The sequence below is a fragment of the Alligator mississippiensis genome, chromosome 2 (assembly GCF_030867095.1).
Source record: "Alligator mississippiensis isolate rAllMis1 chromosome 2, rAllMis1, whole genome shotgun sequence".
NCBI lineage: Eukaryota > Metazoa > Chordata > Crocodylia > Alligatoridae > Alligator > Alligator mississippiensis.
The window spans coordinates 175,113,091-175,185,179 of NC_081825.1; the positions used below are offsets into that span (position 1 = coordinate 175,113,091).

Genomic DNA, 72,089 nt, shown 5'->3' on the forward strand with positions numbered 1-72,089 from the left:
TGGAACCCGCACATAATGTGTCTGAATTTGTTTTAATTGGACTTACTCAAGATTGGGAGTCAGAACAAATCTGTTTTATGCTGTTTTCAATTTTCTATGCACTTATTGTAGTGGGAAACCTCATCATCATCATCACTATCAAGAGCAGCAAAAGTCTGATTTCCCCCATGTATTTCTTCCTAAGCTACCTTTTTCTTGTTGACATCTGCTATTCTACAGTTATAGCTCCCAAAATGATTGCATACTTTCTTGTTGAGAGGAAAACCATCTCATTCTCTGGTTGTAGGACACAGGTCTTCTTCTCTCATTTCCTTGGCTGTAACTTGCTGTAGCTTGTCATTAGGGTGATGTAGCGTCTCATGTAGACGCGCCCAGTACTTCCCTCATCATTATTGACAGCTGCTTGCTGTTCATTTATTTCTTTTGTGTCTTGGCAGGTGAATTAACATTTTCCTGAATACTGATTATCTACACTGATTACATGGAACCTGCACATAATGTGTCTGAATTTGTTTTCCTGGGACTTACTCAGGATCAGAAGACAGAACAAATCTGCTTTGTCTTATTTTCATTGTTCTATGCAGCTATTGTATTTGGAAATTTGATCATCATTATCACTATCAAGAGGAGCCAGAGCCTGATTTCCCCCATGTATTTCTTTCTGAGCTACCTTTCCTTTGTGGACATTTGCTACTCTACATCTATAGCTCCCAAAATGATCACAGACTTCCTTGTTGAGAGGAAAACCATCTCATTTTCTGGTTGTATGACACAGCTCTTCTTTTGCCATTTCCTTGGTGGTACTGAGATGTTCCTCCTCACAGTGATGGCTTACGATCGGTACATTGCTATCTGCAAACCACTTCATTACATGGCCATAATGACTCGGCGTGTGTGTGGTTGGATGGTGTTGGGTTCCTGGACAGGGGGGTTTCTGCATTCCATTATACAGACTCTCCTGACCACTCAGCTCCCATTCTGTGGGCCTAATGAGATTGATCACTATTTCTGTGATGTGCACCCTTTGCTGAAACTGGCTTGTACTGACATCTACGTTGTTGGCATCATTGTTGTTGCTAATGGCGGGATGATTTCTTTGACCTGTTTTGTTGTGTTAGTTATATCATATATTGTCATCTTAGTCTCTTTGAGGAGACAAACTTCTGAAGGGCACCTCAAAGCTCTCTCTACATGTGCCTCCCACATCACTGTAGTGATTATATTTTTGGGGCCATGTATATTCATGTACTTATGACCATCAACAACCTTCTCAGAGGATAAGACTGTCTCTGTGTTCTACACTGTCTTCACCCCTATGCTGAATCCCCTGATTTATACGCTGCGAAATGAAGAGGTGAAAACTTCCGTGAGAAAAGTGTGGAACAGAAAAGTGGACTTAGGTGGTAAATGAAAATTGTATGTTGTAAAAACAGTACATTTAGAAACTGAGGTGAAATAGATTTCACCAGCTTTTTAGAGAAAAAAGAGATATTCATGTTAGGCTATTAAGTTTGAAATGAAAATGTCACAAAAACATCCTATGAATACTGCTACTGTGCACCACTTTTAATAAGAAAACCTGGAATATTTAAATCTGTTGGAAAAGTCTATTGTTACCCCAGATCCCTTTCATTTGTAGTGCTGTTCAGGTCACTGATGCCCAGCCTGTAGGTGTGCCAGGGGTTCTTCCTTCCCAGATGCAGCACTTTACATTTCTCTATTTTGAACCTCATCTGGTTTCATTCTGTCCAACATGCCAGCCTCTCTAGGTCTGCTTGTATCTGCAGCCTATGTGTGGGTGTGTCTGCACAACCCCATATCTTGGTGTTATCTGCAAACTGGCCAATGAGCTTTACACCCCCTCATTCAGGTCACTGATGAAGAGATTGAACAGCACTGGGCCAAGTACAAACCCCTGGGGTACACCACTGCCCACATCTCACCAGGATGATAACAATGCATTCATTTGGACTCTCTGGGCACGTCCACATGAGTGCGCATGTGCCTCTTGCCCTGCCTCCAACCCCTTTGAGGTGAGTCAGCAGGCACGTGGGGGAACAAAAAAATGTTCCATTTGAGGAGCTGCAGCAACTGATGGGGGATGGGGCCAGGTGGGGCAGCAATTGGGGGACTGGGGTGGGGTATGTGGGCCTTGCAAGGGGGAGTAGTCCCTGTGTGGGCCAAATGGCCCTCATTGGGGGCCCATACCCCTTGTGTGGGGGTTGAAACCCCTGTTGGGGGCTGTACCCCTTGTGAGAGTGCTGAACCCCGTGTTGGGGGGCTGAATCCCTTGTTTGGGGGTTAAATCCCCTGTTGGGGGGCTGTACCCCTTGTGAGAGGGCCAAACCCCTTGTATGGGGGCCATCACCCTGTTGGAGTGCAGCAAAACATGTATTCATGAATTCATGAAACATGTATTAAGAGTTCACTTTATTATTATAAGAGACTTCCTTTCCCGCAGTTGAGTTTGATATCTTCAAGTTTTCTGATCAGTACGTCATGGGATACCAGGTCATAGGCTTTCTGGAAGTTGAGGTATACGATGTCAGCTGCATTTCTCTCATCCAGGTGATGAGTCACCTGATCATAGAAAGAAATGAGGTTGGTCAGACAAGACCTGCCCACAATGAAGCTATGCTGGCTGTCATTCAGTATCATGCCTTCTCCAAGTTTGTCACATATAGCCTCTTTGATGACTGTTTCTAGGATTTTCCCTGGAATAGAAATTAAGTGAATTGCCCTGTAGTTTCCCGGGTCTTCACGCTTCCCGTTCTTGAAGATGGGAACAACATTGGCCCTCTTCCAGTCCTCTGGGATTTCTCTAGACGCCTATGATTTTTAAAAGACCTTTGCCAGGGGCTCTGAAATTACTTCGGCCAACTCTTGCAGCACTCTTGGGTGGAGTTCATCTGATCCTGCTGATTTATATGAATCTAATTTCTTTAATTGGAGCCTGGAAAAGCGCAGGCTCAGGGGTGATCTGATGGCCACCTATAAGTTTATCAGGGGTGACCACCAGTATCTGGGGGAACATTTGTTCACCAGAGCCCCAAGAGATGACGACTAGGTCAAATGGTCATAAACTACTACAAGACCGTTTCAGGCTGGACATAAGGAAGAATTTCTTTACTGTCTGAGCCTTCAAGGTCTGGAACAGCCTGCTACCAGAGGTGGTTCAAGCGCCTACATTGAACACCTTCAAGAGCAAACTGGATGCTTATCTTGCTGGGATCCTGTGACCCCAGCTGACTTCCTGCCCTTTGGGCAGGGGGCTGGACTCGATGATCTTCTGAGGTCCCTTCCAGCCCTAATGTCTATGAAATCTATGAAATAGATCATACACCTGTTGTATGGCAATGGTGGGAAAAGTGCCAATCCTGCCCTGCTCCTTCTGCGCCTTACCTGGCATGTTGTTCCCCTTAGTCTTGTGAAAGACTGAGGCAAAGTAATCATTTAGGAGTTCCATTTTTTCCTGAGTGGTAGTTACCAGGTATCCTGAGGCATTGACCAGCAGCGCCACACTCCAATTAGGTTTCCTTTTACTCCCTATGTTGCTAAAGAAGGACTTCTTGTTGTCCTTGATTCTTGTAGCTAGTTTTAGTTTAGTTCTGCCTTAGCTTGCCTAATCTGTTTTCTACAAGTGCAGGCCTTTGTCAAGTAGTTTTCCTTTGAGGCTGTTCCAAGCTTCCATGGTTTGTACGCTGTTTTACCAGCCCTGTGATGGATCATGGTCATGATCTCCTAGGCTGCCCTCTAGGTTTAAATTGGTCACCAGGTCATCCCCTTTGACCAGGACCAGGTCAAGAGCTGCATTGCCTCTAGTTGGCCTCTGCACCTCCTGAGTCAAAAAACACTCTTCAGTCCTGGTCAGGAAGGATTGTGATTGATCTGAGCTGGCTGAGCACTCCTCCCAAGAGATGTCTAGGTACTTGAAGTCACCCATGACAAGCATGTCCCGTTCATGCATGTCCTTCATTAGTTCACAGGCAAACACTAGATCAAGTTCTTCCCCTTGGTTAGGCGGCCTGTAGTATACACCTACAGTCTGGTCTCTCTCACCTCACCTTCCCCGGAGTTTGACCCAGAGGGTTTCAAGTTCTTCTTCTTTGGGCCAGCATTGGCCTGTGGGAAGGTGTTCTGTTCCTTCACATAGAGGGTAACACCCCCACCTCTCTTCCCTACCCGATCCCTTTATGGCTATGCTCCAGTCATGAGAAGAGTCCCACCAGGTCTCCCTGATCCCTACTAGAGTGTAGTGCCCAGTGGAAAGCAGGACGACTAGTTCCTCCTGCTTGTTCCCCATGCTTCTGTCATTGGTGTACAGGCACCTAAGTCCTTCTACTGAGGTCACTGCCCCCCTGTTGTGTTGAAGGGGAGCTGTTTTCTCAGCCCCCGTAAGAGTGGCTTGCTTGGTTTCTTTGTCGATGGAGCTTTCCTGTATATTGGTCCCTGGGTAGGCTCCAGTTAGCATTTCTCCATTTCCCTGTGATCTTAATTTAAAGCCCTATCTAAGAGATCAGCCATCCTGGCCAAGAAGGGGGACTTACCTTTCCGTGTGAGTTGGTTGCCATCTCTCCCCAGGAATCCTCTGTCCTTGAACTGGGTGTCGTGGTAATAGAAGTCAAAGCCTTCTTGGTGGCACCACTGTCAGAGATGCTGGTTCACCTCATTGATGCATTCTTGCTTCCTTGGACTGTGGCCTGAAACAGGGAGCACAGAGAAAAAACTATGTGAGCCCCCGATCCTTTAAGCCCAGCTCCCAGAGCCTTGTAGTCACTCATGATGCAGTCTGGATTGCTCCTGGTCATGTCACTTGTTCCCACATGGATAAGGAGCATGGGGTAGTAATCTCTGGGTTAGACAAGCCCGGGGATCCTGTCTGTGACATCACAGATCTGTGCCCCAGGGAGACAGCAGACCTCCTACTATTATTATAAGTATCTTGCTATCATTGTTATAAGTATCTTCATTACAATGGAGTACACTAAGGGTGGCATTCAGTTTTTTTCCTGGCTACCTAAGAATATCACTTGATCATCTGCACTGTTCTTTATGTGCCAGAAATTACACTGATAAACAGTTTGATATTCTGCTTCTGGACATACAGGCCTGCATGTTCTACTTTCCAGCAAAAGTCTCGTATTGCTATGCACAGGCCATCTATTTTGCAGGCCCTTGTCTGATGTACCTTTTGAAGCTGGTCCCTGGAAAAAGGGAGCCCTGGGTTCTAGCTGGGGCCCTTGTTTTAAATCAGGCTGTGAATGTTCCCCTCACATTTTCCTTCATGACTATTAAAGGAAAAGGGCAGTGGTTTAGCTTTAAAAAATGCTAGAGAAGCAGCTAATTAACAGATTACCTGTGGTTAAAGTGCTGTACTGGCACACTCTCCCATGGTTCACATGGGCACCCAGGTTCAATCTCTCTTTTAGTGAAACGGACCTAGAATCCTGGACTCCCAGTTGCCCAAAGGGGGACTCAAGTAACCTTTTCCCAGTCCTGAATCTGTGTGGTAGTAACACATTTTACCTGACTCAGTTTCGGGCCATTCTGTGCTTGCTGCATTGCTACAAGGGGCACATGTATGGGCCTTGGGCTGCACATACCCAGTTTCTGCAACTTTGTGATGGCACACGGGAATCTTTTGCCACAACTTTTAAATGCTACCTGCCAGTGAATATGGGCCTGCTTCCATTTTAAGATTTGCCAGTGACTTTTGAACTGGACAACAGATCAAACTCTAGGGCTCAAATTTGAATCTCTCTTTATATGGGTAAGTTGCAGTTAAGCAGACAACCTTTGTTGCAGAAGTAGAATTTATGTAGGTTTAAGATAGCACTTCCCTTCATTTGCAAGGTACACTTCACATAAGAGAGGAAAGGCCTCTTTTAGCCTAAAGGTTCAGTGCCAAGGGACCCTTCCTGAAGAAGTGAGAGACCTAGGTAGATGCTTCTCCCTTTATCTCTTCTAAACATGCATATCCTTTTCTAACCACTTGCTAAGAACTATATACTTCCCTGAGTACCTTCCTCTACTCCTCATGAAATGTAACTATTGAGTAACCAAAAGGGGAATATTTCTGGGCCCAGGAAAAAGAAGATGGCATATCTCAGTGAAATTGATACTTTTCCACAGAAATTAGGGGGAATTGGGTTCAGGTCCTTGCTGTTACCACATTTAGCTATTGGCAGTAATGAGCTGGTTTTTCCCAAATGGGAGGAATGATCAGAAGCCAAGGACCTCTTCTTAGCAGGACTTTGCGGGTCTCACTCAGATATTGTCCTCCACTGATTTGAATTAGGTGCTTGTGTGTGTGCTTTTCCCTGTGACTAATGTTTCAGGGCTTTACATAGCATTTACCTGCAGGGATAAGTTGCAAGAGAGTTCAAGTGGCTAGAGGACAAGATAAACTATACAGGGAGGATTAGGATCTAAATTCTACCTAAGTAGCCAAAATGCCACCTATGTGACTCATTGGGAAAGTTAAACACTTCAAGAAGATCGGATTATGGCCTAAGTGTATGCAAGTTATGCATGAACACAAAGGGCAATTTGTTCAGGCCTATTTGTTCATTCCTAAATGGCTAAAGTTCCCCTTCCTGAAGATTTACAATGTTACCGAAGAATTTCCTGTTTTCCTGGAAGGTATCAAGAAACGAAAGAAATATATACTGGGTATTGCTCAGTACGGATGTGCGAAGCAGGCTGTATTCAATTTGGATTCAGATTCAGCCCAAATCAGGGACAGTGATTTGATTAATTGATTCTGGTCACTGTCCCCAATTCGATTTAGTCGAATCTGAAGTGTCTATGTTGATTCGGAGAATCAGCGATTCAGCCATAGACACAGCTTTAAATGTTTTTTTCTACACAATTCGAGGTAACAGGCATGACTCAGTTCGATGCTGTGGTGGAGGCAGTGTCCCACAGGAGTGTGGGGGATGGTGAGGGGACCACATGCTTGGTGGCAAACCCAGAAGTGGACTGGAAGTTCTTCTGGTACACCTCCGGGTCCACCACTGAGTGCATGGGGGCACCCCTCTGAGGCTCCCAGGTGCAGCAGTGGGCCGTGGGGGGACCCCAGGTGCCCCCCACCCCAGAACCAGGAGGCACCAGTCACCAAGCAGGGAGGAGCCGTGGGGAGTGTGGGGGTGGGGACTGTGCACTTCACAGCGGACCCAGAAGTGGACCGGAATTGCTTCTAGTCCCCTCTGGGTCTGCTGCCGAGTACTGGGGGCCACCGAATCAGGCTGAATCTCTGCCAAATTGAATCAGTGAATGAAGCTTTGCAAAGTCCTATTGCTCAGGATAAAAAGGTTCAAACCTACAATGAAAATGTGAGGAGCTGAAGGGATTGACATCTAACTGAAAGTGTGAGATTCAGAAAACTACTGCAGCAGGCTATTAAAAGTTTGCCTCCATTACATATCTAAAGCAGCCTAATTTAAGTGCTTCTTCATCACGTCTTTGCAACTGATCAGTTTTGAAATGCTTCTGGGAACTCATTATCTAGGGCAATGACATGTTACCTCTATGTGATTGATTTTAATGATTTCTGTTGAACCTGCACAGGCAAGGAAGACAGGCAGCTTTTCCCAGAATGTAGGACAGAAACAGTTCCTTCGATGACTTCATTTCAAAAGCAGAGCTGGCCTCTGAGACTTTCTGAGCAGGGGGACATGCAGATGTAAAAGGATTCCTCTGCTCTTTCCATTGCCCCCCATCTCTACTTTAATGATTTACTGCTATCACATTTTGAAAGAAAGTAAGAAAAATCTGATCTCAAGGCTTGTACAGAGAGCATTTTAGGTAAATTCAACAAAATATAAGATCAGCAGTGGAGAAAGAATTAGATCCTGCAAGGAACAGCCCTTCTCATTCTGTTAGTGCTTACTGCTGATCAGGCTGGATTATCTTCACTACCTGGACACATTGAAGCTCTGAGGTTATAAAACCTACCATCTTCCAGGTAACTGTAATAACATTTTTCAATCTTTGTTTTTACTTAGCATGTCTAAATATTTAGCTATTCTCCCTTCCACCTCCACAGGCCACATTCATGTGCACCTGCTTAACCAAATAGAAAAGGATTTTTAAGTTCTTTTGTGAACTCTGATTCTCTTAGTCAATCTGTTACAATGAAAATAATTGAATTAAAGTATGACTCCATAACACTGTTTCAATCTTTTTTTCCATCTTTTTATAATCACTGCATTGTTAATTTTTAATTATTTTAATTTATAAAATATGTCAATTTGAGTCATAAAAAATGGGCACATAACTATAAAATGTTATCCATCTGTTTCCTCACCCATTTATCCAGCCTCATACACCTCTCCTCCTTGCTCTATCTCTCCCTCTGTCTTTCTTTTTCACAGTCAAACATATCAAGTCATGTCAATCCATTAATGACAAGCCTTTTTTTCGAATGAAGGACATTTAATATATTGAATTCAAATCAATTCAAAATACTTACAGGGTGAAGCATTTGTTAGAAACCTTGCACTTTTCTGGTTTTACCAAATAGCCACATGCCCAATAAAACTGCCTAGAACAACGGCAGATAATAGCTGTTTCTCTTCCTAGAAGAGAGGGGGAAAAATCATCCTGGAGAAATGCAGAGCTAATTCAGAATTGATCTTTGCTATGTGGAGCACTTAAGATAGTATCTCTTTAGGACTCTGAGCACATTAAACTAATCCAGAGGAATTTTTTCAGGGTGATGTAACCTAAACCCTTGTCCTCAATCCCAGTCACAGATGGAAGCAGTGGCTAGACTGAGGCTGGGCACCTTGCCATCTCTCCCACCATTCCTAGGGTCAGCAGTCAGGGGAAGGGCTAGGGATCCCCCACCTATGGACAAGCAGGCATAGTCTAAGTGTATCACCATATCATGATGATAGAGTCAGTATAGACAGACCCACAGAGCTCCTTATACATCACAGAACATCTTCCCCTCCTCTGCTGATTTCAGTTCCCCAACTAGGACCATCTCTGAACCTTCCATATCGCTGAATGCATAAATGTGGTCAAGGGACATAGTACTCTCTTTCAATGCCCCTCCAAAAGCCCCTAATCGCCCTACCAGAATCTCAGAACGTCCAGATGCACTTGTTTCATTTAAAAGCAGAGCTGAAGCAATAATGGCAATTGTGGAATGTCAAAGAAAAATAATTGTGTTTTTTCTTACTAGAGGATAAGTTGCAATTATTATAAGCGTGGTATTTATTGTTGTTATTTATTATTGTGATTTATTGTCCTGTTTCTGTGCCTGCCAGAATTGAAATAGAGGAGGGGGCAGGTTGTTCCAAGTTCAATCATTATTACTCAGTGCTTAAAGTATTTGCCCAGGGAGCAGGAGACATATGCTAGGTTAGGACATTAAAAAGCCAGGGGAAAAACAATTGTTTTCTGTATATGGCGTAGTTTAGTCTGTTAGGAAACAGAATGGACAGCCGCCCTTTGGTGTGGGGTGGGGGCAGGGGAGAGGCGCAGGCTGCAGGGAGCAAATCTTAGACTGAGTTCTACCTTTTTAACACTAGTCTTCATATACCAAACTGCTGTTCTGTTTGGAGACATACATGGTGAAATTGTTAAACAAGAATTATGTTTATACCATTTACCTCTTACTGTTTACTGTTCAGTGACCTTTGACAGGAGTGGCCCTGGCCCTGGCCCTGGCCCCGGCCCCTTCTGTCTTCTCCATGTGCCTGGCACTGCATGGACCACAGGCTGCTGGGAGGGAGCCATGGGTCAGGGGCTGTTGGTGCAACTGAGTCATTAGGGTCACTGCTCAACTGCAAAGCTGAAGCTTCTCGTCACCCCAAAGGGCAGGTGCTAGGGCTGGACACAGAGATGGGGCTGGACACACAGATGGGGTTGTGGGCCTCTCCTGTGCCTGGTTCCTGCCACCATGGGGGAGGGAGGTGCTTGCCTCTCATCTTAACCTCTCAGGATCTGTAATAGATAGATTACTGACAACAACCATTTGCATACCATCATGGCGGGAGAAAATTAGAAACAAATACATTGCTATGGGTAACCGAAGGGATCCTACACAGTGCTCCTCAGTTGATAGAGTTAAAGGCTTTTTGTGATGTCAAACAAAACCATGAACATAGCTTGATGTTCTGGCAATGTTCCTGTAGCTGGCAAGCTGTGAAGATCATGTCAGTTGTGCCACTTGATGCCCTAAACCCACACTGATATTCTGGGAGGACCTCTTCAGCTAGTGGAAGGAGATGGGTCAGGAGGGTTTCCACAGGGATCTTTCTGTGCTGGACATTAAGGTGATCCATCTGTAACAGCTACTAATACTGGCAGCAGAGCTGTGCTGCTACGCAGCATATCCAGAGGTGCTACATAGAGGAATGCCTTTGGTGGAAGGTTAGCTGCAATATAAGCAGAGGAAACTCTGATAAACAAACAGTCACAGACCAACAGGCAGAAGCACCATCAGGATGTTGTGTGGACATTAAAGGGCATTGCTTTCCCTCCTGAAATGCCACATATATCCTTTCACTGAGGTGTGACACGCTGAGTACAGGTCTAAAACAATCTTCTTAAAACAAACATCCTTTTTTTGTAATAATGACCTCAGTATTTCACTACTCATTGTCGAATAGGTGTTTACTGTTCATTTCTTTATTTTGTGTCTTGGCAGGTGAATTAACATCTTGCTGAATACTGATTATATGCATTGACCACATGGAACCTGCACATAATGTGTCTGAATTTGTTTTATTGGGACTTACTCAAGATTGGGAGTCAGAACAAATCTGTTTTATGCTGTTTTCAATTTTCTATGCACTTATTGTAGTGGGAAACCTCATCATCATCATCACTATCAAGAGCAGCAAAAGTCTGATTTCCCCCATGTATTTCTTCCTAAGCTACCTTTCAGTTGTTGACATCTGCTACTCTACATCTATAGCACCCAAAATGATCTCAGACTTCCTTGTTGAGAGGAAGACCATCTCATTCTCTGGCTGTATGACACAGCTCTTCTTTGTCCATTTCCTTGGTTGTACAGAGATATTCTTCCTCACAGTGATGGCTTACGATCAGTACATTGCTATCTGCAAACCACTTCATTACATGGCCATCATGACTGGGCGTGTGTGTGGTTGGATGGTGTTGGGTTCCTGGATAGGGGGCTTTCTGCATTCCATTATACAGACTCTCCTGACCACTCAGCTCCCGTTCTGTGGGCCTAATGAGATTGATCACTATTTCTGTGATGTGCACCCTTTGCTGAAACTGGCTTGTACTGACCCCTACATTATTGGCCTCATGGTTGTTGCTAATACTGGGATGATTTCTTTTACCTGTTTTGTTGTGTTAGTTATATCATATGTTGTCATCTTAGTCTCATTGAGGAGACAAACTTCTGAAGGGCGCCTCAAAGCTCTCTCTACATGTGCCTCCCGCATCACTGTAGTGATTATATTTTTGGGGCCATGTACCTTCATGTACTTACGACCATCAACAACCTTCTCAGAGGATAAAACTGTCTCTGTGTTCTACACTGTCTTCACCCCTATGCTGAACCCCTTGATTTATACCCTGAGAAATGAAGAGGTGAAAACTGCCATGGGAAAATTGTGGAACATAAAAGTGGGCTTAGGAGATAAATGAAAATGGTACATTGTAAAAATAGTACTTTTGGAAACTGAGGTAAACTAGATTTCACCAGCTTTTTAGAGAAAAAAGACATATTTATATTTTAGGCTAGTAGTTTTGCCATGAAAATGTCACAAGAATTTCCTATTTATAGGCTACTGTGCACCTCTTGTAATAGGAATATCTGGAATATTTAATTATGTTGGAAAAGTAAAGACTCTTGTATTCTTTATTACTTACCTTGATTTATTTACTATCATTATTATAAGTATCTTCATTACAATGAAGTACATTAAGGGTGGCATTCTGTTTTTCCTGGCTACCTAAGAATATCACTTGATCATCTGCACGGTTGTTTATGTGCCAGAAATTACACTGATGAACAGGTTGATATTCTGCTCCTGCATGTTCTACTTTCTAGCAAAGCACTCTTATTGCTATGCCACAGGCCAGTTATTTTGAAGGCCCTTGTCTGATGTACCTTTTGAAGCTGGTCCCTGGGCTGCCACTAGAAGGAGGTATGTGAGTCCAGGAGTAAGGGCACAAGGGAAAGTTATACAGCTCTGTAAAGTGGATGCTGTCCTGGAAAAAGGGAGCCCTGGGTTCTAGCTGGGGCCCTTGTTTTAAATCAGGCTGAATGTTCCCCTCACATTTTCCTTCATGACTATTAAAAAAAAAGGGCAGTGGCTTAACTTTAAAAAATGCTAGATATGCAGCTAATTAATGGATTACTTGTGATTAGGGTGCTGTACTGGCACTTTCTCCCATGGTTCACCTGGACACCCAGTTTCAATCCCTCTTTCAGTGAAAAGGGCCTAGAAACCTGGACTCCTAGTTGTCCAAAGGGGGACTCAAACAGCCTTTTCCTAATTCTGAGTCTATGTGTGATAGTAACACATTTTATCTGACTCAATTTCTGGCCATTCTGTGCTTGCTGCATTCCTAAAAGAGGCACACATATGAGCTTTGGCTACTCCTGCACATTTCTAGTGTCTGCAACTTTGTGATGGCATAAAGTAATCAAACAGTGCAGGGCTGTCTCCTCAGGATTAGAGTGCCAACCTGTGCATGACCAAAAATGTCACATAGATGACCAAATCTGGACTCCTAGGGTTGAGAACAGATAGTCACACCTAGTACATTGGGATGAGAAGGTTATTCTACTACTCCTGGTTCTGTTTATGGCTGCAGCATGGCTCTGGGAAAGCTCTCTGATCTACTTCAGTGGTTTCCAGTTTAGACTGCAAACTCTTCTTCTCTGTCTGGGAAGCGTTATTGCTTGTGTTAGCTACAATTTGGTATTCTTTTTTGGGGAATCTTTAGTTATATGCAATTTGTGAGTTTCTGTTAAATGCATCTTCATTTGTGACTTAAACTGTGTGAATTCTTGTAAGCTTCACTTAGTGTAACTTCTTTATTTTACCTTATTGAAAGTAATTACATTTGCAAAAGAAAGAGAAGCAAAGTTCATTGTGTTTTAAATGCAAATGCGGATTTTCAAACCATCCAGCTTTTCATTTATGCACAGTGCAAGTTATGTCATATCAGTGCAACACATTTTAGATAAACGACTCACAAATGGATATATACTATGAGGGTCTTGTAGAACAGAACATGTAATCAGAGAATTAGGTCTAGGACATCTGGAATCCAGTTTGACCTGTAATGCATTGCTCTTCCGTAATTTGTAACACTAGAAGTTAGCTCATGGCAGCTTCAGAAACTCAGGTCTTCTGAAGTTCTCAACTTGTAAGAGTAATGATGTTATGTACCTTCAAATGGAAGTTGAATTCACTTTGAAAAATATGATATTCCTGTTACACAAAACCAGAAGAATCCTATTTCTCTAAATGGGAGCAACTGCCTCAATTTCAGGCAGCAGAATTTCCCATGTTGAGACCTACCTGCAATAATCTAAAGCCCCTTTAAATTGAATCTTCTGGGAAAGTATATCTCAGAATCTAATATTCTCATAACAGTAATAAGCAGTAGGGCTGTGCGAAGCTTTGGTCGCTGATTCGATTCAGCTGAGATTTGGCCCAATTCAGCAGCTGAATCCAGATTTAATCAGAAGACCCATTAATTTCTGCTAACTGAATCAGAAGTCTCCAATTTGATTCAGAGAGATTTGATGATTTGGACATAGACACAGATTTATATGTGTTTTTCCACATACCTTAAGGTACAAGGTGGCTCGTGAACACTGAGATGGTGGGGCGCATGGCACGTCCCATGGGAGTGTGGGAGGGTCCCCAGTGCACTCATTGGTGGACCCAGAAGTGGACCAGAAACACTTCCAGTCCACTCCCGGGTCCTCTGCGAAGTACACGGAACACACCCCCATCCTGCGACTCAGTGACTGGTGCCTCTTAGGTCTGTGGCTGATTGCTGAGCCAGTGGGGCATGGGGGCAGTCCCCCATGTGCTCAGTGGCAGGCCCTGAAGTGGACCGCAAGTAGACTTCACAGACTTCATAGATATTCAGGCTGGAAGGAACCCTGGAGGATCATCGAGACCAGCCCCCTGCCCAGGGGCAGGAAGTCAGCAGGGATCATAGGAAGATCCTAGCAAGATAAACATGTAAAAGTGTCCTGAAGGTGTTCAAAGTGGGTGCTTGAACCACCTCCAGTGGCAGTCTATTTCAAACCTTGGGGGCTCAGAGAGTAAAGCAGTTCTTCCTTATGTCCAGCCTGAAACAGTCGTAGATGAGTTTGTGACCATTCGATCTTGTCATCCCTTGGGATGCTCTGATGAACAGACATTCCCCCAGATCCTGGTGACCCCCCCTAATAAACTTATAGGTGGCCACCAGATCATCCCTTAGCCTGTTTTTTTCCAGGCTAAAGAGTCCCATGGCTCTCAGGCTCTCATCATAAGATCTGTTATCCTGACCTCTGATCATGCACATGGCTCTCCTCTGCACTCTCTCAAGCTTCTCCGCATCCTTTTTGAATTGTGGAGCCCAAAACTGGACGCAGTACTCCAGCTGCGGCCTCACCAAGGCCGAGTACAATGGGAGAATGAAGTCCTGGGATTTGCTTGAGAAGCATCTATGGATGCAAGCCAGGGTTTTGCTTGCTTTACTAGCCACAGCATCACATTGAAGGCTCATGTTCATCTTGTGGTAAATCCTGACCCCCAAGTCCCTCTCATTCATAGAGCTAGTTAGCGTGGCACTGCTGGGCCTATAAGCATGCTGCAGATTTTTCTTCCCAAATTAGAGAACTTTGCATTTTTTGGTGTTAAACACCTTCAGGTTCTCATCTGCCCATATCATAAGCCTGTCAAGATTTGCCTGGATCACCCTTCTGTCCTCAAGTGTGGATGCTTTACCCCAGAGTTTGGTGTTGTCAGTGAACTTAGCCAGCCCACTTTTGACACCAATGTCTACATCATTGATGAAGACATTAAAAAGTAAAGGCCCTAGGACAGAGTCTTTAGGGATCCCACTGGTCACAGCACACCACTACAATTGACTCCCATCAACCACCACCCTCTGGATCCTGCCGCAGAGCCACTTTCCCAGCCAGCAGATCGTGGTGAGGTTGAGGCTGCAGTTGTCCAGTTTTGCCAAGAGGTGATCATGGGATATGAGATCGAAGGCTTTTTTAATGTTAAGATATATGACATCAATATCTTCCCTCTTGTCCAGGTGATAGGTCACCTGGTCATAAAAGAAAATGAGATTGGTCAAGCAAGACCTACCCGCAACAAATCCATGCTGGGTATCCATCAGGATATTGTAGTCAGCTAGCCTGTATAGAATGGCCTTTTTGATAATCTTTCCCATGACCTTCCCCAGGATAGAGGTCAGGATGGTAGGTCTGTAGTTTGCCAGATCTACTTTCCTCCCTTTTTTGAAGATAGGCACCACGCTGGCCTTCTTCCAATCTTCGGGCAAGATCCGTGCCATGATCTGTGCCAAGATCCATGCCAGGGGCTGAGCTATGATGCTTGATAGCTCTTTCAGTATGCTTGGGTGTAAACCATCAGGGCGGGCTGACTTGAAGGTATCCAGACTATCAAGGTGTTCCTTCATGAGCTCAGCTTTGATGGATGGTAAGGAATCTCCCTCACCCGGGCCTTCTTGTCCTGCAGTGGGCAGGGGCGTCCCATGGGACTGGTGAAAAACTGACGCAAAGTACATGTTTATCAAGTTTGCTTTTTCCTGGGCATCGGTTGTCAGTTGTCCCATCTGGTTTAGCAGGGGTCCAATGTTGCCTTTGCTTTTCCTCTGGTTCCTCACATATCTAAAAGAGGACTTTTTATTGTCCTTAATATTTGTAGCTAGCTGGAGCTCTGTCGCAGCCTTGGCTTTCCTGGTTTGTTCTGCAGGTCCAGACCAGAGCACAGTATTCCTCCTTGGAGGTGGATCCAATTCTCCATCCTTTGTAGGTCTTCCTTTTAGATGCAGGAGGTCTGCTAGTTCCCTGAAGAACCAAGGGGGATGCTGTGCCCTTTTGCTGTCTTTCCCCTGAGACGGGATTGACTTTGTTTGTACATCCAGGATCACTCCCTTGAGGAGCAACCACTCGTCCTGAAATCCCCTCCCCTTTGGGTTGTGGTCCTTTATAGCCTCACTGACAAGCCTCCTGAACATGTCAAAGTCAGCTTTCCTGAAGTCAGGGACTTCTGTATTGCTGACTGACTTGCCAGCTTTACAGTGTATGGTGAAGGTGATCAGCTTGTGGTCACTGTCATCCAGCTTCCCTTCACTCAAGTACTTCTGGTCCACTTCCAGGTCTACCACCGAGCACGCAGGCCCTCCCCACCCTTGCCTGTGGGATGCTCCATCATCTCCATCATCTCAGAAATCATGCTCTCCACCCCAGGGTTCTGAGGGAATTGGCAGGGGTTATCGCGGGGCCCTTGGCATGGCTTTACGAACACTTATGGTGCTCTGGCCAGGTGCCAGAAGACTGGAAGAAGGCCAATGTGGTCCTCATTTTCAAAAAAGGGAGGAGGGAGGATACAGGCAACTATAGGCCCCTTAGTCTTACTTCAGTCCTGGGGAAGCTGTTTGAGAAAATTATCCAGGAGCACATCTGGGAAGGACCAGCAGGGGGGGATGATGCTCAGGGGCAACCTAGCATCGGTTCATTACAGGCAGGTCCTGTCAGACCAACCTGATTGCCTTCTATGATCAGGTCATAAAATCATTGGATGCAGGTGCTATGGTGGATGGTGTCTTTCTGGACTTCAGGAAGGCCTTTGACACTGTCGACCACCCCATTCTCATTAAAAAGCTAGGCAAGTGTGGCATTGATGCCTACACAGTCAGATGGGTCATAAATTGGTTAGGGGGCCATACTCAGAGACTGGTGGTGGATGGGTCATATTCGACCTGGAGGGATGTGGGCAGTGGGGTCCCTCAGGGCTCAGTCCTCAGGTGTGTACTGTTCAGTTTCTTTATTAGCGACTTAGATGATGGGGTGAAAAACACCCTGTTCAAATTCACTGATGACAACAAGATTTGGGGCGAGGTAGGCATACTAGAAGGGAGGGACAGGATACAACTGGGCCTGGACAGGTTACAGGGGTGTGCAAATGAAAATAGGATGGGATTCAGTACTGACAAGTGCAGGGTACTGCACTTGGGCAGTAAGAACCAGCAGTATACCTATAGGCTGGGGAACTCCCTTCTCAAAAGCACAGTGGCTGAAAGAGATCCTGGAGTCATCATCAATTCCAAAATGAACATAGGCCACCAATGTGAGGACGCAGTCAGTAAGCCTAGCTGCACCTTGTCATACATCCACAGATGCATCACAAGCAGGGTGGATTGGAATCAGATGAAGTTCAACTTTGAGAAATGTAAAGTGTTCCATCTTGGACAAGCCCCCCACTCCCCTACACACCAGAGTCTTGGCAACACCCAACTGACAGCACCACAAATGAAAGGGACCTGGGGGTAACAATAGACCACAGTATGAATATGAGTCAGAAATGTGACGCTGTAGCCAACAGGGCAAACAATAACCTGGCATGCATCAATTGATGCATCTCCAGCAAAACTAGGGAAGTGATTTTTTCACTCTACTCGTCATTGGTGAGACTGCAGCTAGCGTACTGCATCCAGTACTGGGCACTGCATTTCAACAAGGACATGGTAAAACTCAAGAGAGTCCAGAGAAGGGGCACCCATATGATCGGAGACTTGCACAGCAAGCCACATGAAGAAAGGCTGAGGAACCTGGGATTCTTCAGCCTGAAAAAGAGAAGGCTGAGAGGGGACCTGATAGCAGTTTACCACTACATCAGGGACATAAATCAAGGGCTTGGTGAACAACTGTTCACCATGGTATCCTTGGGGATAACCAGGGGTAATGACCATAAACTCCTGGAAGACCATTTCAAGCTTAACATTAGAAAAAAACTTCTTCACAGCCAGGGTGTCCAGACTGTGGAATGGACTCCCTCCAGAGGTGGTGCAATCATCCACCCTGGAAATCTTCAAGAGGAGACTGGATGGTCACCTAACTGGGGTCACTTGACCCCAGTTGTCTTTCCTGCCCAGTACAGGGGGCTGGACCCAATGATCTTCCAAGTTCCCTTCCAGTCTCACAATCTATAATTCTAAGAATATATGTTCATAAGTGTCATTTCTTACACCTAAACTACCATGTAGATGACTAGGTGGTATTCTTTGGTAGCCAGGAAGAAACAGAATGACACCTTCAGTGTACTCCATTGTAATGATGATGCTAATAATAATTAATCAAATTAAATGAACAAAATGTACAAAAGTATTTTTTTTCACACAAATTTAAATATTGCAAGCTTTTCTATTAAAAGAGTCACACAATAGCAATATTCATAGGAAATGTTTGAGGTTTTCACTGCAAAACTAATAGCCAATAACATTATTGTTTTTTTCTCTAAACTGCTGGTGAAATCTAGTTTATCCATCAGTTTCTAAAAGTCCTATTCTAACACCTAACGATTTTCATTTATTGTCGAAGCTCACTTTTTGAATCCACATTTTTCTCATGGCATTTTTCACCTCTTCATTTCTCAGGGTATAAATCAATGGGTTCAGCATAGGGGTGAAGACAGTGTAGAACACAGAGACAGTTTTATCCTCTGAGAAGGTTGTTGATGGTCGTAAGTACATGAAGATACTTGGCCCAAAAAATATAACCAGTACAGTGATGTGGGAGGTGCAAGTGGAGAGAGCTTTGAGGCACCCTTCTGTAGAACTCTTTCTCAAGTAGACTAAGATGACAATATATGATGTAACTAACACAACAAAACAGGTCAAGGAAAGCATCCCCGTATTAGCAACAACGAGGCCAACAATGTAGGTGTCAGTACAAGCTAGTTTCAACAAAGGGTGCACATCACAGAGATAATGATCAATCTCATTAGGCCCACAGAACGGGAGCTGAGTGGTCAAGAGAGTCTGTATAATGGAATGCAGAAAGCCCCCTGTCCAAGAACCCAACACCATCCAGCCACAGACATGCCCAGTCATGATGTTTATGTAATGAAGTGGTTTGCAGATAGCAATGTACCGATCATAAGCCATCACTGTAAGAAGGAACATCTCAGTACCACCAAGGAAATGGCCAAAGAAGAGCTGTGTCATACAACCAGCAAATGAGATGGTTTTCCTCTCAGCAAGAAAGTCTGCAATCATTTTGGGAGCTATAACTGTAGAGTAGCAGATGACCACAAAGGAAAGGTAGCTCAGAAAGAAATACATGGGGGAAATCAGGCTCTGACTCCTCTTGACAGTGATAATGATGAGGAGGTTTCCCACTACAATAACTGTATAGAACACTGAAAACAGCACAAAACAGATTTTTTCTGTCTCCTGGCTTTGAGTAAGTCCCAGTAAAACAAATTCAGACACATTATGTGCAGGTTCCATGTGGTCAGTGCATATAACCAGCATTCAGCAAGACGTTAATTCACCTGCCAAGACACAAAATAAGGAAATAAACACTAGGCAGCTATTCTATAATGATGATGAAAATACTAAGATCATTATTTAAAAAGGAGGATTTTTGTATTTATTAACTTTCTTTATAGTCTATAAATATGATAATTTTTAATTTAAAAAAATAAAGGGACAATATAGATTCAATGAACTGGGGTGGTAATCTCAGAATTCACTGCATTTTCTTTACTTAGAAAAGAGACTTTAGAAAGTCTTGGTGGAAAATTCTACCTTGATTATCCTTTGCCACGAAACTCTCCCTTGTATGTCTTATATTTTATTAATACAATTTCAATTCAAAATTCTTAAGGGCACCTGGGGATAAATCCTGTTTAATTTTATGCATCAAATGGCATGTTCACAAACACCTAAGTCCACTTCTTGCCTCTGGGTATGCAAGCACTCCTCAGTAAGGCTCCACTCTGGCCATGCAGGTATGAAGTTAAATAGGATTCCCAGATACATGTGTAATGCTAGTTACATCTTGTAATTTTAGTTGCAGAAAAAACAGGACTCGCAGGTGTTCAATATCAGAGGAGGATCTTTCCATGATTTAGACCAATTACCTGACCAGCTGGGTAGCCAGTAAAGGGAGATATATAGGACCAGGAGGAAGAGAGCAAGGCCAAAGGTGTGTCTCTTATCAAGATGACTGCTCCCCTGGATAAATAGGGGCCCTGGTTTCTAATATGAATCTTTTCTGCCAGAAACTTTCCCATTGTTCTCCATCCTTTTTATTCAATGAATACTAAATGCAAAAAAAATAAATAAAAGTACAATGGTTCTGCTCAAAAGGAACTATTTACTGTGCCCTGTTGCTTAAACTACTTTACTAGTTAAGGTGGAGATACAGGTTTAACCCCCCTCCAGATAATTGTAGCCTAGAGCCAATGTCTCCTACTCACTAGGCTAATGCTTTAACCACTAAGTAACAGGGAATAAACATAGAATACCCTTCCTCATCCTTTATTTGAAGGCTGGTAGGCATGGAAGCAGGGCAAGACAAAACCCCACAAACTGTGTAAGGGAAATAAAAATGCAGTTTAATTGCTGCAAAAACTCCCCATGGCTGTGAGACCTGGACACTTGCCAGGGCACTAGAAAACCACACTGAAACTTTTGAAATACAATGTTTCAGAAGACTTATTATATGCATACCCTACTGTACTCACAGAACAAAGGTACTTGTGAAACATCATATCAGACAAAAAGTCATCAAAAACAAACCCTTACTTGAAATCATAAGAGGAGGAAAACTCCAGTAGTTTGGACATGTAACAAGAAGGTCTGGCACACTTACCAACACCATCCTGCAGGGTGTTGTGCATGGAGGAGGAAGAAGAGGGAGACTAAGGACAAGCTGGACCACAAACATCAAAGACTGGACAGGCTTAAAATTGCCTGATTTTACAAGAACTGAAAAAGACGAGGAAGAATGGAGGACAGTTATTGTTATATCATAGGTGCCCTAATGATCACTGTAGCCTCAGGATTGACTGACTGACTGACATTGCTGCATACCTGCCCTGAAATCAGAACTGAAAATGAAATAGGATCCTGTCTATAGTTTGCAACACTGGAATAGTTCTAGGTCTAGATCATGATATATTTTGCTCTTGCACTGATATACATAAGCACCACTTTTGTCTTGTATATGCAAAAATGAGAATGAAATATCTCTTCAAAGAGCCAAAGCCTGAAAATTGGTCCCTTATTATTGTCATCTCTAACGCAGGAAGTTCTCTGCCATTTCCATTACCTTTATAATGACCTCAAGTGACTTTCCTCATACCAAAACCAATTTCTATATTATAGAAAAAAATAACAGTCATAAAACCCCAATGTTACTAAACACCTCAGTCTGAGAAGCCAAGCATATTTTCAGAAAATACATATTTAAGGTTCATGACCTGATGGGATATTGGGATGTATCATTTAATTATTTTCTGGACCAAAAGATTATTCCTTTTGCTAGTGTACTGTTTCTAAAATGTGGTATACTGACAGTAGAATTTGCATGATGGATATATAACTTTTGCTATCATTTATGTCTTTTCAGTAAAGCTTAGAAATATTTTTGTGATAATGTTCCCCCCCAGCAAATATCCAGATTCAAGAACACCAAAATATTTCATGAATTGGTTTCAGTTTTGTTGAAGTGTTTGGTAAAATAAAGAAATGAATAAATAAATAATTTAATTAAATAAAATTAGTTGTGCATTCTGACGTTGTTAAAACAATGAAACATTTTGTCTTTTTACTTTGATATATATTTGGACTTGAAACAATTTATCACGTACTTTATAAAAATATTAAGAATATGTTTAAAGCTGAATTCTGGGATAACAAGCCCTTAGATTTACCAAGTAGTATTTCTGAAAATAACAAAAACAACAAGAATAATAGTAATTATAACTTCTTTTTTGGTAGAAAAACACAATTCTATTTCTTTGACTCTCTAGAAATTCCATTATTGTCATAGCTCTGCTTTAAAAAAAAACTAGTGCATATGAAATGTCCTGTGATTTTAGTAGGGAAAATATAGAAACTTTTGGAGGGGCATAGAAGGAGAGCAGGGATATCCCTTGACCTCTTTTATGCATTCAGGGATACGGATGGTGTAAAGATTCGTTTTGCTGGGAAAGTGAAAACAACAGTGTGATAAGCATGGGAAAGGGATGTCATTTGATGCATGACGGGCCCTGTGGGTCTGTCTGTACTGACCCTATAATCGTGATAAGGTGCCATATTTTCACCAAGGCCCTTTCTCTGGACAGTTACAATGGGTATATGGCTATCTGGAATAATCATAAAAGTGCTAGGTATCTGACAAATTCTTCAACCTACAAGTATTTTCATGTGACAGGACTTCAATTAATTACATTTCATTTGTGCTACAAAAAGGTTTTTATGAATAGACATGGGTTGACATTTTTAACTGTGAAAAAGAAAGACTGATGGAGAGACAGAGCAAGGAGAGGTGTATGAGGAGGAATAGATGGATAGATGGATAGGCAGACAGACAGGCATATTTTTATAGTGTATGTGCTCATTTTATATGACATGGATTGACATATATTATAAACTGAACTACTGAAAAATAAAGAACAATGATTATTAAAGGATGGGAAAATTCTATGTTAAAACAAAGATAGAAGAAGCCGGTATTATAGTTACCTGGAAGATGATAAATTTTATACCATCATGGCTTCAAAGCAGTAGTGAAGCATTCCAGTCGCATCAGCAGTAAGCACTAACAGAATGACAAATATTGTTCACTACAAGATCAAATTCTCAATCCAATGAAGATGTTACAATTTGTTAATTTCATCTAAACACCTCTCTTTACAAGTCTTGAGTTCAGATATCTATGGCCCTCTGTCAAAATGTGAGAGGAGTAAATGAGTAAAGTAGAGATGTGGGGTAGTATAATCAGCACTAAAAAATCCTTTCACATCTGCATCTCCCCCAGCTCAGAGAGACTCAGAAGCCACTTCTGCTTTTAAAAGAAACTGATTGAAGAACCTGTTTCTGTAGTTCATTTTGGAACAAGCCGTCTCTTTTGCCCATGCAGTTACAAGAGAAATAATTTTTAAAAAATCATGTAGAGGTAGCATGTCATTTCCCTGGGTAATGAGTTCCCAGAAGCATTTTTAAACTTTTCAGTTGCAAAGAATTGATGAAGAAGCAACTAAACTAGGCTACTTTGGATATGTAATATAAGCAAACTTTTAATACTGCATTAGTTACTTTTCTCAACCTCACACATTTAGATGTGAATCCCTTCAGCTTTGCACATTTTCTTTGTAGGTTAGAGGCTTTTTATACTGAGCAATGCACAGTTTAGATCTCATTTCATTTCCTGATACCTTCCTACAAACAAGGGGTGCATCTTCACATGCATTTAATCTAAGATCAGTTTACTTTTGAATAACTAATGGTGAGTAAACACTCCCAGACAGGTGTCTACACATGCAGAGACATGGGAGAAGATTTCCTGCTCCTAGTAGCAAACTGCTGCCACTTATTGCAGCCCTGCAATGGGCCCCTGCCACCATCGGAGGGAGCTTGGAGCTCTGGCCACACATGCTAGCAGCCAGCAAACATCTTGAAAAGTTAGCCTCACCTCTGCTCCCTGGCCAGTCACTACCATGGTCAGAAGCAGCACGCACAGTGCAGGGGCAGCATGTGGCAGCTCTCTATTTGCGGCCCCTGCCTCCCTGCACCATAGCTGCTGCAGCCCCTGCCCCTAGCAGCAGTGACCAGTGCCTTGGGCTCCTGCTGGCCGCTGTGCTGGCCCTGCTGGCCCACCACACCAACTGCAAGCTGGCCCATAGCCATCGACCCTGCCATCTCCCCCATGTGCAGTTGTTGCACAAACGGCTAGTTTCGTGCCCCTGGAGGCTTGTCCAATCCACCCCAGGAGAGAGTCACACACAGGCTAGGTCCAATTTCAGATTTATTTTGTTTGCAAACAGACCGACCCAGGAGTTGTGCCACTCAGATCAAGGGTCGACAAAAAACTGGGTCTGAAACGTCTTTTTATAGCCAAGGTAAACAATAGATTTCAAAGTATCATGCAATTATTGGCAGACTTAGCATTATGTCTTGCATCGTATGTCTAGCAGTTACATGTTCTATGATGGTTTACATACATGTCTCATTTACATCTTAAATCCCCTCCCAGGGGCAGTTCTTAAGCCCCTCGCGGTCATCCTTCGGTCAGGGTCTGGTCTCTCCACCTCAGCATCTTCCCTGCCCCTCTTCTCTTATCTCTCGTAAGGAGTTATTTATTGCATCTGTTCCTGGCTCTGTCTGTAGAAGTCTTTGTGCATACTCGTAAATCTATCATTAGCATATATGCCTTAGCAAAAGCAATTATGAAAATATGCAGAAGCAATTATAAAAGTAGGAAAATATAGATTATGCTATATTTTTACCACACAGTGACCACCTGCCTGGCCACAGTGTGGCATCTCAGGGCCACCACCGATGCACATATGCCACTGGGACCCCATCCACCTGGCCAGACCCCAGTGGGGACACCAACAATGGGCTCCAGGATGCCAGCACCAGGCAATTCAAGCTCCAGCTTTTTTCATGTCTGTCCCTAGCCTTAGAGGCTAATATGTGGAGCATCGGGTTACCTCAGGCTGGCAGGGGGCACAGGGACAGCTTTTGCACTGTCAGGGATATTGGGTGTAGCCTCACACATCAGGCATCACTGAGGACTGCCTTGATCTCACAGTGGGCTCTGGCAGGGGGCGTGGAAGCAGTGGGTTGGGAGTGAGGGGCACCAGCATGGACAGGGACAGGGCACTGGCATATCAGGGCTGCTTAGCATCACAGATCAGCCACTTGGCATCCTGCAAAATGTTGTCAGTTACACTGGGGAGCTGCACTTCTTTCTTAACCCAAAGGGAAACAATTGCAAACTAACTAGATTTATCTTCTTGACCTTCTGGTATTGGGGCAATGTTTATTTGGGGGGGGGGGTGGAAGCTATTTCATGATCAGTGCCATCAGCAAGATGTATTTCAATATCTGCAAACCTATGCAGGATGTCCCCATTTTGGTTAACTATGACAGAAACTAGGTGATGAATACCATGATGATTCAGGTGGAGTTAATCAACTTGTGGACAAAGTTCCCCATGTCCACCTATTTGATCCAAGTACACCCTCTTCCAGCTGTTCCATTGCAGAGACAATTCACTTAGATGACTGTTGGGTAAAGTCTGTCACCTGGGTCCCTTCCCTGGCTGCCAGAGCCCCGTGCACATGTGTGATCAGTTCTGTGGCATTAGGTTGATTTGCACAGGTGGCCATATGCGATGAGGAAGCCTCAAGGAGCATTTTTCCCCAAACAGCTTCTCCAGATTATGGGCCATAAAAAATGTTAGGGCCCTAAATTCCTGCATGGCAAAGTTGGGACCATGTGCCAAGAGCCACAGAACCCCTTAAGATTCTTTCAGCTTCCTCCATAGCAGCAGTCTGCCTGCAGCAATTCTGACTGGTGAATGTACAGACTGCAGGCAGATTCCTTCAGGCCAAGGCTAATGCTCAGCCTGGGACTTGGCTCAGCCACTGACAGTCTGTTGAGGAGGCTTTTTCTAAGGGTGGCCACAAACAACATGGCTAAGTATGAAGGAACAAATTACTGAGCCTAACACCGTTGTATTTGCAAAGAGTAACAAAATGAGGATTTCTTCCAGACATGTAATTAGACAGTTTTGTCCCCATGTAAATTGGATGGTGATGTGAGAAGATGTTCATTTATCTGTGTGTGTCTGACTCTCTACTAGCAGCTGTGTGTCTCTAGGCAGTCATCTTTGTGTAAACTGATACTGTGTGTGCTGGCAGCTTGGGCAGGTTTATGCCGTTAAAACCATCGGAATGGACAGGGATGTGCGTTCCCATTTCCCTGCCCTGCTCTGTACCCCTCAAGTGTAGTGGTTCCCCACCCTTCTCTAGTGGGTTCAAACCTATGAAGTGGCTCAAACCTAATAAGTAGTAGGCTGCTGGGCTGCAGGTGCTTCTTTCAGTCCAGGAGAGGCTGACCAGAGGGTTTGCTGGTGCCAGTGTTGGTACTTGTGGAGAGGCAAGTGGAAGAAAGTATTGTAGTGGTTCATCCTCCACATAATCCACAGTATATCTAGCTGTCTCCTCTTCCCCTACCACCAGAAACTTTGTTGGGAGTTACTGCTATGTTTTGGACCATATGTGTCAGCTAGTACCTGGTACAGGTGATTTAACTTAATATTCATAGATTCATAGGTGCTAGGATCAGATGGAACCTCAACAGATCATCGAGTTCGACCCCCTGCCTAAGCAGGAAAGAGTGCTGGGGTCAGACGATCCCAGCCAGATGCCTATCCAGCCAAGGTAGGGGAGAGCACCACCTCCTTTGGAAGCTCATTTCAAATTTTGGCCACCCTTGCCATTGTTGTCCCCAAAGGACAGTGAGTTCGTGCCCGGTGCGCTTGTGCCAATAAACACACAGGGGTGGAGGACCCAACTTAATCTTTATTTCTGCGCAGAAAGTGGTGCTTGGCAATCGTTCGCAAAGCAAGCACCCCCACCCAAGTGGGTATCAGCCTTATATAGCCTCTTCTAGTCTTACACACTGTACAGTCACTATAGGTTGCCCCTATTATTCAGCAAACTCAGCAAATAACCCCCCTTCCAGCTCCCCCCCCAAGTAACCCCCCTTCCAGCTCCCCGGGAACTTGCTGGTACAGCTTTTCCTTCTAGCAAGGCCAGCAATCAAGCAACTAAGCAACAAGCGATCTCCCCCAGCCTAAACAACCTACTCTATGCCCTTGGTTAGATAAAATACTTTTTCAGAACATACAAAGCTGTTCCTGAAGTAGAAAATGCATAGTGAAAGTTCAGGGGTGCTCATCAAATCCCCCCTTCGAGGCTATGGCCCTTATGGAAAAGGCCCATAGTCCTCGACTATCTTTCTCATCTCCAGAAATCTCTTCGCTTCCTCCCGATTGTTTTGGATCGGGTTTGTAACTGATGATTTTACAAACATCACGTGGTGAACGGGGGAAGAAATTGATTTCTTGAGTACCTCATAACACATTGGCACACACTGTACCCCACAACAGATCAAGAAAATACACATACTTGCCACAATTAATAGGAAAATTTGCTTAAGCCATGAAAAATTAGGAAGCCAAGAAGTAAGCCATGAGAAGTCGAACCCTTCCCCTTGCTTAATGTGGGACAGAACTTCTTTTAACTTCTGCACTTTTGACTCTATCAACTCGGAGTTATCTGTCAAATTAAAACAACACATTCCCTCGAACTCTTCACATCCGTGGTTATGCCTCAGCAACAGGTAATCTATGGCTGCTCTATTTTGCAGAGTAGCTCCTCTTAGTTCTTTCATTTCAATATTGAGGGCAGCTAGGGCCTGTGAAGTTGTATTTAGGCCCTTTGCCAGGGCACAGGCCACCTTACCAAGCTGCCTCTCAGCATCCACTACTAGGCCTGGCACCCCTACTATAAAAACTGCTAAGGACACTACCTCGGCCTCACTCAGGAGGTTTATGTCACTATCACAGGATTCATCTAGCATATTTAAACCTCTCCGGTGATGCTTACTAGAGGTTTTAGGCATACCTGGTAGCCAGACAGTCAACCAGCCCAGAGCACAAGGGCCTCCTGTGGCATTGGCTGGGATATATGAATAGGCAGTCTTCCCACAAAGGAGGAACCACCCCCGGAGTAATATAACATGAACATAGTTCCAAGATACATTAGTCACGTCTGAGCAATTGAAAATTTTCGTTTCTTTGGTTAGGCTTTTGCAAGCTTGGGTACAGTTCACAAAATTGGCACAGCTGGTGTTACCAGGGGAGGTGACTGTCAACAAATCTATTTCAAAGGTACTAGCGTTTCTTTCTGTGGTAATGGTTCCCCACATGGAGTTGTTAGTGTAATTGATTGGACCTCCTATTTTCCCAGATGCGAACCAAGTCTGATTCCGGAGTGCTTCCATTGGAGTGGGCACCCCTATAAGGCATGACGTGAAAATATCATCAACCGATATTCCACCTGCCAAATAAAAATGAGTGACATTTAATACGTCCTTTGCCAAATGAACCCACACATTTTGACTCTTATCGAACCTTTGATGCACCAACCCCTTAGACTCTAGAAACATTATACCTATGCAAAGAACTACTTTCCACATGGTTGACGTTTAAACAGAAATTTAACTCCTTCTTCTGGCTCTGCTGTCCAACGGTGTCCGTTTGTGTTGGCTTCCGGTGCGACACTCTCAGCAACTTCTCCTGCAGGTGGTACTTCTGGTGCGGCCTTCACCTGAGTTTAGTGTATCCACGGTTTTACCCCCCGAACCTTCACTGCAGCGTGAGTAGTAAGAATCACAGGATACGGTCCCTTCCACCTGGGCTGAAGCGGCTCGTCTTTCCACGTCTGGACCAGCACCTCGTCTCCGATCTGGAACTTGTGGACTGGTGTATCTAGAGGGAGTGGAAGTCGCTCCTGGACATACCTGTGGAGAGAAGACAATACAGCAGACAAAGAATACAAATAGTCTTTTATCCAGCCTTCCCCTTTTACATGCATTTGACTCCCATGCGTCACCACTGGATTCTTAGGATATGGCTTGCCATACATTAATTCAAATGGACTAACTCCCAATTTAGCTCTAGGGGCTATGTGCACTCTAAGCAAGGCAAGAGGCAGAGCTTTGGGCCATTTCAACTGAGTCTCCTGGCAAAGTTTAGCCAGCTGTCTTTTTAGAGTCTGATTCATTCGTTCCACCTGTCCACTTGACTGCGGTCTCCATGCTGTGTGAAGGTCCCATTGTATCCCCAGAGCCCGGGAAACTGCCTGGGTCACTTCTGACACAAAGTGTGGCCCTCGATTTGAAGCTAATCCCTCTGGGATTCCAAATCGTGGAATCATTTCTTTTAGCATCACCCAGATAACTTCTTTTGCTTTGTTGGTTTGGCACAGGAAGGCCTCAGTCCATCCAGTCAGAGTGTCCACGAGCACTAACAGGTATTTGTAGTGTCCCTTCTTGGGAACTTCAGAGAAATCTATCTGCCAGCACTCTCCTGCTAATAGTCCTTGCCTTCCTGCTCCTGGTGGAGGTTTGGGGGAAATCTTAGGATTGTAGGCACAACAGACAGGGCATCTACGTGTGCGGGCCCGGAGCAGTCCAAGGCCCTCGGGGGCACGCGGCGGGCTGTGGCCAGCAGCCCGGACACGCCGGGTCAGGGAATGCAGGCCAGCGGACTAGAATTAGGCACGGACGCTTAGCAGTTGATTTAAGATTATTTTACCTACACCGAAGATGGTCGCGGTGCAGGCAGGAAACTTGCTTGAGTTGCGGTTACAGACAGAAAAGAAGAGAGGCGGACTAGAGTTCCTTCCACGCGAACCTTCTAGCCCAATCCGGCTGAAGGCTCTAAACCGCGAGCCCGTCGTGTCAACCGAAGAAAATAACTTGAAGCAGAGAGCTCTGAATACACTCACACGAAGTTTGCTAGGCTCCATGGAACTTGTGCACAGGGAAGGGGTTCGTCGAGGGATCGTTCAGCGACGGGGAGAGGCTAGAGGCTGATCAGACCCCTATAGCCAGCTCTAAGGTACATGCGCTGGGTCCGATAGGCTCCGCAGCGCACCTAGAGTTCTCCTCAAGATGTTTACGGAGTCCCCCCTTGCAGGGTTCTCCTCCGGATATCTCCAACTTGGGCGGAAACCACTCAAGCCTCTTATACGGCTAGCAAGCCAATCGCTAGTCGCCACATAGGAATAATTTAGAAATAGCCAATAGTGGGACATAAATTTGCATGCGAATGGCGGGAACTTGCACTGTGCATTTCTCTTTTGCATCCTAGAAATGCACCCTGCAAAGAAAGCTACGAGTGGCGGGAAATAATTTAGCAGTGCCGAAGCACACATAAACAAAATCACACCCTTGGGTTGTGACTCTACGCACTACTTGTTCTGCTGTTTTTCTCATCTTAGGTCCCACTACAATTCTTTGGAGACCTTGGGTCATGGCATCAGCTCCCATATGGGTGCTCTGGTGGTACTCTTGGAGCACTTGCTAAGAATCAGTTTTGGCATCAGGACTTGTCCTTCAGGCAAAACCCACCATCCATCTTGTTGTTCTTTGCTTCCCAATTTCTCTGCAAGTTGGTTCTCTTTTTCAGTATATTTGGGAGGTTCCTCAGGTAACACTACCTGAGGCATCAATGCCAACATTTGAGTCTCCTGAACTTGTCCTCTAGCTGCCTTCTTTGCCGCAGCATCTGCTCGTCGATTTCCTTTAATAACGTCACTATCTCCCTTTTGATGGGCCTTACAGTGCACCACAGCTACCTCTAGTGGTTCCATCACAGCTTCAAGTAATTTCAGGATCTCTGTTCCATGCTTTACTGGGCTTTTGCTTGCTGTTAAGAGTCCTCTCTCTTTCCATATAGCTCCATGGGCGTGTAAGATTCCAAAGGCGTACTTCGAATCCGTGTATATAGTGGCTATCTTTCCTTTTGCCAAATGGAGAGCTCGGGTCAGCGCAATAAGCTCAGCTTTCTGTGCAGAGGTATTTGGAGGCAAGGCGTTTGCTTCCACGGTATCCCATGATGTAACCACGGCGTATCCCGCCTTTCAGGTTCCATTGTCCATGAAGCTGCTTCCATCTGTGTAGAATTCAAGGTCTGCATTAGGTAGTGGGGCATCTTTAAGATCCTGCCGGCTAGCATACTCACTCTTAATAGTTTCAATGCAATCATGCTGTAATCCTTTGTCCTGTTCCAATGGCATCAATGTAGCTGGGTTCAGGGTACCAGAGGTTTGCAACTGGATATCTCCTTGATCCAGGAGAGCCGCCTGGTACTTAGCCATTCGCCCAGGGGAAAGCCAGGTTCCCCCCTTTGCATCCATCACCGCCAGCACTGAATGTGGGGTATACACAGTCATTGGCTGTCCTAAAGTAAGTTTCTTAGATTCCTTTACCAGCATAGCGGTAGCTGCCACTGCTCGCAGGCAGGCCGGCCATCCCAAACTAGTAGGATCCAATTGTTTGGAGAAGTAGGCCACTGCTCTTTTCCAGCTACCTAAGTACTGGGTCAGCACTCCTGATGCTACTCCTTGGCGTTCATGTACATAAAGTTGAAATGGTTTACTCAGATCGGGTAGGCCCAGGGCCAGCGCTGTCATAAGGGCCTGTTTGATAGTGTCAAAGCTCTTTTGGCATTCTGCCGTCGATTGCAAATCTCCCTCACTACCAGTAGTGGCCTCATAAAAAGCCTTGGCTATTAGTCCAAAATTGGGGATCCAGATCCGGCAGAATCCTGCCATACCTAAAAAACCTCGCAACTGTTTCTTGCTCTTTGGGACTGCCATCTGACAGATGGCCTCTTTTCTCTCAGGGCCCAACATCCTCTGGCCTTGTGAGATGTCAAATCCCAAGTATCGTACCCTTTTTTTCTTTATCTGGGCTTTCTTCCGAGATACCCGGTATCCCACCTGTCCCAGGAAGTTTAGTAAACTTACGGTCAGCAGGTGGCACTCTTCCCTCATTTTTGCTGCAATTAACAAATTGTCCACATACTGTAACAGGGTACCTGATGTCCCTTTGTCCCACTTCTGAAGGTCGGTACTTAAGGCAGTGCTGAAAATAGTGGGGCTGTTCTTAAAACCCTGAGGCAAAACTGTCCAGCACAATTGGGTTTTTCTCCTAGTATTCGGGTCCTTGTGGCTGCCTATAAGTTCATCACGGGGACACAGAATGGAATTGGTTAGTATTTATTCACCAAGGCGCCCCCGGAGGTTACAAGAAATAATGGCCACAAGTTAGCAGAGAGCAGATTTAGATTGGACATTAGGAAGAACTTCTTCACAGTTAGAGTGGCCAGGGTCTGGAACGGGCTCCCAAGGGAGGTGGTGCTCTCCCCTACCCTGGGGGTCTTCAAGAGGAGGTTAGATGAGCATCTAGCTGCGGTCATCTAGACCCAGCATTCTTTCCTGCTTATGCAGGGGGTCAGACTCAATCATCTATTGAGGTCCCTTCCGACCCTAACGTCTATGAATCTATGAATCTATGACCCACCGCTTGTCGTAAAGGGGCCTGAACTACTGGTTGGGCCCCTGATCATAAGCAAATCGCCACAGGGCTAAACGCCCCATCTCCTACAGTCCCTTCTATGGCCAGATTGCTACCACCCGCATCCGCCGGACCCGGGGACGGCAACCCAAGGCTGTCAGGGGAGGTGGGGGACGACGGACTGGACGAGCCAGCCGGGAGTCCCTGACGAGCCATTACAGGTGCAGTGGAAGTCCCCTGTGGTGACGCAGGGCTCACAGGATGAGATGGGGGAGCCATGGGAGCAATTAGCAACTGCACGTCTTCCTCCTCCGGCTCCTTCGGACTTACTGTGGTGACCCCCTGTAAAGCCATTACCCCGCTTCCCCTAAATATCCCACACAACTTCTGTGTAACCCCATCCCTATACTAAGTCATATATGCCTCTACATAAAGCATCTCATCCCACTTCCCTTGGCGCCTACAAAACAACTGTAACTGCAAGATTGTGTTATAATCCAAAGACCCATTCTCCAGCCAGGCTGCACCATACGCAAGTTGGTACTGTTGCCAACAGGTATTGCAATACTGAATCATCTGTTGTTTTGTCATAGGGTCACTTCCAAACTTTGGCCAATTTTTCAAAATGCATCCTAAGGGACTGCAGGGTGGAATCTTAGACTGGTTACTTCCCATTATCCAACTACCGGACGGCGACCGCCGCTCAGCCTCAGAACCAAACTGATTAAAGGGAGTTCACGGGGCTGCCACCCGATCTCACTCGCCTAGGGCGTCTACACGGTCGGAACTTTCAAAGCCGTCTCTTCCCCAACCTGCTCAAAATATGGAAAGAAATACTCACCAGTCTGTTGAAACCTCCCTCACCCCACCTGATTAAGTTGGTCTTCCGAGCGTTGCGCCGTTGTGCCCCTCCCCGACTCCGTCAGGCAACCAGGAGACGGTCACACCTCCGACGAATAAGGTCGGTGGCGCCTGGCCCTCGCACCGTCCACAGTTGTTGCCGGACCTGAAGAGGTGGACCGGGCAAGGCAGTCATCTAGGGTCCCTTCGTGGTCGCCAGAAATTGTTGTCCCCAAAGGACAGTGAGTTCGTGCCTGGTGCGCTTGTACCAATAAACACACAGGGGTGGAGGATCCAACTTAATCTTTATTTCTGTGCAGAAAGTGGTGCTTGGCAATCGTTCTCAAAGCAAGCACCCCCACCCAAGTGGGTATCAGCCTTATATAGCCTCTTCTAGTCTTACACACTGTACAGTCACTATAGGTTGCCCCTGTTATTCAGCAAACTCAGCAAATAAACCGCCTTCCAGCTCCCCCCCAAGGAACCCCCCTTCCAGCTCCCCGGGAACTTGCTGGTACAGCTTTTCCTTCTAGCAAGGCCAGCAATCAAGCAACTAAGCAACAAGCGATCTCCCCCAGCCTAAACTACCTACTCTATGCCCTTGGTTAGATAAAATACTTTTTCAAAACATACAAAGCTGTTCCCAAAGTAGAAAATGCATAGTGAAAGTTCAGGGGTGCTCATCACCATGAAGAAGTTTTTCCTGATATCTAGCCTAAATCTGGTCTCTGTCAGTCTGTAACCATTGTTCCTTGTTACCCCAAGAGGCGCCCTGGTGAACAGAGCCCTGGTGAACAGAGCATCTTCGATCCCTTGAATTTGTAGGCAGACACAAGATCACCTTTCAGCCTTCTCTTGCGGAGGCTGAAGAGGTCCAGGTCTCTCAATCTCTCCTCGTAGGGCTTATCTTTTACCATTCATATGATGGTAAAAGATCAATGTGGCTTGTCTTGTGCTGGGAGCAGGGAGATGTCCAGTTGACCTTATGATTGTGTGCTGTGCATTGTTTCCAGTGTCTTTCAGCAGCTCCCATGTGCTTCTCAGAGCACACCCATCAACCCACCCCACCTGTGCCCAGTGTCACCACTCACCCCAGATTCATGTAGTCATGGATCTGGAGCTGCCTGCAGCAGGGCCAGGACCGTTTGCCAGCCCTACTGGCTTTGGCTATCATCTGCTGGTATGGGAGCCACCTCCACTCGATAACCAGTGGCTGCCATTGCCTCTGGGTGAGCTCGCCACCCACCAAACTTGCCACAGTATGCGCACCCATGAGGGAATGTACAGAGGCCAAGGTGCTCTAGGGTCCCTAGGCTCTGCCCTCTAGGTGACCCACCCCACAACCATCCATGCCAGAAGGGCACACACCCAAACCATATTGTAAATTGTTTCCATGGGGTAATAGGATGTTTTATTGGGGGGGGGGGGGAGTTCAGGTGTTCTGGTGTTGGCGAGGCAGCCAACAGGAGCCCAGGGTACTGGGCATCACTTCCAGGGACAGGGCCTAGAGCAGCGATGGCGCAGAGAAGCAGAGGTTGCAGCATGAGAGCTACCACGTGCTGCCCCTGTGCTTTGCAGACTTTTCCTGTTCAGAAACATAGCTGGTCAGGGAGCCAGGAGTGTTTCTGCCTTTTAATGATGGCCTCTGGCTGCAGGAATCTGCAGTCAGAGCCTCCAATTCCTCCTGGTGGCTGCAGGGGCCCATTGCAGGGTCCCTGGAAGTAGGAGTGGTTTGCTGCTAGGAGCAGCAAACCTGCTCCCAGGTCTCCACATGTGTAGATGCCTACCTAGGAATGTTTGCTCATGAGTAGTTTACTCACAAGTAAGCAAGTAGTTTACTCTCAAGTAAACACATCAAATGCACATCTAGACACATCTAGCTAATTAGGCAGATCCTCAGTAAACATTTTGTGTAGATGCCCCCACTCCCAGAGTGCCACTTTGATTCCCTTCCCACGTCCTATCTGATGTACTACTTCTGTTCCCTGTTCTGTCCTTCCTGCCTAATATACTCATCTGCTTTCTGCTTCCTGCCCTGTATGCTGCTATACTGCTTGATTTCTCCCCTACCAATTACATTCCACACACAAAGACAGGATGTTGCACTTTTTGCACTCATGCAGATTGACCATCCGTGTCTTAGACTTCCAGATGATCCTTGCTTTTTGCCCTGGGTGGGGGCCTCCTATGAATCCCCCAACAGTTCTCGGAAATATCTGACCTAACAGCACCTTCTCCTGGGGTCAACCATGATGCTGCAGATACTACTGAAGGAGGAATTGTGCACAGCCTGACAGGAGTGAATGCATTACCTACAGATTGTTGCTCCCTCCTTATTGCATTTGCCTGTATTTATGCTGCTCTCAAGCAGAGAAATGTAGCTTAACAGAGTTCCAGGATGCCCGCACAGTATTGCAATGGCAGGGGCTCCTACTAAGTTAGTACCAACTTCTGTTCCAGGGGAAAGGGAAAGTAAAGCTGAACATGCTTGGCAGGGGTAACACAATGAACATGTAGGGCTCTTATTGTCCACAGACAGTAGTTAAGTAATCTAGCAATAGTGTAATTAGGCACAGAGTGGAATGGGGTTATAGGGCCACAAGTTCCAGACACAGACGTAGAATGGCAGCTCCTTGGTAGCCAACACAACAGCAGCGCCAGCAAAGCAGAGTTCATGAGCCAGCTCCAGCCCCAGCCACAGGCTCAATGGCGGCAGTGCGCTTGGATATGGATCCAGCCCCAGTGAGGCAGCATGTCTGGATCTGGCTCCTTCCATATTTCCTCACTTACCTCAATCCCATGCTTATTTCTAGTAACTAATTTATTCTGAAAGGTGCATGTGGTATGCAAGAAAATAGTAATAATTCCTATTTCCATTCCTGATCCTATGATCAGTTTGTAACTCTAGGGGCATATGTACATGAAACACTGCCTGTGCAATTGTAACTGCACAGTCATTTAGTACTTGTATAAACAAATACTAAATTATTGATTTAGTACTTATATAAACAAATACTAAATGATTGCTCAGTAACCAGATTTATTGTGCAGTCGCACTGAGGAATGTTTTTTTTGTGATTCTGATTATGCGCTCATGACTACTGTGCGCATTGGCGATGCATAGGGGGTACACGTGGGTGCATGTGCACCCCCTAAGATCAGCCATGGATCCCCTGGAAGTGCCAGTCGTGAAACGGGAAGTGCCACCAGAAGTGCACTTCCCATTTCGCCGCTGGCTCGATGATTGACTGCTGGGACCCCTCTACCCCCAGTCAGTGATTGGCCACTGGGAGAAGTGCCCCCCAGTCAGCGATCAGCAGCTGGGGCAACCCCCCCTCCCCCCCAATTGATGATCTGGTGCCCTCCCAGAGTCGGGAAGCACCAGTCGTCCGTGACTGTGCAATAGCGTCACCTAACGTTTCCTGCCATGTGACGCTACTGCGCAATAGTCACAGGCTACTGTACAGGCAGTGTCTCATGCAGATGCAGCCTAGAAGCTGTAGATACTCTGGGTGAGGGAAGCAGTGATAATCACATGGCAGTGCTTTAAATACACTTCCCATATACAGGGAAGTGCACAGAGAGATACAAAATGCCTCTTGCAGAAAGAGGGTTCTCACAAAGTCATAACTCTGAAGCATTTCTTGAAAGAGGATGTAGACCTTTCATTGAAAGCTCACATAAAAAGGCCATACAATCATGGCTTCATGGCTTGAGCTGTGTACCACTCCGGTAGCCCTTACCTGTGGGGTGAGGGAGTTGATATATAGAATCTATGGGTGTCTGTAGATGTGCAGGAATACAGCTACAATGTGCTGTGCAATTACAGTGCATCAGAGCAGACTCAGTTAACTGAGTCTGCTTCGTTGCACTTAAAAATGGATTTTTAAACCTAGTGTTCTAAGAATTGACACAACACTTAGTTGATGAATAGCAGAAAGGCTTGCTTTAATAACTACCAACAAGTTACAAAACTAAATGACAGAAAAATGCTCTCTCCCAATATAAAATTAGCTATTAATTCTTGTATTATCTTAGCTGCCAAGAGATCTTTACCTAGTGCAGGCAGGAAGCAGTTCTTGTATAGCCTCACAGTGTGGGTTGTTCACTTATTGGCTGGATGGCAGGATGGCTTCTTGGTCTTTCATGGACTACCCGCACCTTGCTGGCAGTTTTGTTTTGTTTTATATTGCTTAATTCAAAGCATTTTTCCTTGATAGTTGGCCAATTAATGTCTAAAAAAACAAACAAACAGGGAGAAAAAGAGTGACCAGCATATTACAATTGTTAAATTTTCCTGGTTCCTATTTTGTATTTGTCTAGGTGTGAAGACTTGTGTTTCTCTGCAGCCCTGCAATTATAGGTCAAATATAGGTGATGGTTCTGAAGTGGTCTAACAGGATTCATAGAAGCCTTGGTTACCGAACCTGCCTTTAGGTATTTCTTTATCAATGGGGCAATTTGCAATAGCTGGTACTGGTGATGGTTTATTTACAAAACTCCAGACAAGACACTGAATGACTGAGACATTTGTAACACCTTAGACACTGGATTCCTGTTTTGAAAACTGGGCATATGTCACATACAGAACATTTTTCCTGTATTCGATGCACCTTTTACAGGTTTTGCTTGAAATGAATAATATTTACTCTTTTATCTTGTTTAGTTGTTAATTCAGTTGGAATGTATGTAGTTTCCTTGACTTCTGGTTCAGTCTCTCAGAGCCTCTCTAATTAAAGTGACCCCCTCCCCCTCCAGCCCTGGAGTAAATGTAAAGATGCCCCCATGATTCCTCTTCGCTGGGAAACAAGGGGCATGTCAAGCAAATTAAATAGGACATAATCTTTGGCATTGAGAGACAATCATAATCTTGCAGGGTTCTTGTAGGGGACTGATACCATGGATGATAGTTTGCTTTACTGGAAAGAGTGAAATGAAGCAGTCGCTGCTTTACATGTCTACTTATAGACTCACAGATTTCACAATCAGGAAGGACCATGTTGACAGTATCAGCTGAGCTGGTGCAAAATACAGACTAGAAAACATTCCTGATCAATCTCTTTAAGTCACAGAGAGCAGGAATGACTCAGTGGGTACATCTACACAAGATATTTACTGCAGAGATGACTAATTAGCTCTGCAGTGAAACATTACTTTCTACATGTGCAACTCTATTAGGTTGTAGTAGACTAATAACCTCTCTCTCATGGTTGTCTGGCTAAGCACAAATAGTATCTTGCTGTGGTGTTGTTTCATGCATCACAGTATATGTATAGATGGTGATGGGCCTGGCTGAGGCATGAGGGTGATTCAGTATGGGGATTGTCTGCCAGTTAGCCCCACACTGAAGCACCTATGTGGCTCAGACAGCCCCTCTACACCAGCAGTTCTCAATCACCAGGCTGCAGCCTGGTACCAGGTTGCGAAGAGTTGGCTGCTAGGTCATGGCATGACCCCCCATGCTAGACCCATATCTGTCCGCCTAGCCAAGTAGCTTTCACCACTGGCAGTCATATGTGGGGTTAAAGCTGATCAGTGGAGCAGCCCTGGGAGGGAGGCAACCAGCTCCATGTGCCCCATCCTGCTCCCACTGCTATGGCCACACCCAGCGAGGTGCTGCCCACACAGCAGGTACTGGGGCCCTTGCTGGGCTGGACAGGACCCCCCCAGCCCCACCTGCAGCTGGGAGCAGGTGGGATGCAGGGGGATGTAGGTGGGGAAGTGCCTGGGGCGGAGGCTCGGGAGGCAGATCCACTGCTTACTCCTAGGGAAGGCAGCCCCAGCTGGGTCCGCCCAGGCCACTGCCTGCACAGCCCCCTCCCTTGCAGGATCCCCTGGTGCCTGTGGCTGTGGTGTGCCATCCTGCACCTGGGTACAAATTTATTTTTTTACAAATGTACATATTTAAATATTTACAAAATGAAATGTGTAAATTAGATTTTTCGTATACCTGGTCTGCCAAAATTATTTAAGTTTGCCAGTCTGCAGTATAAAAAGTTTGGGAACCACTACTTTTCACCATATTAAATCCCTTTGGAGCAGTCCTGGACTGGCAGCCTTACCTCACCCCTGCAACCCCCTTGAGGTCCCATGACAATATGCTCTGGATTTTTTTGCTCCTAGGTTCATATTCAAACAGCACACCTTGGAGCAAAAATCTCCAGAGCAATAATAAGCTATGGAATTTGTTTGTGTACACTAATCACACATGTAGAAGCACCCCAAGTTGAGGAATAACATATTCAAAGGTCTCTGCTCCTGAGCTGCCGTTATTTATCATCAGGGATCCTGGTTTTCTCTGATTAAAAACCCAAAATCCGTGATAAAAATTAAAGGCCCCCCAGAGCTCCTCCCAGCACTGCTGGTGCCCCACACTCCCTGCCACCTCACAGTCTCAACAGCCCTCCTGATGCCCCTCACAACAGCCCCCCAGTCACACAGGCATGCAGACACAAACACTGACACCCACCCCAGCAGGTAAGTGTGTGTGTGGGGAAGGGGCAGGGTGGGGGAAATGGCAGGTGCTGGGGGGGTAGATCAAGAAGGGGGGGAGGGTGCCCCTGTTCCCACTACCAGGAGCAGGGCCAGGGGGTGAGGGCAGGGGTGCCACTCTGTGGGCCACACACATGCCAGCCGGCCTGACAGGAGGTTCGCACATGGAAGCCGCCACCACAACTTTGTCACTGCACCCTGTGCTACCATCCCACGGCCACCTGCACAGCTTTGTGGGAAAGTGGTGCAGGGGATGGCAGCAGCAATGTGCTGGCAACCACCGTATATGGGCCACATATGTGCCACCTGGCCAGGGGGTGAAACAGGGGGTTTGCATGCAGTGGCATGCCCCACAACCAGTTGGATGGCTTTGCAGAGGTGCAGGGTGGTGGTGGCTGCATGCAGGGTGGAGGGGATTTGTGGGGAAGTGCTGCCACCACGGAGTCATGCCATTCACCCCTGGATCCTAGAGGTAAGTGGGGCTTGGGGGCTGTGGGGCAGAGCTGGGGAAAATGGTTGGGGGCTGAGGGAATGGGGGGTGCTGCCAGCCCCAGGTGGCACATCTCATCTGGGATCAGGGCTAGTGGGTGAGAGCAGAGATGCCCCTCTGCAGGGGGTTTGTGGGCAAGCGATGCGGGGTGTAGTGTGGTGGTGCCTTCCATGCGTGGGCCGTGCACATGCTGCCTGGCTGCCTGCCCAGGGGAGGGGGAGAGGGAGGCTGGCATGCAGCTGGAGCACAGCTCTATGGCTGACTCTGCAGCCACAGCAAGGGATGGGGGCACGGCAGGGTGGGAGCGGGGTTGGGGCATGCATGTGGTGGCTGCTGCCGCTTACCTGGAGGGCTGTGATGGTGGAGAAGGCCACTGCCTACAAAACTTCCCGCTGCCACCGCAGAGCCATGCCCGGAGCTATACAGCCAGATGCCAGACAGCAGCAGCAGCAGTAGCATGGTGGTGGCTGGGCGGCATGCAGCTATTCCCATCCCCACCACTGCCCTGCGCCACGCCACTGCTGCTGGCCGCACAGCTCTGAGCACGGCTCTGCACCAGCAGCGGGAGGTTTTGTACACAATGGCAGTTACCACTGGCACAGGTGGCCCCACAGATAAGCGGAAGTGGTCACCCGTGCCAGCGGTGACTGCCGCTGCCTACAACACCTCCTGCTGCTGCCGCAGAGCCATGTTCAGAGCTGTGCGGCTGGCAGCAGCAGCACAGCGTGGGGTGGTGGTGGGGATGGCTGCATGCCACCCAGCCACCACCACACTGCCACTGTGCCTGGTGGCTGGCTGCACAGCTCCGGGAACAGCTCTGTGGCAGCAGCAGGAGGTTTTGTAGGCAGCAGCCATCACCACCGTCATGGCCCTCCAGGTAAGCGGCAGCAGCCACCGTGTGTGAACCCAAGCCCTCGCCCCCACCCCCATCCCCGCCCGCATGCCACCATCCCTCGCCATGGCTCCAGAGTGGCCCATGGAGCTGTGCTCCAGCTGCATGCCAGCCTCCCTCTCCCCCTTGCCTGGGCAGGTGGCTGGGCAGCATGTGTGTGGCCTGCTCATGGCAGGCACCACCACACTGCACCCTGCATCTCTTGCCCGCAAAGCCCCCTGCAGAGGGGCACACCTGCCCTCACCCCCTGGCCCTGCTCCCAGCTGCAATGTGCTGCCTGGGGCCAGCAGCACCGCCAGTCCCTCATCCCCCAACCATCTTCCCCAACCCTGTCCCACAGCCCTACTTATCTCCATGCTCCAGGGGCAAAGGGTGAGTCTGAGCCTGAGCCCAGCCTTGGCTGCCTCAGAGGCTCAAGCCGCGCCCTTCCACCCTCCCTCCCACTCTGGCCAGGGCTGGGGGTTTCCTGCCCTTTTTGCAATTGGCTCTTGCAGGCTGGAGCTGTGCCAGCCTGCAAGAGCTCTTTGCAAAAGCAGAGAATCCATGGATTTCTCTGCTAAAAAGAGAAATCCATGTTTTCTCTGATAAAAACAGGGAATCTGTGGTTTTCTCCATTTTTCCATGGGAAACGGAAAACCTGGATCCCCGTTTATCATATTATAGAGCACTGACATATATGTGTGTGTGGGTGGGTGTGTGTGGATGAGAAAGAGAGATGTGGTTGTGGACTGGTTTTGCACATCAGTAATTTCATTTTTTTTTTCCAAAGTGAATTCAAATTCTATTTGAAGGTACATAACATAATTACCCTTACAAGTTGAGAATTATAGGAGGACATCTGAGTTTCTGAAGCTGTCAGAGGCTGCTCTTCAGTGTTTCAAATTTGCAGAGCAGGAATGCCTTAGAGGTCAAAATGGATTCCAGATGTCAAAGCCCTAATTTTCTGATTACAATTTCTATTGTAACTGAGAGCCATGGAACATTTCGATTTCTGATCTTTTTATCTAACATGCCTTGTGCTAACATGGCATAACATGGAAGGTGCATAAATGAAAACCTGGGTGATTTGAAAATCTGTGTTTACACTCAAAGTACAATGCATTTTGCTTCCCTTTCCTTTGCAAATTAAATCATTGTCAAATCAGTTAAAATATAGAAGTTACAGTAAGTGAAGCTTACAGATATTCACACAGTTCTTAGTCGCAAGCAAATATGCATTTAATAGAAACTCAAAAAGTGCATATAAATATTCATAAAAAGAGAATGACAAACTGTAGCTAGTACACGCAATAGCTCTTTCCAGCCAGAGAAGAAGAGTGGGCAGTCTAAACTGGAAACAACTGAAGGGGATCAGACAAGTTTCCCAGAGTCAAACTGCAGCCAGAGACAGAAGCTAAACCGCCTGGTCCCAATGAACTTAGGGTGACTTTCTGTTTTCTTCCTAGGTGATATTATTATTATTATTTTACAATGTACAATTTTCATTTATATTCTATGTCCATTTTTCAGACCCACATTTTTCTCATGGCATTTTTCACCTCTTCATTTCTCAGGGTATAAATCAAGGGGTTCAGCATAGGGGTGAAGACAGTGTAGAACACAGAGACAGTCTTATCCTCTGAGAAGGTTGTTGATGGTCGTAAGTACATGAAGATACATGGCCCAAAAAACATAATCACTACAGTGATGTGGGAGGCACATGTAGAGAGAGCTTTGAGGCGCCCTTCAGAAGTGTGTCTTCTCAAGGAGACTAAGATGACAACATATGATAGAACTAACACAACAAAAGAAGTCAAAGAAATCATCCCACTATTAGCAACAACAATGAGGCCAACAACGTAGGTGTCAGTACAAGCCAGTTTCAGCAAAGGGTGCACATCACAGAAATAGTGATCAATCTCATTAGGCCCACAGAACGGGAGCTGAGTGGTCAGGAGAGTCTGTATAATGGAATGCAGAAACCCTCCTGTCCAGGAACCCAACACCATCCAGCCACACACACGCCCAGTCATGATGGTCATGTAATGAAGTGGTTTGCAGATAGCAATGTACCGATCATAAGCCATCACTGTGAGAAGGAATACCTCAGCACCAGCAAGGAAATGGCTGAAGAATAACTGTGTCATACAGCCAGAGAATGAGATGGTTTTCCTCTTAACAAGAAAGTCTGCAATCATTTTGGGAGCTATAGATGTAGAGTAGCAAATGTCCACAAAGGAAAGGTAGCTCAGAAAGAAATACATGGGGGAAATAAGGCTCTGGCTCCTCTTGATAGTGATAATGATGAGCAGATTTCCAAATACAATAGCTGCATAGAACAATGAAAATAACACAAAGCAGGTTTGTTCTGTCTTCTGATCCTGAGTAAGTCCCAGGAAAACAAATTCAGACACATTATATGCAGGTTCCATGTTGTCAGTGCAGATAATCAGTCTTCAGAAAGTTGTTAATCTACCTGCCAAGACACAAAATAAAGAAACAAACAGTAAGCAGCTATTTATAAATGATGAGAAAAATACTGGGCACAACTATACAAGATGCTACATCACCATAGTGACAAGCTACAGAGATGTTGCTTGTTGCTATGGCAACATAGTGTTAGCAGTCACAAACTGTGATGCTCATGCTTCTGTGCAATAGCAATGAGCTATGTCTGAAGAGCTCATCGCTACAGTGATTGTGTCTAAAAATGACCATGCGCCTCCAGGACTGTGCAGTACTGTACTGCAGTACTGTACTGTACTGTCCAGGACTGTAGCTAAAGCAAATACTAAATGACTGTGCAGTACCAAATGCACAATCAGGGGTACATATAGATGCACCCACCGAGATCATTACTACAAAAGGAAGATGTTGGTATTAAATAGCTTGTTTTAGACCTGCACATGCCATGCCACTTTACCATAGAAGGGTATATGTGGCTTTTCAAGAGGGAAAATATTTCCATCTGCTGTCACCACCACAGACTGGTGGTGCTTCTGCTGCTTGGTCCATGACTGTTTAGTTGTCAGAGTTATCCCTTCTTATTTTGCAGCTAACCTTCCCTGAAGATCATTCCACCAGTGGGCAGGTAGCAGTACAGCTCTTTCTCCCAGTATTAATGACTATTACACAGGGCTGTCCTTGATATCCACCATGGAAAATATAATTTTGAGAACCCTCCGGTACTGCTTCCTTCCACTAGCTAAAGAGCTCTTCCTATAGTGTCATAGTTTCATAGTGCTTAGAGTTGGAAGGGACCTAAACAGATCATCAGGTCCAACTCCCGGCCCTGAGCAGGAATGGGTGCCACAGTCATATCACCCCAGCCAAATATCTGTCCAGTCTCCTTTTGAAGACCCCCACGGTAGGAGAGAGTACCACCTCACTTGGGTGCCCATTCCGGAGCCTGGCAGCCCTAACTGTAAAGTAATGTCTCCTGATGTCTAGTCTGAACCTTCTCTCTAACAATTTGCTGCTCTTATTCCTAGTAACCCCGGGTGATGCCCCGGGGAACAGAGCTTCCCCCAATTCTCACTGGTCTCCCCTGGCAAGTTTGTAAATGGCCACCAGATCCCCTCTCAGCATTCTCTTATGGACGCTGAATAGTTTCGGGCCCTTTAGCCTCTCCTCGTAGGGCCTGCCCCGCTGCCCCTTGACCATGTGAATGGCCCTCCTTTGGATCCACTGAATGTTAGACACATCCCTCTTGAAGTGAGGCACTCAGAACTGGATGCAGCACTCCAACTGTGGCCTGACCAATGCCATATAGAGGGGAAGGATCACCTCTCTGGACCTGCTTGTGAGGCATCCGTAGATGCACAACAAGGTGCTGTTAGCCTAACTGACTGCTTCCTCGCATTGGTGGCTCATGTTCATCCTGGAGTCAACAATGACTCCAAGATCCCTTTCTGCCACTGTGTTGACAAGAAGGGTGTTTCCCAGCCTATAGGTGTGTTGCTGGTTCCTTCTCCCTAGATGCAGCACCTTTCACTTGGCTGCATTGAATTCCATCCTATTCTCATCTGCCAACCTCTGTAACCTGTCTAGATCTAGATCATGGATTCTTAATGTCGGTTTACGGCATTAAGAGGCACAACTAACAAAATATTTAAAACTTTTCTGGAATAAAGCCAGAACAGCATAAACCTCTCTACGTGCCCTTCTTTTACATCACAAAAGCCTCTGATTTGTCAACCAAGAAGTGTTGTGGAGGATCCTTCTGAAGTATGGTTACCCACCGAATTCGTCACCATTCTTTGCCTGCTTCATGACAAAATGCAAGCAATGGATCTATAACATATATCTTTAAGGTTAAAATTAGAGTTAATCAAGACTGTGTCATCACATCAACACTCTTCTGGATATTCCTTACTACATCTGGCCACCAGCAAGCTTCCAACCTAAGCAGAGCTAAACTACCAAATGAATGGTAAAGTGTTTAATTTCAGCCAACTCCAACCCAAAAACAAGATTTCCCCAACTTCAGTCATTGAACTCCAGTGTGCTGATGAAGCTGTAGTATTTATTCACTCAGAAACAGACCTTCAGACAATGTCAACATCTTTACGGAGGCAGACAAGAAAATGGAACCGAGGAGTTATGGTCAGAAAAATAACATCCTCCATCAAAAAACTGTTAATGAGCAGTTCCCAGCTCCAGTAATTCAGATTCATGGTGAGACTCTGGAGAAAGTTGAGTATTTCCCATACCTCACATCAGATCTGAAACTAAGCTCATGGTTCATCAAGCAGTTGAGATCCCCACCTTATTGCATACAGATGAGAGGAGGTCAATGTACTGGAGACACCTCAAGTTATTGAAGAAGTACAATCAACACCGCCTGCATAAGATCCTTTAATCCAGTGTGAAGCTAGATACACCAACATTAGCATCAACTCACAAGCAAACACCATGAGCATTGAGGTAATGACCATCCAATATCTATTTCATTGGCTGGCCACATCATCTGGATGTTCTTTTTTTTTTCACAGTTCAGTTAAAGAATATGCTGAAGAATAGGGCAGAAAAAAATGCTTCAAGAATGTCGTCAAAACCAACTTGAAACAATGCAATATCCATATATACTTATGGAAGGGTATCACCCAGGACCACCCCAAATGGAGGGAGAGTCTGTTGCAAGGATTTCAGTACTTTGAAATCTTATAAAGACAACAGGAGATGGAAAAGTGGGAGTGGGAGAAACAGCATGCATGTCCCAGACCAAATTAACAGCCTAAAAGCATCCACCTTGCACTGAAATATATGCCCAAATTGCAGAAGAATCTGTCAATCTCAGATTTGCTTTCTCAGCCATCTTTGGGCCCAGTCATAGAAGGCAATTATCCTTGACTGTGAGGGATTGCTGAAGAAGAAGAAGAGCAGTTTTAGGTTTGATAAGGATAATGCATTTACCTTTATTTATTTTTCTTTTAAAACAGGAACAATTTAGACTAAATGAATTATCACTCGGTTAGGAGACAAGCTCACAAACCTAGTGAGGAGGGCTTTAAACTAGGTTTGCTGGGGGGATAGAGACCAAAGCCCTGAGGTAAATGGGGAAGTGGATGACCTGGAGGAGGAACAAGCAAGAGGGGGCAAGAGGAGAGGTGTTCTCATTCTTCCTCAGAAATCAGGGCACTTGACTAGTTACTTTATGTGCCTGTACATGAATGCATGGAGTCTGGGAAAAATTGGAAATCCTTTCACAGTGACCAACATAACTAGGCAATTATGACATGATTGGGCAACAGAGACATGGTGTGATAGTTCCCATGACTGGAGTAACTTCATGGATGGGTATAAACTGTTAAGAAAGAACAGGTAAGGGAGAAGAGGAGGAAGAGTTGCACTTTATGTAAAAGAACCATATGATTACTCAGAGCTCCAGTATAAAACTGGGGATAGGCCTGTTGAAAGTCTCTGGATTAGGGTCAGAGGAGAGAGCAATAAGGGTTATGTAGTGGTGGAGGTCTGCTATAGACCATCAAAGCATAAGGAAGTGGTGGATGAGGCTTTCTTTAAACAGCTAGCATAAATTTCCTGATCAAATTACCCTAACATTTGCTGGGAGGGCAATACACCAGGGTGCAGGCAATCCAGGAAGTTTCCAGACAAGTATATTTTGAGACAAAATTATTTAGAGATCAGGATCTGTTGAGATACTAATTTTATTTTTTTTCTGAACCACAAGAGTATGCCTTTTGGATGGTGTACTATTTTTTTAACTGTGCTATGCTGAAAATAGAATTTGCATAATGGGGAAATCACTTTGGGTAACACTTATCTATTTTCAGTAAAGTTTGGTCATATTTTTCTGCTAATGCTATTTTTCAGCAAAAATCCAGAATCAAGAACACCAAAATATTTCATTAATTGATCTAAGTTTTGTTAAAGTGGGTGATTAATTAAACAAATAATAAAAAATAAATACACAGTAACAAAGAAATAAATATATTAAATAAATAATAATAATCGTGCATTCTGACTTTGTTAAAACAATGTAACATTTTGTATTCTTACTTTGATATATATTTGGACTTGAAACAATTTCTAACTTATTTTATAAAATCCTTTGGATTACTTTCAATGAAGAATTTTGGGAGAACAAGTGTTTAGTTTCATCAAATAATATTTCTAACATTTCTGTTCATTAAAAGTAACAACAACTTATTTTCCAGTAGAAAAAAAAAAAACAAAAATTATTTTTCCTTGATTTTCTAGAATTTCCATTGCCATTGCTCTGATTTTACACAAAACTAGTGCATATGGAATGTCCTAGTAGGGCAATTACAGAAGTTTTTGGTGGGACATACAAGGAGAGCAGGAATATCCTTTGACCTCTTTTATGCATTAAGGGATATGGAATGTGTAGAGATAGTTCTAGTTGAGGAACTGAAAACAACATTGTGATCATAAGGGGTGGAGGATGTTATTTGATGTATGAAAGGCTGTGTGTCTATATTGACCCTATCATCATCCTAAATTGCTACATCTGCACTTTGGCCCTTTGTGTGGCCCGCATTGCAAAGATGAACTCTGAATTAGCTGTGCATTCCTAGAGGATGATTTTTGGTTTTGCTTTTCTAGGAAAGGAAAGCAGCTATGAACTATCATGGTCTGGGCAGATACATTGGGTATAGCGCTATGCAGCATAACCAGAAAAGTGCAAGGTATCTGACAAATGATTTACCCTATAAATATTTTCAATTGAAATGAATTACATTAATTAAATTTCCTGTGTGTTTTAAAAAAAGGGGGGGTTCTTATTTGTTTGGGTTTTTTAAGGAATGGACATAGGCTGACATTTTTAACTATGAAAAAGAAAGATCCAGGCAAAAAGATGATGTGCAACAGGATGTATATATGGAAGGTAGACAGACATATGTTTTTACAGCTTATGTACCCATTTTTGTGACTCAGATTCATATACATTGTAAATCAGAATGCTGAAAAATAACAACACAGTGGTTATGAAAGGATGGGAAAAGGGCATAAAAACTGTTTCAGTGTCATAGTGTAATACAATTATTTTCCATGTAATGAATTCATTAAGGGAATCAGAGTTCACCAAGGTCTTAAAAATATTTTTAATTTTTTGAAGTAGGTGTACATGAATGTGGCTGGTTGAGGAGGGATGGAGAACAAAATATTCAGACATGCTAAGTTAAAGCAAAGATTAAAAATCTGTTATTAAAGTTACCTGCATGATGATAAGATTTATACCCTCAGAACTTCAATGTGTCTTGGTAGTGAAGACATTCCAGCCTGATCAGCGGTAAGCACTAACAGAATGAGGAGGGTTGTTCCCAGCAGGATCTAATTCTTACTCCACTGCTGACCTTAGATTTTGTTGAATTTATTTTACCAGCTATCTTTACAAGCCTTGAGATCAGATTTCATTTTTTTCTCTTTTAAAATATGAAAGCAGTAAATTATTAAAGTAGAGATGTAGGGTAGCGAAATCAACACCAATGAATCCTTTCACATCTGCACCTCTCCCAACTTAGATAGACTCAGTGGCTGTTTCTGCTTTTAAAAGAAACTGATAGAAGGACCTGCTTCTGTCCTTCATTCTGGGGGAAAAGAAAACAAAAGAAAACAAAACAAAATGCTGCCTGTCTGTGTTCCCCGTTCAGAAAGAATTAAAAGAGAAAATGTTTAACAGAGAAAAACTTTAACAGAAATAGGTAGAATCATAGAATCATAAAATCGTAGAAAATTAGGTTTGAAAGGGAACTCAGGAGGCCACCTAGTCTGTAGCAAAACCCCCAGTTTTTCATTAAAAAAAACCCACTCCTTCCCCTTCCCCTAATCATTTCTGACTTTCTCTCTGCCCTCTCTATCCCTTATAAGTGATTACAAGTAATACTAGGTAAGGTAAGACAAGTTTTTATACTCCCACATTGTAATAAGCCCCTTTTTATATTATAAATAGTGTTCTGTTATGTTTGTATTGATTTTTACTGTTTTATATTCTATTATATTGTATTCCTATCATTTGTCTATTGATTTTTATTTTTTCAATTAACATTGTATGATTTAGGCCTGCAATGTGGGTTGACACGAGTGATGTCAAGTATCCATTTTGTGTGTCAGGTTCCCATCTTGTTCTCATCTTTTCCCCATACCCTGTTGTGTAAGTATGTTGTAACTTATGACTCATACCTACCCCTCCTATGTAAATTGGTTCCTGGATGAATGGGGATGAATGAGGGTGCTTGAGAGACAATGGCAGTAGGTCTAAAAATAGCTCCCTCTGAATGACCAAACCATCAACTCAATGGCCCAACCATCACCCTGCATTGACCCTCCCTGTTTCAAGATTTGGAAGACAAAGACTGCTGCAGAAATCAGTCAACCCACCATTACAGACACCTGAAACTGCATGCCCTTACCTGGGAGTGCACATGCTCAGTACACCAGGGGCTAACTCTTGCCTGGGGATGCCCCTGCCACTAGGGTCATAGGAGGTCTTCCCCTATAAAAGGGGCGGTGAAGACAGACCCAGTGGGGTGCCCTCTCCATCTGGACCAGCGCCATGCCACACCATCTATCCAACCAGAGGCCCTGCTGGCGACCCCCCTCTGGACAACATCTTTCTGGAGAAGACCCCAACTGGCCATCAAGGATCAACTCACAGCCCAGGATAGGTAGCTATCACTCAACTTCCTTCCCCAAGCAAAGGACTTGGACTCTGTTTGTTTTTCCTACCTGGACTCCAACCCTTCCATTGAGTCTCTTTTTCCGCTACCATTGTGAGTGCTTGTGTGTGTGTGTGTGTGTGTGTGTGCGCGCGCGCGTGTGTGTGTGTAGGAACCAATAACTTCATAGGGCTGTGTAGTGTGTGGTCTGATCTCCCTGATCTCCCAGCTTTCTGCCTCTCTCTTTCCTCGCTGTCTCCTCCTTGCCACCGGGCTTTTTCCCTTGCTTCCACCCCAGCACCAGTGACATTGAGTAACCCTGGGGCCACTTGACTTCAAGTAACCCCAAGCCTGAGTTCCTCAGCCCAGCTTCTCTGTAGTCTACCTGTTGTAATCCCAGTTCCAGCAACTTTCCCTCTCTCACCTTAACCTTCCCCTCAAGTATCCCAAGTACACATATACACACACTGTACCATCCAAGTTAGGAACTCGCCTGTGTGTATGTGTAGGTAGGTGGTGTGTATGTGTTAACTGGTGAATATATACATAATATGTCATTGTGTGCATGATATATTAATTAGTTATCCATGTATGTGCACTGTGTGTGTGTATATTGACAACTGATTGTTGTTTAATTGTTGGTGTGTGTAAGTGCTTGAATTGGTGATAGGTGTGCATGTGCCTAGGCTGGTAATCTTGGAGGTGTATGTGCCTGAGTTGATTGTGTGTGTGTGTGCGCACGTGCACACGCACCTAATTGATTTGTGTGTTTGTATATGTGCAATTGTGTCACACCCTCCCATCTAACAGCGCAATTTTCTGATCCTGAGAGTTGGCCTGACCCCACAGGGCAACAAGTCCAACTCCCTGCTCAATGCAGGACCATCACCAACTATATCACTTCATCTAGGGCTTTGTCGAGCAAGGCCTTAAAAACCTCCCGGGATGGAGATTCCACCATCTCTCTAGGTAACATGTTCCAGTGTTTTACCACCCTCCTAGTGACAAAGATTTTTACTAATATCCAACCTAAACTTCCCTTGCTTCAACTTGAGACCATTGTTCCTTCTTTTGTCATCTGCCACAGAACAGTCTAGCTCCTTCCTCTTTGGAACCACCCTTCAGGTAAGGAAAGTCGGCTACCAAATCCCCTTTCAATCTTCTCTTCTGCAGCCTAAATAAACCCAGTTCCCTCAGCTTCTCCTTATAAGTCATGTGCCCCAGCCCCAAAACCACTTTCATTGGATTCCACTGGACACTTTCCAACATGTCCACATCCTTTATGTAGTAGGGGTTGAAGCATGAAAAACTGGACACAGTACATGAGATGTGGCCTCACCCATGCAGAATAGAGGAAAATAATTACTTTCTTAAATCTGCTGGCAATGCTTTTACTAATAGCACCCAGTATGCTATTAGCTAGGGATGTGCAAAAGCCCATATTCGATTCAGATTTGGCCTGAATCAGGGGACACTGATTTGGTTTGTTGATTCTGATCACTGTCCTGATTCAGTTTGGCCGAATCTGATCTGAAGATTCAGCGCTGATTCAGAGATTCAGTCATACACACAACTTTAAATGTTTTTTCTACATACCTCAAGGTACCAGGCATGGCTCATGAATGTTGCAATGCTGGAGTGGATGGAGCATCCCACAGGAGCGGGGGGGGGGGGGGGGGTGTTCCATGCTCAGCAGCAGACCCAGAAGTGTACCGGAAGTACTTCCAGTCTACTTCTGGGTGCACTGCCAAGCACACGGGTAGACCCCGGCTGCCTCCCCAGACCCAGGTAGCACCAGTCACCGAGCTGGGGGATGTGGTGGGGGGTGCCCCCCCCACGCTCCATGGTGGACCTGGAAATGGACCAGAAGTGCATCTGGTCAACTTCTGAGTCCACCACTGAGCATGCTGAGGATTCCCCCACACTCCCATGGGACACTCCATCTGCACCACCATCTTAGTGTTCATGAGCTGCCTGGTACCTTGAGGTAGGTAGAAAAAAAAATTGAAAATGTGTCTATGTCCAAATGATTCAATCCCTACAAATCTCTATGAATTAATTTAGAGGATTCTGATTCAATTCGGAGAAATTAAAGGGTCTCTTGATTTGATTCGGATTCGAAGATTTAGCTGCCAAATAGGGCCAAATCTCCACCAAATCGAATCAGTGACCGAAGCTTTGCACAGCCCTACTATTAGCTTTCTTGGCAACAAGGGCACACTGTTGATTCATATGCATCTTATTGTCTGTAACCCTCAGGCCCTTTTCTGTAGAGCTTCTGCCTAGCCAGTTAGTCCTCAGGCTATAGCAGTGCTTGAGATTCTTCCTTCCTAAGTGCAGGATTTTGCACTTGTTCTTGTTGAACCTCATGAGATTTCTTTTGGCCCAATTCTCCAATTTGTCTAGGTCACTCTGAATCCTAGCCCTACCCTTCAGAGTATCTACTACACCCCCCAGTTTGGTGTCATCTGCAAACTTGCTGAGGGTATAATCCATCACATCTTTTAGATTTTTAATTAACATATTGATCACAACTGGCCCCAGGACCAACCCATGGGGCACACCACCTGACACTGACTTCCAACTAAACATTGAGCCATTGATTACCCACTGAGTTCAACAATCTAGCTAGCTTGCTATCAACCTTACAGTGCATTCATCCAAATCATGCATACTTCCTCAGCTTGCTTGCAAGAATTCTGAGAGACACTGTATACAAGACTTGCTAAAGTCAAGGTGTATCATATCCCAGCTCCATAATTGTGGAGTGAGGACTAGGAGATTGTCTGTGTCCCTGGGAGCTGCCTGCTGATCAGGGGGCCAGGGCTGGAATATCTCTGCTGTTGGGGCAGGGGGGCATTGTTCCAGTCTGGGCCCTGCCACTGGAGCCCAACCCAGCAAGCAGCTTCCTGGGCCATGGAGGAATCTCCCAACCCCTGCTCTAATCACAGAGCAGAAGCTGGGAGCTCTCGCCACACAGAGAGTTTCCCACCCATCCTAGAGCTGGCTGAGACCTGCCCAAGGCTGGAAAAGTTTCCAGCCAGCCCCAGGGTACATAGGGAAGTCTTAATGTGTGGCCTAGAGCTGGCTGGGAACTGCCCCAAATGGGACAGTTCCCAGCTAACTCTTGGTTGCATATGCAGACCTCTCTATGTAGCCTTGGGCTGGCTGGGAACCATCCCAATCTGGGGCAGGTCCCAGCCCTGAAGCTCTTTCCCAGACTCATGCCCCAATCCAGTAATTGAGGCATGGGACTTGAGAAAATCTGTGGAAGAGAGGCAGGTCCCAGCCCCCTGCCCCAATCTGCTGGTGGGGCAGTTAGCAGTGAACCCCCAGCTGGACAGTGAATCTTCACCCAACCAGGGGCTCACTTCTATCTGCCCTACTGGCAGTTCAGGGCATGGGGTTGGGGCATGACATTCTCTAGCAGTTCTTTCCAAACCCTATGACCCTGATAAGGGAGTTGGGGCAGGGAGACATTACCCCAGCCTTGGATACTCTACTGAAGCCCACCTAGGCAGCAGGCAGCTCCCAGGGACAGGGAGCAATGTCCAAGCCTCCAACAGGAGACAGGTGTCTTCTGGCCCCATGCTCCCTGCTGCCTCCTTGTCTAGCTCTTTGGGAGAGCCTGGAGCTCCCCTTGGCTGCTGTGGGGGCGGGGGGAGTATGAAGGAGGCAAATTTTCTCCCTAAAGCCTACATGTGTAGACTCCTGCCCAGATCTCATTTACTCCACAGTAAATTACTGCAGAGTAAACACATCCAGAAGCATTTGCATGTGTACACATAGCCTTTTCTATTCTCGATGTATTCAGGATAGGCAATTTATTTGAGGTAGCAGAATAAACCACATGTCTGCCAAAAATGAAGGGAAAATAATAAAAATTCACATTGATTGCAATCACAATGAATAGCAACATGTTTTAACCAAAAAAAAGAGTAGATTTGGGCCAAAAGAATGGAAATTGAACATGTCACTCAAGAGATGTTAGAATATTACCTGATATGCAATATGCATTGATGACATATATGAATAATAGAGGCACTACATTTTGGCTGTACTGTGTTATTAAGTACCCTTAGGTTTGACGCACACCCTTTGAAACATAGATATTTAATTTCCTGCATCATTTCTTGAAGTAATGGAAGTCTATTTTAGATCATTGTTTATTTAAAGAACATTTTTTAAATGGATTTAAAGTTTTTAAAACTTTAAAAAAGTATTTAAAGTTCATGACCTGATGAGATATAGGGATATATCATTTAATTATTTTCTGAACCAAAAGATTATTCCTTTTGATGGTGTACTGTTTCTAAAATGCGGTATACTGACAATAGAATTTGCATGATGGGTATAAAACTTTTTCTATCATTTATGTATTATCAGTAAAGTTTGGATATATTTTTCTGCTATTTTTTTTCCCCAGCAAAAATCCAGATACAAGAACACAAAAATATTTCATAAATTGGTCTCAGTTTTGTTGAAGTGTTTGCTGAAATAAAGAAATACATAAATAAATAAAATTAATTGTGTATTCTGACTTTGTTAAAACAATGACATATTTTGTCTTTTTACTTTGATATATATTTGGACTTGTAACAATTTATCACTTGCTTTATAAAAGCCTTAAGAATATGTTTAAAGCTGTATTTTGGGAGAACAATCATTTACATTTACCAAGTAATATTTATGACATTTCTGTTAATTGAAAGTAACGGCAACAAAAACAACAGCAAATGTAGTAATTACAACTTCTTCTCTAGTAGAAAAAACACAATTCTATTTCTTTGATTTTCTAGAATTTCCATTATTGCCATAGCTCTGCTTTAAACAAAACTAGTGCGTATGGAATGTCCTGTGATTTTAGTAGGGCAAATATTAGAAGTTTTTGGAGGGGCATAGAAGGAGAGCAGGGATGCCCCTTGACCTCTTTTATGCATTCAGGGATATGCAAGTTGGAAAACTTGTTCTAGTTGGGAAAGTGAAAACAACGTGATCAGCAGGGGAGAGGATGTCATTTGATGTATGAGGGGCTCTGTGCATCTGCCTGTACTGATCCTACCATCATGATAAGGTGCCATATCTGGACTTTTTCAGTGGATATATGGCTGTTTGGAATAACCAGAAAAGTGAAAGGTATCTGATAAATGCTGCACCCTCCAAGTATCTTCAATTGATATGAATTCAATTAATTAAATTTCCTTTGTGCTACCAAAAAAAGGTTTTTATAAATTGATATGGGTTGACATTTTTAAGTATGAAAAAGGAAGAGTGAGGGAGAGCTGAAGCAAGAAGGAGAGGTGTATTATGATGGATAGATGGATAAGCAGACACATATATATGTTTTTATAGTATATGTGCCCATTTTATGTGACTTGGATTGACATTTATTATAAACTAAAACATTATAAAATAAAGAACATTGCTTATTAAAGTATGGGAAAATGCTATACTAAAAAAAGATTGAAGAAGCCATTATTATAGTTACCTGGAAGATGATAAGTTTTATACCATTATGGCTTCAAAGCAGTAGCGAAGCATTCCAGTCGCATCAGCAATAAGCACTAACATAATGTAGAGATGTTCTGAGTAGAGACATTATTGTCAGCACCGAGGAATCCTTTTACATCTGCATCTCTCCCAGCTCAGAAAGTCTCAAAGGCCACTTATGCTTTTAAAAGAAACCAGTAGAAGAACCTGTTTCTGTCCTTCATTGTGGGAAAAGCTGTCTCTTTTGCCTGTGCAGTTACATGAGAAATAACTTTAAAAAATCATGTAGAGGTAGCTTGTCATTTCCCTGGGTAATGATTTCCCAGAAGCATTTTGAATCTTCTCATTTGCAAAGAATTGATGAAGAAGCAACTGAACTAGGCTGCTTTGGATATGTAATATAAGCAAACTTTTAATACTGCATGAGTCACTTTTCTCAACCTCACACATTTAGTTAGATGTAAATCTCTTCAGCTTCTCACGTTTTCCTTGTGGGTTGGAGGCTTTTTATCCTGAGCAATACACAGTCTATATTTCATTTAATTTCTTGATACCTTCCTACAAAACAGAGGGTGCATCTATACATGCATTTCATCCAAGATCTGTTTACTTGTGAGTAAACTACTGGCGAGTAAACACTCCCGGGCAGGCGTCTACTCAGGGACATGGGAGAAGTTTTTTCTGCCCCTAGTAGCAAACTGCTACCACTTCTTGCAGCCCGGCAATGGGACCCTAATGCCATCATATAGGAGCTTGAGTCTCTGGCCACATGTGCCAGGAGTTGGCAACCATCTTCAAAAGCCAGCCTCATCTCTGCTCCCTAACCAGCCACTTCCTTGGCCAGGAGCACAAACATAGTGCAGGGGCAGCACATGGCAGATCTCTACTTGTAACCCCTGCCTCCCCACACCATGGTTGCTGCAGCCACTGCCCCTGGCAGCAATAACTAGTGCCCTGGACTCCTGCTGCCCACTGTGCTGGCCCTGTTTGCCCCTCATGCCGACTGCCAGCTGACCCATGGATATCTGGGCCTTGCCAGCTCCCCGTGTGCAGCAAGCACCTGCCTCGGCTTAGTGTGGTGTCCCAGGGCCACCACTGCTGCACATCTGCCACCAAGACCCCATCCACCTGGCCAGATCACAGCAAGGACACTGATAATGGGCTCCAGGATGCCACCACTGGGCCTGCACTTGCAGTCCTGTGTCTCCTGCCCCACCACGTTTGGGCCCACTGAACCAGCCAGGACTGGTGGTTTCACATCACCCAGCAGACCTGCGGTGACAAGCAGTGATTGGAGGAAATAAGGATGACCCAGGCCTCCTTCCTGGATCTCCTGAGGCAGCTCTATCTGCACCTGGACAGGCAAAACACTGCCAAGCAGCTGCCCTATCCTGCACAAACATGAAGCTGGCCATGCCCACCAGCCTCTGCAATGTCAGCCCTCTCTTTGGCATGAATAAGGTCACTGATGGTGCGTGGATGTTCTGGAGGTGTGTATTACCTTCCCAGCTGTGCTGGATCCATGCCCTGGTGGACTGCACCTTCAGCCACCTGAAGGGATGCTGGCACACCCTCATGGGCCACCCAGGACAACATCTCCTGGGTCATTGTCACAGCCTATGTGCTGCATAACATCTGTGAGGTCTGAGGGAGCTGTTTCATGAGCCCTGGGCAGAGGTGTGGTGGGCAGAGGCTTCCTAGAAGTGGGAACACTAGCTACAGTGACAGAAACAGTGGTGGGCCCCTGTTGATGAGGCCCTAGGTGAGCTGCATACCTGCCAGCGGGGCCCAGGTCACCAGCTATGAGAGCTGCTGGCCAAACACCTCCTCCTGCACTCCCCACTCTAGCCCTGCTGCACAGCTGTCCACAGAACTCCCCAACCCCCCTCCCAATCCCCACCACCATAAGCACTGCAGACACATCAGAACAAGAGTTTTTATTCCACTCACATGAAATAGCCCCCCAACTCCCATCTCCCTCCTTCCCCAGTAAACAGATCCCCTCTCCCCATCCCTCCCCAACACCAGAGCCCCCCCACCACACACCCCACCCACCACAAATAAAACACCCTCTTCCAGGTGAAAACTATTTACAGGTGGTGGTTCTGTGCCTGCCATCCTGGCATAGGAGGTGCATGTTATGGTGAGCCTGGTAGGTGGGAGGCTTACCCAAAGGGAACAGCATCCAGTGGTCCCCTTTCCTGGGCCGCTTCTTCTCTGGGAGCCAGTGTCCAGGGCCAGCAGGGCAGGCTTCCAGTCCTGGCCCACTGCAGGCAAATCTGGCTCGATGCCCTTTTGGAGCCAGGTTGAGATGTAGGCCTGGACCCAGGCAGGGGTGCTGGGTGGCAGGGGGTCTGGGTTGGGTGCCAGGGCAGTGGCTCCTGGCTGGTGGAGGCAGTGCTGGACCTCCACCTTGGCCCCTGCAGGGGGTCCTGCTTCTTGGTGGTGGGTGGCTTCCAGGCGGAAGGTGGGGCTAGGGTTGGGGGCTAAGCAGTGGGTGACAAGAAGGCAACGATGATCACCAGGATGATTTCCAGGCCCTGGTGGTCATCCTTTGTGGCATGCACTTCCCTGCCTATGACTGTATTCTGCTGTAGCAAAACCCCCAGGTTTTTTGTTTTTTGGGGTTTTTTTGTAAACTACATTCCCTCCTCTTCCCCAGCCATTGCTGACTTTCTCTCTGCCCTCTCTATCCCTTATAAGTGATTAAAAATAGTACTAGGTAATCTAAGTTCTTGTATACTATTATTGTAATAAGCTCTTTTTTTATATATTGTAAATAGTATTCTGTTTGTATTAATTTTTACTGTTTTATATTTTATTATGTTGTATTCCTATCATTTGTGCATTAATTTTTATTGTTTCATTTTAATATTGTATGGTTTAGGCCTGTGTCTGTAAAGTGATGTCAAGTATCCATTCCTGTCTTGTTCCCATCTCGTCCCTATGCCCTGTTGTGTAAGTATGTTGCATTCTGTAACCTCTCCCATGTAAACTGGTTTTCCTTGAATTCCTGAAACAAAAGAGTGGATGGATGAGTGAAACACAATGATAGCAGGACCCCCTACTAAATCTTCCCACCATCAAAACCAATACCTGGACCAATGACCCAGCCATTGGAAACACCTTCAGCATTCAAGAAACAAAAGATGAGGCAATCCACCATTGTGTCAAGGCTGCACACAATCAGTATGAACATCTGGAACCCTCTGGAACAGGGCTGACATTGCCTCCCCATAGGAAATCATAGGTAGTCTACCCCATAAAAAGGGGTAGTGAAGACTGACTCTTGGGGATGCCATCTTTATCTGGACCAGGCCTGTTCCATGTCACACTGTTATCATCCCAGAGGCCCTGCTGGCAACCCCCCTCTGGACAACACCTGCTGGAGAAAGACCCCAGCTGGCCATCGACTGGCCTTCCCAGACTGGATAGGTAGCTATCACCCCCATCCTCTCTTCAACCAAAGACTTGGACTCTGTTTCTCTTCCCTACCTGGACTCCAACCCTTCCATTGAGTCTCTTTCTCCTGCTACCATTGTGTGAGTGTGTGTGGGAGTGCGTATGTGAGTGTGCGTGGGAACCAAGCTGACAGTACAGTGTTCAATTAATAAACCTGTTATTTGGACCCCTGAGTTGGGTTTTGCTTTACTATGGTTCCTGTCTTGCTCCAATCTCTGCTCCTTGCCCCTCTAACTTCTGTCTTATTTCTCCCTTTCCTGCTTGTGGCCCACCATCACCTCCAACACCTGTTCCATGCTCCTGTGGCTCCAGCCGTCCTGAGCTCCTCTCTGCCTGCAAACCACTGTTTCTTTGCTATTGCTCCATCTCCACTGCCTTTTCTCCTGATCTCTGCCACTGTTATTGTTCCATCCCCACTGCCTTCTCCCCTGATCTCTGCCACCTCTATTGCCTCATCCCCACTGCCTTTTCCCCTGATCTCTGCCACTTGCTCTTTAGTTACTAAACACCACAAGCATAGGTACCACAGGCACCAACACACACAGTCACCTGAGTCAGTGTTTAACCTGTGTGTACATGTGTATGTATGTGTGTATTGTGTATGATTTCATGTCATTATCATTAGAGCATGTATGTGCTTGAATTGGTGATAGGTATGCATGTGCCTAGGCTGGTAATTTTGGATGTGTATGTGCCTGAGTTGGTAGTGTGTGTGTGTGCATACCTGGTGGGGATGTAATCATCTAGAGTGTGTGCATGCACATAATTGAATTTTTGTGTGTGTGGATGTGCAAATGTATACCACACCCTCCTGTCTAACAGCCCGATATTGAGATCCTAAGCTTTGGCCTGACCCCACAGGACAACACTGTTCCCACAGGGCTTTCACTGGTTCAAACTCCAGGACCAGGAGCTGCACCCAGAACTCTGAGTTTGCCTTGTCCCATGCATTCCAATGGCCATATCCTCTGCCCACCAGGCCCAGACATCCTTCAGGTGACCCTCTATTGCTGTCACCAGTTGGTCCAGGAGGATGGTGCAATCCTGGGTCTGCCTCTTGCAGAGCTTATGCATCCACCAGTCCCCAGGCATAGGCAGTGGCAACTGTAAGGCCACATCCCAGCTGCCAACTTTGGCTGCTACCCTGCATGCAGCTGCAGGGCCCGCAGAGCTATGAGAAGCAAGCTGTTTGTAATAGTTTGCAACATTTCTGAGATAAGATGCTTTGTACCAGGGATTGTGCACTGCTGGGCCTCAGATCAGGGATCGGGCATGAACAGGTGCTCAGGTACCATGGTAAATTGGCGGGGCAGGGCTGGGCCCAGGTGGCTACAAAACGAGCCCCCCTCCCCCCTCCCCATTCCCAAAGAAGGGCAGAAAACAGGTCGGAGACCTCTAAAAATACTGTTTTTCCCCTATCTCTATACTCACAGGTCAATCCCTCCCACCCCTTATCTCTACATTAACAGAGGACTACTTCACACATACACAACCTCTCCTCCTCAAGAAACACATGAAGTTTCAAAAGCTTATTTCAGAAAATGTATCTTGTACTACTGGGTTAAAACATGAATGTATGTGTTTTTTCTGCTTTTCTATTTTAGAAGAAGGGGTTCTGTTTGAAAACAAACAGTTGCAGGCAGTTGTTTTAATTTTGTGTGCTTATATTAACACATCAACAAATAACCCCTTCATTTTAAATTATTTTTTTACCTTGCTGTGGTAAAATTGCATAAGGCTTTCCCAGTAGATAAGCTCTCTGTAATAAAAATCAATTGATCCCATAAGTAAGCCCTCTGTATTAAAAAATAAATAATGCAGTAACTAAAATAGTGTAATTACAGTATATATCAAATGTTTTAAAACAGGGTCACCACTAAAAAATGTTGTGGTAAAAGATAATCCCTTTAGTCTTGAAATATGTAGAGGTCTGCTGTTAGAATCTCTGGTCACATATCCACATTTTTTTTGCTGTCTGGTTTATCTTTACAACACTCCCCCTGATTCTAGGAAATTCACTACCCCCTCTTTAGTTACCAAGCACCACAAGCATAGGTACCACAGGCACCAACACACACACACACACAGTCACCTGAGTCAGTGTTTAAACTGTGTGTACATGTGTATTTTTGTGTGTATTGTGTATGATTTCATGTCATTATCATTAAAGCATGTATGTGCTGGAATTGGTAATAGGTATGCATGTGCCTAGGCTGGTAATTTTGGATGTGTATGTGCCTGAGGTGGTAATGTGTGTGTGTGCATACCTGGTGGGGATGTATTCATCTAGAGAGTGTGTGCATGCCTAATTGATTTTTGTGTGTGTGCATGCACAATTGTACACCACACCCTCCTGTCTAACAGCCTGATATTGAGATTCTGAGCTTTGGACTGACCCCACAGGGAAACACTGCTCCCACAGGGCTTTATATATATATATATATATATATATATATATATATATATATATATATCAGTCTTTATTTCCATCAAAAACCTTTACAATATTTACTGGTTCATTTTGTGAAAACTTCTCCTAAGAACATTTTTATAATTTCTAGTGACAAGTAAGTCACATTGGCTTTATCTTTACATGTCCCCATATGAATGTGCTTAGAAATCCAAGGCACTAAAGCAAATGGTAATCTGTCCAGCTGAAAACAGCTGTTGTGCTTTAGTCTTACTTCTTTACCCCCTAAAACAGCAAAAGTTGTAAAACATATTTTAAACTGTTTCGCTAAACCCTTCTCTTAAGCAGGGTTTTATCATTTCTAGTGTCAATTAAGCAGTCAGTATAAGGCACAAGAGGTTCATCTTCCTCAGTGATGAAACCATAAAGAGAAGGCATTAGGCCCTTCTGCAAAATACACAGTATTTAGAATCTCTATACAGTGAGCTAAATGCTTTTCAGTAATTCTCAGAATTCTCTTAGCAAATCCAGTTGCCACTGCAACATTTAGAACATTTTCCATACACAGCTCATCTCAAATTCCCAAATTGTTTGATTTATATCTTCATCTAAGCAGGCAACACAATCATGACAACCTTGACCCTCCTCCCCCATCAAAAACACAATCCATGCACTTTAAAAAAAAAAACATCCTCAAACAGTATTTAATTATGCCATAAAAATAAATGTGCATAAGAGACTTCATGAAGATTTTATGTTCTTGACATGAAACAGGACCTGTTGCTTCAATGATTAATTGTCTTCTAAAAACTTCATCATCATCTGGTCTCTGTTCTTTGCAAAAACAGCTGCTTCTTTCTGGTGTTAGGTTTATGAGTCTACTGGTGGGCAGGCTTTCTTGAGTCATTAAAAAGGCTTCATCTAACTGCACAGGGGTTCAAATAAAAACCTTAGCCACTGTTTAATCAATTCTTAGCTACTTCCTACCTCCCTATTATGAGATGAATTCCACACCACTATCAAAACCTAAGTGGCCCCCACAACCATGCTTCTAGTCTCTTACCAGCAGCTCTGCTCCCCCATCCACCTCTTCTTCCCATGCAGGCTCACTCCCACAAGGCAACCCTCTTCTTCCAAATTCTCAACATCTGCTTCAGGGGCTTGGGTCTTTGGCTCACAGGTCTGCTCTTGCATTTTCACATGGGCTTCTACCAGGTTCAGGTGCCTCAGGGAGTCTTTGGGCTAGGGGGCTATCCTCAAAATTAGTTCTAAAGTAATGCTTTCTATGTGGCCATCTAACCAATCTTGGTGGTGTGATGAGGATGAGGGGTCTTACAAGCATAATGTAAGAATTCATAACTGCCCCTACTTGCCTTAGCACAGTCTCAGACAAACAGAGAGCCCGCTTGGGAAAGCAGATTGGCCAGGTGGGCTTGCAGACTTGGCCAACCCCTCTACTTGCTCTGGTTGGTTTGGCACTATTCTTGGGGAGAGCTGAGGCCTCTGCAACACCCTGATGATTGGTCAGGGATGGTGGGGCAGGTTGTTAGAGCGGTAACAACCCAACACTACCTGGTAGGCCATACCTGTACCTGATGCGCTAAGGCAGTGCCATGCAGCATGTGGAATGGGGTGGGGGGTGTTTGGGGCTCTTGGGCAACCCTTCTGATGTCACACATGTGATGGAATGGGGACTTCTAGAGCCAATATTGTGATCTGGGACCTGACCGGTCATGATTGTACCATGTGGTCTAGGGTGAGTCTTGCAGCATGAGGGGTGGGCTTTGGGGCCTGAATTGGCTGTCCTTCTGATGACATGGACCATGTGATGGTGGTGTCACATTCCATATGATATGGGGCAGGGGCAGGTTTCTGATGTCATGCATCATGTGACTGGAGGCAGGGGTGGGGTTGGTGGTGTCACTCATCACATGGCTGGGGATGGAGGTGGGGTTTTTGATGCTATGTGTCACGTGACTGGGGCAGGGTCTGTGACATCAGTGACCACATGACAGTGCAGGGCTTCTGGTCCCAAGTGGCGGCCAAGATGGCCACTTGTCAAGTTGACAAGTGGATGTTCCTATATACTACTGAGCAGCAATGCATTACAGATTCAACTAGATTCCAGGTGGCCTAGCCTAATTTTCTGATTACAATTTTAATTGTAACTAAGACCTATGCTACATTTCCATTTCTAGACTGCATATCTAAAATGTGCTTCACAGATATGACATAACTTGTACTGTGCATAAATGAAAACCTGTCTGATTTTAAAATCTGCATTTGCATTCAAAGCACAATGCATTTTGCTTCCCTTTCCTTTGCAAATTTAATCGTTGTCAATCAGATAAAATAGAGAATTTACAGTAACTGAAGCTTACAGGAATTCACAGTTTTTAGTCTCACAAGCAAATATGCTTTTAATAGAACACCACAAAGTGTGTATAACTAAATATTCACAAAAAGAGAATGAAAAATTGTAGCTAATACAAGCAATAGCTCTTTCTTGCTAGAGGAGCTGAAAGAGCTATTCTTCTAACAGTCTTTTCCCAGGATGTGGGAGTGGCCACTCTGGGAGAGGGGGCTCTGCCCTGCTACTGCTTGCCCAGCCAGGGCGGGGTGGGGATACAGGCACAGCTTGCTCAAGGTGGAAGGGGGCAAGCAGCAGGGCATAGCCCCTGCTCCCAGTGCTGCTGTGCCCGCAACCCACACCTGCCCCATGCCAGCTGGGCAAGCAGCAGCAAGGCGTAGTCCCCCTTAGCTCCCCGCACTGAGGAAGAGGCAGGCAGAGCCAGAGGAGCCATGGGAGAGCCCTCCTGAGCAGCATGGGGTTGTGGGGGGCAGCAGGGATCACCTCCTCATGTGGCACCTGTGTAGCAGCTGCCCCATGGTGCAGGTGCAGTGTGGCTCAGCAGGGCACCACACACTGTCTGAGAGCTGGGACAGCTCCATGTGTCAGCTGGATCCTGGCAACTCTCAGCCCCAGCTGCCCCATCTCCCACACAGCACACAGCACACTGCTGAACTATGCTGCACTCACACCATGGGGCAGCAGCTGCATGGGTGCCACGTGGTGGAGTGATCCCTGCTGCTCCCCACTGCCCTGTACTGCATGGGAGTGGGCTCTGCCACAAGTGCCCAGAGGCCCCATTCACCACTACTTTATCTGGTGAGTGCAGGGCTTCTTTTTATTTTTTAAGGGCTGGGACTGGGCTGGAGCTGGGTGGGTGATAAGGCTGGACAGGGCAGCCATGGGGGCTTCTCCTGTGGCTCCCCCCACCCAGGGAGAGGCAGGCACAGCTGGAGGACCTGCGGGAGAACCTGCAGCCACCCAGCTGTGCTTGCCTCTCCACGGCTGATCCAAATCAACGAATCTCTCCGAATCAGCACTGAATCTACCGAAGCCGATTCGGGACAGTGATCCAAATCTCCAAACTGAATCACTGTCCTCTGAATCAGCTGAATACGAATCTGAATCGAATACTTCCCTAGTCCCACAGGCCTAGTCTCTACTTTTCATACAGATTTAAATATTGCAACTATCCCTATTACTATATATACACATTAGCGATATTCATAGGAATTTTTTATGAAGTTTTCACTGCAAGACTAATAGCTAATAACGTGCAAATCTCTTCTCTCTAAAATGCTGGTGAAATCTAGTTTATCAATCCGTTTCTAAAAGTATTGTTTTTACAATGTACAAATTTCATTTTTCTTCTAAGTCCACTTTTCGGATCCACATTTTTCTCATGGCAGTTTTACTTCTTCATTTCTTAGGGTATAAATCAATGGGTTCAGCATAGGCGTGAAGACAGTGAAGAACACAGAGACTGTCTTATCCTCTGAATAGGTTGTTGCTGGTCGTAAGTACGTGAAGATACATGGCCCAAAAAATATAACCACTACAGTGATGTGGGAGGCACATGTAGAGAGAGCTTTGAGGCGCCCTTCAGAAGTGTGTCTTCTCAAGGAGACTAAGATGACAATATATGATATAACTAACACAACAAAACAGGTCAAAGAAATCATCACGCTATTAGCAACAACAATGATGTCAACAATGTAGGTGTCAGTACAAGCCAGTTTCAGCAAAGGGTGCACATCACAGAAATAGTGATCAATCTCATTAGGCCCACAGAATGGGAGCTGAGTGGTCAGGAGAGTCTGTATAATGGAATGCAAAAAGGCCCCTGTCCAGCAACCCAACACCATCCAACCACACACACGCCCAGTCATGATGGTCATGTAATGAAGTGGCTTGCAGATAGCAATGTACCGATCGTAAGCCATCACTGTGAGGAGGAATACCTCAGTACCACCAAGGAAATGACCGAAGAAAAGTTGTGTCATACAAGCAGTGAATGTAATGGTTTTCCTCTTAACAAGGAAGTCTGCAATCATTTTGGGAGCTATAGATGTCGAGTAGCAGATGTCCACAAAGGAAAGGTAGCTCAGAAAGAAATACATGGGGGAAATCAGGCTCTGGCTGCTCTTAATAGTGATAATGATGAGCAGACTTCCAACTACAATAGTTGCATAGAACAATGAAAATAACACAAAGCATATATGTTGTATCTTCTTACCCTGAGTAAGTCCCAGTAAAACAAATTCAGAGACATTATATGCAGGTTCCATGTGATCAGTGCAGATAATCAGTATTAAGCAAGATGCTAATTCACCTGTCAAGAAACAAAATAAAGAAATGAACAGTTAGCAGCTATTCAACAATGATGAGGGAAGTACTTGGTGTATCTACACGAGACACTACATCACTGTAGTGACAAGCTACAGCAGTGTAGCCTGTTGCTACTGAGACATAGTATTTGTAAGCACAAACCATGATGAGGATGATACTGTGCAGTAGCAAGGAACTTTATCTGTGTAGTTTATTGCTACAGTGACATAGCATCTAAAAATAACTGTGCACCTCCAGGTCTGTGCGGTACCGGTGGGTACTAAGCAGTCATTTAGTATTTGCTAAAAACAAGTACTAAATGACTGTGCAGTACCAAATGCAGAATCAGAGGCATGTGTAGATGCACCCACTGATATCATTACTACAGAAGGAGGATGTTGGTATTAAATAGCTCCCTTCAGACCTGTACTTGCAATGTCACGGTACCATCAAAGGGTATATGTGGCTTTTGAAGAGGGATAATATTTCTATCTACTGTCACCACCATAGACTGGTGGTGTTTCTGCTGCTTAGTCCATGACTGTTTATTTGTCAGAGTTATCCCTGCTTATTTTGTAGCTAACCCTCCCTGAAGATCATTCCACCAGTGGACAGGTAGCAGTACAGCTCTCCTGCCAGTACCAGTGGCTATTACAGAGGGATCTCCTTGATATGCACCATAGGAAAGATCATCATGAGAACCCTCCTGAATTATATCCTTCCACTAGCTGAAGAGCTCCTCCAGGAATCTTAATGTGGTTTTAGGGCATCAAGGGGCACTATTGCCATGATATTTAAAACTATGCTGGATAAAATGAAAGAACAATATAAACCTCTCTACATGGCCTTCTTTTACCTCACAAAAGCCTTTGACTTTGTCAGCCAAGAAGTGTTGTGCAGGATCCTTCTGAAGTGTGGTTACTCACAGAATTCATCACTATTCTTTGCCTGCTCCATGACAGTATGCAAATAGTGGTTCTCAGCAATGGATCTATAACATATCCTTTGAGATCAAAATGAGAGTTAGTCAAGGCTGCATCATCACATTAACACTCTTCTCGATATTCCTTCTGCAATACTACAGCTGACCACCAAAAAGTTTCCAGCCTGACTACAGCTAAACTACTGAATGGATTGTAAAGTGTTTAATCTCAGCCAACTCCAATCCCAAAACAAGACATTAGTCATTGATCTCCAGTATGCTAATGATACTATAGTATTTATTCACTCAGAAACAGACCTTCAGACAATCATCAACATTTTTACTGAGGCATACAAGAAAATGGAACTGAGGAGTTACGGTCAGAAGAATAACTTCCTGCATCAACAAACTGTTAATGAGCATTTCCCAGCTCCAGTAATTCAGATTCATGGTGACTCTGGAGAACATTATTTCCCATACCTCAGAAGCCATCTCTTTCAGAAGGCTGACATCAAGGAAGATATCCAACACTGCCTAAATGTGCAAGTACAACCTTCAGATATACAGCCTTCAGATGCCTGAGTAAATGGGTATTTGAGGATTGTGAAATCAGATCTGAAACCAAGCTCATGGTTCATCACACAGTTGTGATCCCCACTTTATTGTACACAGCTAAGATGGGCTCAACATACAGAAGACACCTCAAGTCATTGAAGAAGTACCTTCAACACTGTCTGCAGAAGATCCTTTGAATCCAACGTGAAGCTGAATACACCAACATTAGCATCCTCTCACAAGCAAACACCACGAGCATTGAGGCAATGATCTTTAGGCCTGTGCAAAGCGGCTAGTATTCACTTCAGATTTGGCCGATTTGGGGACAGTGATGATTTGATCCAATTATTTGAATCACCGTCCCGAATCAATTTGGCCTAATCTGATTTGGAGATTCAGCTGCATCAAATCAACTGAATCTCTGAATCAAGCAGGCCCCACTCCCTCACCTGCCTTCTCAGCCCCGTCAATGGCTGCCCTGCCAGGCCCCAGCATCCCAGCTCTTAAAAAAAATTTTTAAAAGCCCCACATTCACTGGCTCCTGCCAAGCGGGGGCCATCCCCACTACCTCCCAGTGCCCTACGCTGTATGGGGGGCTCTGCCATAAGCCCCCATCTCCCGCCTGTTCTCCCAGAGTTCCAGATCTTTAAGAGGAAAAAGAAGCCCCACACTCACTGGCTGCTGCCAGGCAGGGGGTGATCTCCACTGCCCTTTGCTTAATGAGGGGGCTCCCTGATGGCCGTTGCAGCAGCTGGTGACTGTGGGGCTACTTTTTTTTAAAGAACCAGGAGCTGGGGCCAGGCAGGGCAGCTATTGATGGGCCTGGGAGAGCGAGTGGGGGATGAGGGCTCATGGCAGAGCACCCTATGCAGCATGGGGAAGTGGGGGGGAGCACGGATTGCTGCCCCCCCCAGCTTCTATACCATAGAGATAAGGTTCAACCCCCCTCCAAATTACTGTAGCCTAAACCCAATGGCCAGATAGAGACATTACACTTTTACTGATATAAGTGATTGGAAATTGGTCTATACTGGTGACAGAAAAGACATTCAGCACACAAAACCAGTTTATACTCATAACAAACTAGGGATGTAAATATAATAATAAAATATATATCCATTTAACCTTCTGTAATTATATCAGTTAAGGGCATTTATATATATATATATATATATATATATATATATATATATACATATATATATATATTTGTGCTCCAATGTGCTGGATCTCCAGCGCATTGGAGCAGACTTAATTAATTGAGTCTGCTCCACAAACAAGCTGATGAGCACTGTGCTGCATCACGTACAGTTTTTTAAGTAGTGAAATGCATGTCAGTTTACAGAAAATGGTGGCGGTGCGCTTTTGAACTAAAACATCTTTGATGTGCTTTAGTTCAAAAGCATGCCACCACCTTTTTCTCAGAGCTTATGCACATTTCACTGCTTATACAACTGCATACGCTTCAGTGCCAGGTGCTTTTAAAAGCTCCTGCTGCTGTGGCACAAGCATGCGTACAAATGCCCCAGATGGTAAACTGATAGCATATTTCTAATTTAAGGCCCTTAGGCAGGAATAGCCCCAACCGAAGTCCCTTACATCTTCACTGTGCACCTGGCACTTCACTTGTGCTGCTGTAGCCTGCACTTGGAAGTCTCCTCTGTGCTTCCAGGCCAGGTCCTCCCCACCTTTCCCCATGGGACATAGGGGTCCAGTCCCAGTTGGCCACCCTTCACTGGCCATGCTGCATCCTTCCCCCTTGCACCCATGGCACTGGAGCCACATAGGGCCTGACCCAGCCATGAGGTATGGCTGAATGTGCAGCTGGCTTGGCCAAAGGAGGCACTGTGGCAGGTGAAGCAGCTGCCACCCAGTCTAAAGTGTTGCTGCTGGCCCCACCTGTGGTAAGCATGACCCCTAGGTGTTCCTGTGCGGGTGGCAGTCCAGGAGCTCCAGCTTGGGAGGCCACTGTTGTAGCCCTAACACTCTCTCCTGCATATCTTCTGTACCACTGTGCTGCACTGTCTCCCCTCAGGAATGCTCTGGGGCCATGCTCTCCCTGCAAGCAGCCAATGGTAACCTGTAAGGACACTGCAACTTGGTCTAGCCACCATGGGATCTCTTCGGGCTAAGCTAGCTACTCACTCAGCCCACCTCAGGGCTGGGCCAGGCTCCACTCAGCCGCAGAACCATGGACAGGAGAAAAAAGGAAACAATGAACCTGGTGGAGGCTGCCCCACTGGGACCGGATCTACCTTTCCCCCATTGTGAGCTGAGGAGGGCCCAGCCTGGCACCATGGAGGAGCCTTCCAGATCATGGCTATGCAAGCAGAAACATGGCAGGAGACACAAGGAGCCCATCACCTGTGACCCTGCCTGGGCCCTGCCACTGTGGGAGGGGCAGGAAGACCTACTGTGGGGTGAAGAGTATCTATCCTGTAGTGGGAAGGCCCCACCCACCCGCTACGGAGAAACATACCTCCCTCCTTTTTTTCCATCCACATGCCAGGTCTGCAGCCTCAGCTGTCTGCAGCCAAAACCCTGCCCATGGGGGTGAAGGGAAGCTAAGGCTCTGAAGCATGACAGTGACCCAAATGGTTTGTCTGTGGCCACAGTCCCCCTCCCTTGGCTTCCCACCAGCAGCCTGAGGCCTGCACAGTGCCAGGCACAGGCTGAAGACATAAGGGTCAGGGTCTGGGGCCAGGGCTAGGGCTGTTCATGCCAGAGGTCACTAAATGGGAAACAGTCACTGTTAAATGGTATAAATATAATTGTTGTTTAACAGTTTAACCATTTAACCATTTGCATCCTTAACAGAACAGAAGTTTGGCATACATAGACTGGTGTAGAAATGGTGGAACCCGGCCTAAGATGTGCTCCCTACCCCCACCAAAAGATGACTATATGTTCTTTTTCACTACCCATTTTAATAAGCCTCATACAGAAAACAGCCTTGCTTGCTTTGGCCTCATGCATTTTGAAGGTCTGTACCTAGCCCATGTCTCCTGCTCCCTGGGTAAATACTTTAAACACAATATAACAGGGATTAAACATGGGACACCCTGCCTCCTCCTCTATTTTAATTTTGGCAGGTATGGAAAGAGGGCAAGATAGAAGCCAAAAAATGTAGGTAAGGACAAACAATTGCAGTAACATTGCTGCATGTGCACCCTTTTTGGTGCAGAAAATGAAACAGGATTCTGTCTATAATTTACAACACTGGGGTAGTTTTAAATCTAGATAATGATATTTTTCACCCTTTCAATGAGAAACAAACACCAATTTCATCCTCAGAAGCATTAAATTGTACATTAAAAATAAGAATGAAATATATTTTTGAAGAGCCAAAGCCTGAACACTGGTCCCTTATTACTGTCATTTGAAAAGAAGAAAACTCTGTTATTTCCATTGCCTTTATTATGACTTTTAGTAACTTTCCTCATAGCAAATCCACTTGTCAGTCAACGGGAAAAAACAAACAAACCAGTAATAAAAAAATGTTACTTAACACCACAATCTGGGGAAGCCAAGCATATTTTGAGACAAAATTATTTAGAGATCAGGATCTGTTGAGATATTGGGATATGCCATTTAATTTTTTCTGAACCAAAAGATTATTCCTTTGGATGGTGTACTCTTTTGGATATGTGCTATGCTGAAAATAAAATTTGTCCATAGTTGGGGGGCCCCTAGCCCAGCCCCTGACTGCTGACCTTGGAGTGGTAGGAGAGGTGGCTAGCTGCTCAGCTTCACTCTAGTCACAGCTTCCATCAGTGTCTGGGTGTGAGGACAACTGTTTCAGTCTAACAAAAGCCCTCTGCATAGGATCACTATATATGCTCAGAGATCTATAGGTATATCATCTAAAGTGGTCCACGTTGCAAAGATAAACTCTGAATGAGCTCTGCATTCCTCCAGGATGGTTTTTGGTTTTGCTTTTCTAGGAAGGGAAAGCAGCTATTAACTACCATTGGTCTGGGAAGTTACATTGGATATATGACTTTTCAGAATAACCAGAAAAGTGCAAGGTATCTGACAATTTATTTACCCTACAAGTATTTTCAATTGAATTGAATTCAACTAAATACATGTCCTGTGTGTTAATAAATATTGTTGTTTATTTGTTTGTTTTTTAATGAATGGACATGGGTTGATATTTTTAACTATGAAAAGAAAGACCCAGGCAGAGATTGAGCAAGAAGGAGAGGTATAAGTGGATGCAGAGAAGGAAGGTAGACAGACAGATATACTTTTACAGCTTATGTGCCCACTCAGATTCATTTATATTGTCAATCAGAAAGCTGAAAATAAACAACACAGTGGTTGTGAAAGTGGGGGAAAGGGGTGGAAACTATTTCAGAGTCATTCTTTAATTCAGTTATTTTCAATGTAATTAATTGACTAAGAGAATCAGAGTTCACCAAGGTCTTAAAAATATTTTTCATTTATTGAAGTAGGTATACGTGAATGTGCCTGGTTGGCTAGGGATGGAGAACAAAATATTCAGACATGCTAGATTAAAATAAAATTGAAAATCTGTTATTAAAGTTACCTGCAAGATGATAAGATTTATACCCTCAGA

General features: G+C 45.1%; 3 protein-coding genes and 2 pseudogenes across 3 annotated transcripts; 2 read left to right on the forward strand and 3 right to left on the reverse strand.

Moving 5' to 3' along the window:
• Window positions 1–481: 481 nt before the first annotated feature.
• LOC102558722 (olfactory receptor 4S2-like) lies at window positions 482–1,411 on the forward strand (annotated as a pseudogene).
• Window positions 1,412–10,690: 9,279 nt separating this feature from the next.
• On the forward strand, window positions 10,691–11,851 carry LOC102558502 (olfactory receptor 4S2-like). The gene has a single exon (XM_019496752.2). The coding sequence runs from the start codon at window positions 10,705–10,707 to the stop codon at window positions 11,632–11,634; it is 930 nt and encodes a 309-aa protein (XP_019352297.2). The 5' UTR covers window positions 10,691–10,704; the 3' UTR covers window positions 11,635–11,851.
• Window positions 11,852–18,491: 6,640 nt separating this feature from the next.
• LOC102558271 (olfactory receptor 4S2-like) lies at window positions 18,492–19,491 on the reverse strand. The gene has a single exon (XM_006269064.2). It carries the CDS (start codon window positions 19,489–19,491, stop codon window positions 18,565–18,567), a length of 927 nt encoding a protein of 308 aa, XP_006269126.1. The 3' UTR covers window positions 18,492–18,564.
• A 22,882-nt stretch (window positions 19,492–42,373) lies between these two features.
• On the reverse strand, window positions 42,374–43,279 carry LOC102575187 (olfactory receptor 4S2-like). The gene has a single exon (XM_059721375.1). It carries the CDS (start codon window positions 43,277–43,279, stop codon window positions 42,374–42,376), a length of 906 nt encoding a protein of 301 aa, XP_059577358.1.
• Window positions 43,280–65,061: 21,782 nt separating this feature from the next.
• On the reverse strand, window positions 65,062–65,990 carry LOC102572367 (olfactory receptor 4S2-like; annotated as a pseudogene).
• Window positions 65,991–72,089: the final 6,099 nt, after the last annotated feature.

What these genes read in the sequence shown, in the direction of transcription:
- LOC102558502 (XM_019496752.2), top strand. Translation starts at nt 10,705, where the DNA reads ATGGAACCTGCACATAATGTGTCTGAATTTGTTTTATTGGGACTTACT.
- LOC102558271 (XM_006269064.2), bottom strand. Translation starts at nt 19,491, where the DNA reads ATGGAACCTGCACATAATGTGTCTGAATTTGTTTTACTGGGACTTACT.
- LOC102575187 (XM_059721375.1), bottom strand. Translation starts at nt 43,279, where the DNA reads ATGGAACCTGCATATAATGTGTCTGAATTTGTTTTCCTGGGACTTACT.